The sequence below is a fragment of the Protomyctophum bolini genome (genome assembly GCF_963924005.1).
Source record: "Protomyctophum bolini genome assembly, chromosome: 4".
NCBI classification, from domain to species: domain Eukaryota; kingdom Metazoa; phylum Chordata; class Actinopteri; order Myctophiformes; family Myctophidae; genus Protomyctophum; species Protomyctophum bolini.
In genome coordinates, this window is record NC_137865.1 from 37490255 (window position 1) to 37561277 (window position 71023).

Consider the following 71023-nt stretch of genomic DNA (forward strand, 5'->3'; position numbering starts at 1 on the left):
TGAAACCATCGTACGATGAACTATACAAAATAAAAGCTTTGCCAGTAGTGCACATTAGCTCCCAGGAAATTAAACTGAGTGCCTTTTGTGGGAGTTTTTGTGGACAAATGTTACAGAACCTTCCCAGGATTCATCAGGTTTTTGGGGTCGAGGGAGGCTTTGAGACCCTGCATGACTGCCATAGTCGAGGGTCCCATCTCCTCGCGTAGGAGCGCTCTCTTCCCCAAGCCAACTCCATGCTCGCCAGTACATGTACCGTCCATGGCCAGGGCTCGCCTACAAGAAGAAACATTTATTACTTCCATTTAAAGACCCTGCTGTGGAGTTTGTATGTTCTCCCTGTGTCCCCTAGGGTAGGTAGTGGTACCCTCACAAAAGAATTCAATTTGAAAATCTTGCCTTAGGATGTTAATGGTATGGCAACATATAAATCCCTATAAAACATTGCTCAATAGCGACAGCCGGTCAGCAAATGGATTCAGAAATGTATGTATAGACAATAGTTTAGGGCAGGCCAATAAAAAAGACTGTACTCAGGTGAACACATTTTTATGGGTCCTTTTATTTTTTGTTTCCTACATTTTATTTACTGAATTATTATATCGTTTAAAAACATTTTCAAAATACAAAAAGCTAAACGTTTCAGGAATTAAAAACAAATTTCTATTTGATTTCAGTGTGATTTCATGAAGAAATCAAAGAAATATCAAAGAAAGTTCATAAATTAGAAAACAAATGTTTAAAAAGTAGTAGAAAAGTAGTTTGGGTCCCGGGCAAACGTCTAAACCCTCTTTTGGGTCTTGACCAGAAAAGTTATGGAATCACTGATGTAGTCTGTGCGCTGTATGCAGACAAAATACATTTACCGCAAGCACCACCTCCATTGCATTTGCGAAAGGGCCCCCCCCCGACAGAGTTTTGGCACACAGATGCTTTCCAACAGTGTGTTGGACTTGGAGCCCTAAAGTTGTTCAGTGGAACATAGCTACGGAGTGGGATAATTCTTTGAGAACGCCCATAGGCTACGGATATTTCTGTCCGTGGCCGAATCCGCCATTCCTCCATTTCTTCATGGGGTGAAAACAACACAGCTTACCATTGTAATGGTACACATTGTAGTAATAGTAAGAATAGGAAGATAAGAAAAAGAGGTGATACTACCTGGCCAGTCTCTCAGCGAAGAGGTGGACCCTGTGGACCTCGTCTTCATCACTGGGGTCCAGTACCATTATACAGTGGAAGTTACCATCACCTACATGCCCTGCTATGGGCCCTGCATGGTGGGAAGACAGACAGATGGACAGAAGTTACCATCCCCTACATGCCCTGCTATGGGCCCTGCATGGTGGGAAGACAGACAGATGGACAGAAGTTACCATCCCCTACATGCCCTGCTATGGGCCCTGCATGGTGGGAAGACAGACAGATGGACAGAAGTTACCATCCCCTACATGCCCTGCTATGGGCAGACAGACACACGGACAGCAATCTTTACCGTATTTTCTCTCATAACAAGCTGGTCAGGCTGGTTTTGGGGGGCTGTCTGCAAGGGACCATGTTGGTCAAATGCACTTTCAGCAGTTGTGTTGGCTCCCTTTAGCAGCCAGGTCAGTTCAACTTCAACTGAACATAGTGCATAACGTATATATCAACAGTGCCCCTGAGTACCTTTGTAAACCTTTTCAAAAGCACAGTGAAGTCCATTCCCATCTTACCAGAGCCAGCATAGCAGACCTGACCATGCCCAAGTTCACCACTGAAATGGGAAAACGTTTGTTTAGATTTGGAGGAGCAGTAAGCTGGAACGCGCTACCCCTGAATATATAAAGAGAATCAGCAGCCATCTCCTTTTTAGGGTCAAAGCATGGCTTTTAGAAAATGTTGCAGAATAGTATCATGTTTAACTATATTAGCATGTATTTATGATGTAGGCAGTGTAGCTCTTGATTGTATTATTTATTGATTTAATATTTGCCTGTATGTATTTTGTTGCAATGTTGTTTGTCCCAGACCAAGGATCACAATGAAAATAAGTCGGAAAACTCTATTGTTTATCCTTGACGCTTCTTAGATGAACATGATGTAACTTGTTTTTCTTGCTTGACGTCTAATAAAATCCGATCAGATCACTCAAAAAGAACCAGTGAATGTATTGTAATGACAACCGACTGAATTTAACCATTCCATATTATCACTGTCATGCTTTTACAATGTACTAGTTAAACTACATGTAATAAGGATTTCACTGTTGGTGCTTGGGCTGAATCAAAGACTAAGGAGATTTACATCACACTAGGGTAAGACTAAAAGGCTGTTACTCATTATTAGTCTCCATGTCCCCCTGTGTGAATTCAATTATTTACTAATTAAAGACACAGCTTGAAATAGAGTGTGATCCTTGCTAAAAGCCTTGCTAAGTTAGCAGAGAGACCCGTCTATTCACTGTGTAGACTATAGGGACCTCTTCACACCCCATCGCACCATACACACAGGTTGATTTGTACTGTATATTAATGTATTGCTTTAGCGACTCTCTGACTCCATTTACCTGTGAGTCTGTTCCGAACCAGGTCTGCCTTAGTCTCCACAATGATCTGAGGCAGACAAGAGAGAGGAACGCACACATCTGTGGAGTAGGCCTGCAGGGCGGGCACGCACGCACGCACGCACACACACACACACACACACACACACACACACACACACACACACACACACACGTAAGGTCACTGACTTAGATTAGCATCATTATTATCATTTATATTTCTCAATATTCAAAGAATTTCATTTAAGTAAGATACTAATTTGGTCCACAATGGCTGTGGTATCAGTAATACCAATTATCTAACATCCCTTACCTGACAGCCAGGTCTGAGTGACAACGCAGCGTACCAGGCATCGTGGCGTGCCTTCCAGAGTCGGTTACGTGTTTCTGTGTCTCGTGCCCACTGGAACTCTGAGCCACCATTAAACCGAGTGATCTCCTCTACACACACACACACACACACACACACACACACACACACACACACACACACACACACACACACACACACACACACACACATGCAAAATGTAATCTTATTTGAATTACAAACAAACACAGACACAAATGAGAGAAACACAGACAGACCTACACACCTGTTGTGTTGACCTGCTCCTCGAGACCTTTCTCTGTGCCGTGAAATTCCAGGAAGAGAGTTGGAGCAATCGGGTAGGACAGAGAGTTGAATGAGTTGCATGCACCTATCATCACGTCATCCAGGAACTCTGGAAAACACAAATGAAAAATAAATATTTTATTAAAAACAAATTGGGGGGTGGGGGGGGCTTGGATCTGATGTGCTTGCGCGTACATTTTTTTACTCCTTTTTCTGCTCAAAATGAGCCAAAATCCAGTTTTTGGAAGATTATTATTCTCTGCTCTTACATTGCGCGGTCGAGAATTACGGTTCCTCCTCTGCCTACGTTGTGTGTGGACACAGTGGGCATGGGGGATGCACTTCCTGGTTGCCTGCAAGGACTGTATAAAGAGGACAGGAAGCGAAGACCGTAAGGGCGCCGCCATGTTGATCACATGGTGCTCCATGGAAGGAAAGAAACATGCGCAGTTGAGACCAAGAAGTTGGACATGCATATGGCACAAATGGCCCAGCAGATGGCGTGAGGTGATTAAAGACCTTGCTGAAAGTAGGGACGCTTGTTATTTCTCACTCTTCTGCCAGCCTATATGCTGAAGCCAGCTTGGCTCAGTGCTCACCATGAACGGACTGATCAACAGGCAAAAGTTGAAAACCACTGTATTACATACAAATTATATAGATATATTATAGTTGCACTGATCATGACACGGCTGTCTCAGTCAGTCCGTTCATGGTGAGCACTGAGCCAAGCTGGCTTCAGCATATACAGTAGGCTGGCAGAAGAGTGAGATACAAGCGTCCCTACTTTCAGCAAGGTCTTTAATCACCTCACGCCATCTGCTGGGCCATTTGTGCCATATGCATGTCCAACTTCCTGGTCTCAACTGCGCATGTTTCTTTCCTTCCATGGAGCACCATGTGATCAACATGGCGGCGCCCTTACGGTCTTCGCTTCCTGTCCTCTTTATACAGTCCTTGGTTGCCTGTCCTAGGTTGCCTAGGATCTCTTCTTCTACTTTGGCATTTTGCGCATTTGACTGGCACTGGCCTCACAATCCCCGCCTGTGTGGCGGGAGGGATTGTGTTAATTAATTAATTCTTCCACCACAGTCAGTTTTCTTTCTTTTTTTTTCTGTGAAGACCTTTTGACATGAACCGAAAGTATAACAAACTGACGATCGATTAATGTCAAGAACCACCAAATCGACACTCATTAGCCCGTGGACCCCCATTGGTATGCCAAGGACCCCCAAAAGAGAAGATTTGTACGATTCTAACACAAACAAGTGTTACGGTGAAGTTATGGACAGGTGGGGCTCAAAAGCCTGGAAAGGAAACCTGCCTAGGAGAAGAAAACTCAAGAATTAAACCTCCACTGCCTTGTGGCAATACCCTACATACGGGATAGGTTTCAGGAGTCAATCCAAAGGACAAGTCAGGAACTGGAGTCCCTATAGGCGGTCCGCGGCTATTTTGAGCAACGTTCCGGCAACTCCTGCGACAACGTTGGTGCCAAGTTGTATTGGCTTCTGCTCTTCTGTTGGATCCCACCAGTAGAGTGGAGAGGGGGACCTGCAAAGTGGGTAATTGCTAAATGCTGTATGATCCTATCACACATTGAATACTGTTTCACAAACTGGTCTTGCACAGGTGTGACTACTCTCAAACCCATAGAACAGCTCTACAAGAGTGTGCTCAAAGTGTTTGACAGGAAGCCCCACTCATATCATCATCACTCCTCTGGAGTGATGATGATATTTAATTTATTTTATCATCAAATAATTTTCAAACAGGTTGAGGTCATATACAAGACCCTACATGGTCTGTGCCCGCCCCCCCTAAGTGAATTCATTAAACGAAAGCCCGATAGGGGAATCAGTACCAGAGCCACCACTCGAGGAGACTGCGAAGTGCCGCACCGGCAAACAACATTCGGCCAAAATGTCCTCTCAGTACAGGGTTGTGTAGCATGGAATGGCCTTCCTCTGCGTATAAGGGATTGTGCTACATTTCCCTCTTTTAAATACAATCTGAAAAAATGGTTGCTTGAAAACCAAAGCTGCAACCATTCATGATTATTTATTTCTATTTTATGCTGTGTTCCCTATGTAATGTTATGTAAATGTATTCCATTGTTTGACTGTCTGTTTTTACTTTTTGTGTTTCCTGTGAGGACTGCGGATGAAAATTAGCAATTGTGCTATATCCGGTGTATTTACGTCCATGTGACGTCCATCAATATGCATTGTCCTGTCCAAATAAACAAATAAAGTAAAGTAAATGCGAGGCACCGACGGTGGGAGAGATTGTTAAGTCTCGACTGAACAGCTACCGCCCGCCTAAGCTGGGCAGCCCCCAGTCAGAAAGGTGCTGTTCCGCCACAGTCCACTTGCTTCACTGGGTGCGTGAAGCTTAAGGTTATACCTGACAGGTGGATGGAAATCCTGCACCAGGCTGAACAAAAATCAGCAGAAAGGAGAGCTAGGCGAAAGGCACATTAATCGGCGTCAGCAGGCGACGGCAGCGCATTCAAATGCCATCAGTGCCAAAGAGACTGCCTCTCACGTGTTGGGCTGCTGAAGCCCTGCACACACCGGGTGCGCACAGGCGTTGCCGCACGGCAACGCCTGTAAAATAGAACAGTGGTGTATCGGCGCGTCAGGCGAGGCGTCAGCGTGCGTCGGACGCCACCGGTGTGCGATAGGTTCATTGAAAATAACGGAGGCGGCTGTTTTGACATACGGCGTTCGCAGACGGTGTGTGCAGGGCTTCAGACACACAAAGCACTGTTCCCTCAGCACCACCTGATCCAATCCAAGTGCGCTTGTGCCATGGTCTCTCGAGACTGAAGGCCGCTACTACTATCTCTGGGACCCCCAATTTATATTGTAAAATCAATGTTAATTGAGTGTACAAATGGAACCAAATGGACCCGTTATAGTTACAAACCCATAAGGCTCCATTTGGTTCCTAACTATCATTTATCTGGGGACCCCCTGGAACTCTCTCAAGGACCCCTAATGGGTCCCTGGACCCCACTTTGGGAACCACTGGTTCATCTCACCGATGCGAGCGATGGGCACCCCGGCCTGCAAGACCTGCACGGTGCTGTCCACGGCGGCCTGGACCGAGGGGAAGGAACACACGGCGGACACCAGGGCCTCCGGGACGCCGTACAGGCGGAGCGTGGTCTTGGTGATGATGCCCAGCGTGCCCTCCGACCCCACAAACAGGTTGGTGAGGTTGTAGCCCGCCGACGTCTTCCTGAAGGACGGAGGAAGAGACAGAGAGTGGGATGAAGGAGGCCCAAATATACTGGATCGGGATCTGGGATCTGAGAGTGCCTGGATGTTTTAGGGCTGCAACTGTTGATTCATTTCGTAGTGATTCTTCCATCAATTACTTTTTTGATTCATAGGATGAAAACCCTGAAATGACGAGTGTACTCGTCGTTGGCGGTGAACCGCTGGATTTCAAATGACGAGTTAACTCTGCCAATAGCAGTCAATGTGTTTTAAGTGGTTAAGGTCAGTGGTTCCCAAACTATTTAATGTCAAGAACCACCAAATCAACACTCATTAGCCCGTGGACCCCCAAAAGAGAAGATTTGTACGATTCTAACACAAACAAGTGTTACGGTGAAGTTATGGACAGGTGGGGCTCAAAAGCCTGGAAAGGAAACCTGCCTAGGAGAAGAAAACTCAAGAATTAAACCTCCACTGCCTTGTGGCAATACCCTACATACGGGATAGGCTTCAGGAGTCAATCCCAAGGACAAGTCAGGAACTGGAGTCCCTATAGGCGGTCCGCGGCTATTTTGAGCAACGTTCCGGCAACTCCTGCGACAACGTTGGTGCCAAGTTGTATTGGCTTCTGCTCTTCTGTTGGATCCCACCAGTAGAGTGGAGAGGGGGGACCTGCAAAGTGGGTAATTGCTAAATGCTGTATGATCCTATCACACATTGAATACTGTTTCACAAACTGGTCTTGCACAGGTGTGACTACTCTCAAACCCATAGAACAGCTCTACACTGCTCAAAGTGTTTGACAGGAAGCCCCACTCATATCATCATCACTATTTAATTTTTTTTATCATCAAATAATTTTTACAGGTTGAGGTCATATACAAGACCCTACATGGTCTGTGCCCGCCCACCCTAAGTGAATTCATTAAATCAGTACCAGAGCCACCACTCGAGGAGACTATTTTGGCAAATTATTTTGCCAAATTATTTTGCCAATTCAATTTAGACTAAAATATTAGGAAGGCACTAGTGGACAAGAGACCCAGTATAAGTTATTTTACACTCGGTTGCAGCTTGTAGATCTAGCTATTTTCAGCAAGTGAAATCACTCAGTCATTACGGCATCAAGGCCCGCCAAAATACATTTTAGTCGACTAAATCACCTGTAGATTTAGTCGACTGAAATCTTATGACATTTAGTCGACTAAAACTAGACTAAACACTAAAACATTCCAGGTGACTAAAATATGACTGAAACTAAGATGAAAACTATTCAAGAGACTAGGGGCTGGTACCAGGTCTTATTACCTAACTTGAGTAAACTAAAGACCTGGAGGCGTGATCAATGCTCTTTGGCCACTCAGAATAGCCAAATGGCATTGATCACGCCTCCAGGTCTTTAGTTTACTCAAGTTACCGTAGTTAATAAGACCTGGTACTACAAAATACAGCCCTATGACTAAAACTAAAATGCTTGCTGTCAAAAACAACACTGGAGAGAACCAATGCTGTAAGCCATGTGCTCCTACTACACAGACATTGAAAGCTACCTGGTTCGTCTGCCTTTCCCAGCAGTATGTATGATGGTTCCATCTGCCAACACCACCTCCAGGTTTAGAGTGTTCTCTCTCATGGTACCGTAACGCACTGCATTGGTACCGGATGCACTGGTGGCTGCCATGCCGCACAGAGACGCATCTGCTCCCGGGTCTGAGCTCAGAAACAAAACATGAATCAGGACTATTTGTTATGTATTTGATGTATTACCATGTGTTGTTCTTGCTACTGTAAATCGCTTTGGATTAAGAGCATCTGCTAAATGGCTACATTGTAACAGAACAAGTGCTCAGGATTTGTACTAGGACAAATTGGGAATAAAATAACATATAGCCATTGTTCCTACTTATATTGATCCCAAATTATCCTCATTGCCCTCATTGCATAGAGCGGAGCCCATAAGTATATCGCTACTTAAGGCCCATAAGAGCGCCCCTCACTTCTGAGGGGCGCTCTTATCATCGTACATCATCCATTAATTGTCAATGGGAATCTAATCTTTGTGTAGGAAATAATTGTAGATTTGTTCATCTACATAATATGTAAATTCTCCGTTCATTGTCAATGGGAATTTAATGTTTGTGTAAGATGAAAATCTACATTAATAGCTGAATATAGGAGGGGCTAGTGCACCTAAAATGCACCTTTGATGTCTATGTGTGCACGTGATGGGACTGACCTACTGGAAACCACAGGCCCGTGTCTCGGAGGTAGGAGTTGAGAGCCTTGCGCGTCACACCGGGCTCAACCGTCACGTCAAAGTCTTCTGTGTGGAGGTACAGGACCTGGTCCATGCTCCTCAGACTGAAACAAACACCACCCTGCATGCATGGGGGAAGAGAAGCAACCGCTCCTTCAGGGAGGTGTACAATACCACTCAGGGGTGCATAACAAATGTATATAAAGTTCTCTCTCACATGCAAAGCGCCAACCCCTCCCTCTAGGCCTGTTCCAGTACCAAAGGGTATAATGGGGAGTGAATGTTGATGGCAGATCTTGGCCAGGTGGCTGACCTCCTCAACACAGCGAGGGAACACCACCACATCTGGAGGACGACACCTGGACGGGAGTGCAAGCAGACATTCAGAATATGTGTCAGTTGAGCTGCATACGTGTGTAAGGTAGGGTTTATTTCACTTCAAAGATTGTAAAGAAATTGTGTAAAAAAAAAAGAGCCAGTAGGCTTGGGTGAGGTGCTGGAGCTAGCCCCTTTCGGGAGCCTCGGTTACCTTTTCTGTATTTTGGACGGCGGTACCCTAGGGTCTCTTAAAAGTTAATCCACTCTCCAAAGGACACAGCTGTACCGTCGCTTGAGTGTTGAGGAGATGTTTCAAAGATAAATAGAGTAGGAGTAGGAGACCGCGGAAATGTGTGCGAAGTTAATCGGTGTTGCTGTTAAGTATTTTTAATTTTTAAGTTTGGCTTCTCTGAAATTCTCTCTTCCTCACTTTCCGTGTCCCGCCTCCCGCACAGCAACTGGCTAGCATGCACGTCCTAGTTACTGCCTTTGATTGGCCAACCGCGTACATGCTGGATGTTTTTAATGCGGTTGTGTCGTGGGTCACTCCTGTTATGGCCCAATCTTTTAAATTAATTTAAGAATAAAATAAAATAAGAAATAACATGTTTCCTCTTTAAAACTGTTTTTCTAAAATGTCTGAGCCCAGGGGAAATATTGAATAGACCCAGCTTAATAGGCAGACCTTAATGGAAAGTAGCCTATTTATTTAGTGAGTCAGAGACAAACCTGTGCTTAGACTCATCTTTGCCATGCTGTTCTCTTGCGGCTTCCCCCAAAGTCACACCATCCTCGCCACACACAGACCTGAATGCAGAGACCACCTTCTCCAGACCATTAACCTGTACACGGTGCACACGCACGCACACGCACACGCACACGCACACACACACACACACACACACACACACACACACACACACACACACACACACACACAGAATGTATTAATATTTTATTTATAAACCACCAAAACCAAACCAAAAGCTCATTAATTGTCACATCTTGAAAGGAAATATGAAGTGACAATTTGAGAATGTAGAATAAATGTAGTTATCTGTTATCTCTCCTATGGTACCACATCAATACGGCATGGAATTGTGGACAAAATCTGATCCAACGACAACAAAACATCCGAGGTTTTCTAACTGTATTATTATTTCATGGTTTTTCTTTTTCTTTTGCATAGATGTGTATATTTGTATGTCTTTAAATGTTTTGATACAAAAGTCTTAGTGTTTTTTTCTTTTTCTGGTTTTTAGCAGTTTTTGTATTGACTGGTACCTTCCTTGGACTGTACCCATTCTGCAATATGAATACAATGTTCAATCAATCAATGCTGAATAAATAATGGATCTTGACGTGACAAAGGTTGAAAACCAATGCCTTATATAATGATTATATAAGACAATGCCTCAGTCATGGCATGCAACAGTGTAGACACTTACTCCTGCAGAATGTTGGTTTTGGATATTTCGACAAAGCATGAGACGAGGCAGGTGAGGTAGCAAGCGACACGTCGATGTCAATGAAGCGGTCATTGTAGCAGGTTTGTGACTATTTGTTGTTAATACTGGCTTTGTATAACGGTTAATTTACAGAAGGTCATGCTGAACCATAGAGCTGAATTAACTTCCGAGTATGTAAACTGTCATCAAGGAAGGTGGAGTCTGTAGTGTTGATCAGCGTTGCCATGTTTGCCATTATTTTAAGCAACCGTTGGGCTTCTTTTTCTGTAAAGTTGCTTGTAAATATTGGACTGGTATAATGGAAACTAAAGCCTTCATGGTGACGGGCTACGTTTTTTGGGGCTTGCCCTGTTTCCTAAATGTTGTTCAAACCCACAAAAACCAGTGATTCACACTACATGTCCCCCAGACAGTCCCAGATGAAAGGACCCTACATCAGTAAAAATATGTTGTGTCAGCTATTCAATTTCAATGTACCAGCTATACCAGATTTGTCACTTTCCCCCCGAAAAAATAGCGTGGTCTTTTATTGGTCTTGTTTTCATCATAGACCTGGCTGCTTATATATTCCACGCAGTCTGGCAACACTGCTGTTGACACCGTGCGTTGACACCGGTTGACACGTGCTTGCTACAGTACAACCTCGTTTGGTTGAGGTTCCTCTCTCTGAGCACAAGATGGCGCTGCAAGTCAAAAAGTAAATACAGCCTATAGCGCCCTGGACTGCAGGAGTCACATGGAAAAAGTAGTAGGCCTAAACAAAACAAAACAGGGAAGTGAGAGTGACAGGCATGAAAACCTTTGATCGGGGTATTTACTTGGACTATTATTCAGTTAAAGTAAGTTATTAACAGCGTGCAATGAATGTCTTATATAAGCCTAACGAGTACGATGGTTTGGGTGTAGAATTGTTGTACGGTCTGCAGTGTCATGCACTAGCCCTAGAACGGCTCTTGTTGTTTCATGATCGCCACTTTGCTTCTTGGTGTTCTCTGTCACAGGCCCAAGTAACATGGTGTATCCCGTAGACCACCTGCCATATCTGGATTCCAGTGAACTGACCTCAGCTTCTGAGCAATATCTTTCTACTTTGCAAACACAATCAGTAGCGCAGCATGACTATACATGGATTGAAACATTTCACTCAAAGGTACAAGAACATAGGCCTATATAGTCCTATTGCTACAACTTCAGTTGATTGTATTTTATAGGTTATTCAATGAATAGCCTATAAAATAAAGTCAACTGTTCATATTGTGAGAGGCAATATCTATATCCATATCTACTAACGAAAGTCTAATAATGGCAATGTAAAATGAAATAAAAATATATATTAAAGGTTCCCAAACGTTTTAGCTCTGGGCCCAAATGACTGAAAATAACAGATTTACAAGCCCAAACATGGGTCCCAAAAATGGGTCCCAAGACTCCCAACCCACTGTTTGGGAAACAGGCTATACCCATCTGAGCTCTCTCCATGGTGCTTCATTCTCCACTGTCATCTAGACTCTAACAAAGCACCTTCAGATTCTATGGATGTAGTAGATGTTAGAGCTACTGAAAGCTTTTTGTTTTCAGATGGAGGTAACAGGACATAATGTCAGCAGGTTGCTGCTGTTTGAAGATAACCAGCTTGACTGTATACTCCCAGCACTAAAGGCCCCTGGTGACCATGCTCAAGGTTAGGACTACAAGCATGCAGCGGCACACATGCACATTCAAAGTACACACAAACTCACTATATGGGGCGGCAGTGGCTCAGGGGTAGAGCGGCTGGATGGCAACCGCGAGGCTCCCAGTTCGATCCCGGGCTCCCCCAGAGTTAGTGTCGAAGTATTCTTGAGCAAGACTCTGTCTGAACCCCTAATTGCTCCTGATGTGCAGGTTGGTGCCTTGCATGGTTTCTTCCGCCATCGGCCATCAGTGTATGAATGCATGTATGAATGGGTGTAATGCACAATCTATGTCAATCTATATAAATGCACAATTTACCATATATATTTTTTTTCTCCCTTCATTACAGTGGTGGCCCTGCGTCTAAATGGGAAGTGGTGGTCAGTAGATGATGTTTTGAGAACAACCAACAAATCCAGGAACGGCCTTGTCTTGGTAAATGTTGTGTATAGGGTATAGCATGTGCACTGGGCAGTGCACAAATGTATTTGTCATCTCTACACCACAGTCATCTCTACACCTTCTCGTGAGGTGGAAAGTGTAATTATGTATTCGAAAACGGGGGGCCAATACCAATAGTCCGACATATGTGGCCGGTTATGACTCACCGTGGCTTCTGCGTGCGGTTAGGGTTTGGGGTAGGTAGGGTGTTGCCTATTGCCTGTCGGACTGTTAGGACGTCGGACCAAAGATATGCACCCTTCGAAAACATAATTGTCTCCACCAGGCGACAATTGAGAGTATATGTTTTGCACTCCGTGTGTGTGTGTGTGTGTCCTCCAGATTCTGTCCAAACATCCCGCAAATCGTTACACAGTATCTCATGTGTTCAAAACGAATCTGTCCAATATTTCATATTCCATCATAATTTGCTAAGGCAAACATTGGCTTTCAAAGTTTGCAGGATTGGCCCGTTTTGAACAAAAAGCCTCAAATCATGTACACAGCATGCAATTTATGTGAAATCTTTCACAGACTTTCCTACTAGGCTGAGGAATATATCCCAGGTGGATTTTTGCAAAACACATTTTTGGAACAAAATGCCTCAAATCATCCAATTGCCATCCAAGAAATGGCACCCTTTTCACCTTTTCCACCTGACCTGGCCTGGTGGAGACCTGTGTCCCGAGGGGCACTTTATCTAGTTATACTTACTTAGCACTGTCTAGAACTCTGTCGAGAACTTGTGTCTTATTGTAAACCATTTCTGCGTATCCCAGGTGCAGTCTTTGGTGGAGAGGGTGATTCTGTTCCTGCTCAGCCAGGTGGTGGAGAAGCCTCCAGAGGAGGAGGCACTGTTCAACCCTCACCCCAGCAGAGAGCATGCTAAACTGATGTGGAGTAACGGAGAGGCTGTGGGGTTCTATACCATCAAACAGAAAGGTACGGGAAGGAAATGTGCTGGAGGAGGAGGAGAAAGGGACACACAGTGGGGTAAAACTAGGGTAAAACTCGGGCAGTAAAGGCACACCTTGGCTGCCTTTGCATATAGATAACAGACAATGAATCAAGAACGTTTGTTTGTCAAGGTACAAGCAGTGACATGTTGGCGTGGCATATGCTCCACAAGATTCATCCAATTTGCATCTGCAATCTGCTTGTATTAAACAATGTTAAACTCACAAACATTGCAGCTGTAAGGCCAATCTTGAATTATCCTCTTTCAAACAGCAAACATTTTGTTTCATAAAAATCCACCATATACATGTTATGGGCTACTTTCTGTCCAAAATTCTAGAATATTCCGGAATAGAATATTAGAATAGAATATAATATTCCGTCAATATTTTATGTCAATAACTGCTGTCCAGTGCTGTAGTCCAGGTTCTTTCTGACAGTATACCATAATTATTCCCTGCACGACATGCGCACATATAGGCTATACGCTCGTGGTCAATGAATGAAATGATTAGCAGACGGTATAATTCTTTTTCTTTTTTTTACTTTGGCACAGCAGACTACATAGTGTATAACGGTAGACTACACCACTGCTGCAGTCCATCTGTATTGAATAAAGCTGCGAGAGAATATTGGGACCCACAGTCGCATGTTAAGATTACAAGACACTTACTTGGCCAAGATATAGCTTAGCTACAATGTGGAAAATCAAAACCATAAAACCTCTGTTACAGTCAAACATAATGTGGAGTCTCTGTCTTTACTGTCTCATATCATAACAGCCATAACCTATTCAGACGTCTTTGCATACGAGCCAAGAGCACAGTATGTTCCCTGCCTTCTAAATCTCTATGCAGAAAAGAAAAAACATAAACATGAGTTTTCCGCATGTGTGCTACATGCGGAAAACACATTCAACAGGGTGTCGTCTCCCCCCCCCCCCCCTCTTGCCTGTTTTTTATGATTTATTTCAAATAGGCTATGGTACATGTTCTACTCCTGTTTTTTGTTTTGATTTTATGATTGATTTCAAATAGGCTATGGTACATATATCTAACAGAGAGACAGGAAAGGTGGGAGTGAGAGCAGGGAAGACATGCAGTGAAGTACCTCGAGTCTGACTCGATTCGAACCACCAGGGTCAGCTGCAGGGGGTGCCCCTGAAGCCTCCCCTGTGTCCTTAGTCTGTCAGCATTATTCCCCAACAAATAATGCTCACACCTTGCCCTGAGGCTATACAGAGCAGTTGGAGTCCGTAAACGTCTTACAGTTGATAGCAAAACAAGCAGTATGGAACGCTATAATGTAATTAAATATTGTATTCATAAGTAATTCCATATGTTCCATAATATTGTGTTTGGTGTACAGGTATATGAATAAAAATTATGTTGTAGCAACATCAATAATGATAATAAACATACATCATCCATCCATCTTCAACCGCTTATCCGTAGTCAGGTCGCAGGGGCAACAGCTCCACCAGACAGCTCCAAATTTCCCTCTCCAGAGCAACATTAGTGACTTCCTCCTGGGGGATCCTGAGACATTCCAAGGCCAGTGAGTCGATGTGTTTCCTCCAACTGCGCCTTGGTCTGCCACGGTCTTGGTTCTGCCACATCAACAAAACAAAATAGGAATAATCAAGAATGAGAACAGTTTGATCGTTGTCCTAGTGCTTAAGGTGCTTGACGGTGTATAACCGAGGGGTAGCTGAATTGGTAGAGAGGCTGCCTTGTGGTGTCTTTGATAATTCTGTGAGCTTTGCTGACACAACGTCCGTTGTTTTTGGATGTGGCAGGGAACTTCACATCCACTGATGCACTTGGCTGTCCACTCCACACGACCCTTTTCTTTGCTTTGTAGTTGAGGTCTGTGTAGAGTCCATACCAGATAGGACCATGTGGCCCTTTAGTCGCCTGAGAAAGTATAAGCGTTGTTATGCCTTACTGCCTTCTTCACCAAACTTGTTCAATGTTTTCATCCCAGGTGAGTTACTCGTGATGTCAACTCCAGCTGTAGCAATTTGAACTTCCTTACTCTCTCCACTGCGATACCACATTACTGCTATCCCCAATAGGTAGTTATGATTTTAGAATTAATTTAGATGCTGGTGACATTTCTTTCAATTCCCATGGTGCTAAACCTGATTCAAGCATTCTGTACATTTTGGGGCTATGCAATTACCTGGAGCAAAAGTCACAAGGGAGTTAGGGACAGCACAATTTGTTAGGAAACCAAAAAAGCATGAGATACCTAGGTATTAATATAATTCATATTATTATATTACTGGCATAATAAACACTTTTTGGTTTAACAGATTAAAATATGTGGTAAGTAGTAAACAAAAATCTATTTGCAGACAATTCCCATGTTGTCTGACTCTGCCCTGTTACAGGTAGCTTGTGTGACGGCTGCACCAGTCAAAGCTACCTGCTCCCTGTCCTGGACACTGTGCTGGTGAGGAGCAGCCGGAGGAGGAGTGGTCTGGGACTACAGATGCTGGAGGACTTCTGCTACTCCTTCCCTACAGAGGAGGTGCTGGGAGTCAGCTCTCCCTTGTCACCGAGCATGGTCGCAGGTCAGTCTCGTTATAAAGCAAAATGGTGTTCTCTGTGGTTTCAGGATGTAGAAAAAAACAAGTATTTGTCTTTTGTCTGCGTTACATTTGAGGGAATAATTAGATATATATTTTTTGGATGGCCTTTGTCCTGCGAGATTTACTTTGTGTGTTAAACCTCTCCCTCCTTTGTAAAAGAGCTCTGGCTCTATTGCTCGTCCTTCAAGAGGTTATGGGTTCATATCTCCTGGCTGTGTTTCCACCAGTGTGTAGGAAGTTTCTGCAAAAACACGAGGAGCAGAGAGAGCGCCTGTACGAAGTGGAAGCGCCCGGGGGCTGGGCTCAGCGACGGAACATCTGGCTGAGCATCCAGCTAGGCCGCTACCCATTCAGTAAGGCTAGCTTTAGCTACAGAGTATTTTCAGATTAAATCTACTAGACCTTATTGTCAGTAGTTGTTTGTGATTTTCCATGTACTGGTAAATTTGAGGTCATTTTTATTTGTGCCTGCACGGAAATTCCCTTTGCAGGGTCAGCGGCAAAGACATTCCACATAAAAACACACAACTCAAAACACTAAATGAGAACATAATGTAGCAATTTTAAAAAACAAACAGCGTGCTGGGGAGATGTCATAGTCTCCTTCATGGTCTAGGTCTATTCTATATTCATTGTTCACTAAAGAACAGATGTGGACTGTGTGACTAAAGACTTCGGCATGGTCCTTAATTAATGGCTTGATTTCACATTGCACAATGCTTGGTCCAACCATATGGGAGGTAGACCTTTGTTAATCCCACACGGGACATTCTGTTTGAGCCACACCCAGCAGATGACTGCTCATTTGGCCATGATGAACGCTTGGGGAGGAGCTGTTGGGGGTTAAGTGTCTTGCTGGACGCATTTATTAAGTGGACCATGGGAGGTTAACCTTTTGAGTTCTGATTACCCTCTCTAACCACTAAGCTACAGCCGTCATTGCCTGTTAGTCTTGAACCATAGCTGGTCGTACATTAAAATCAACTTTTTCCTCCCTGAGGCCAAGCTCATTTCCGCCGACTATAAAACATACCCTTTGCTTCTATTCCTACAGATTTTATGCAAAGATCACATAAATCATGTGCGATCAACATTTTCATATTCCATTCCACTTGGCTATGATTGGCACCCAGAGCAAAAAAAATCACAAAATCACGACCATAATAGTGTCCCCAAATTCGAATTGAGAGGCCTCCAAAACACATTAGGCTTTATCGGGGACACTTTAGGCTAGTTTGTGGACTACTTTATGACTGAAATATGTTTGAACTCTCTTGGTTTTGTATGTGGGGAATGGGGATTATCTGTTATGAAAAGGGAAATGCACGAAATCATTCTGGACCATAAAACGGGTTCCGCACGCACGCACCTTGATAAAGGTCTATATATTGCTTTTGGCATGGGTGAAAAATTGGTTCTTTTTGGAATATATATTAAAAATAAAGATCTATTGTGTTGATGGTCCATATAAGGTTTATGCTTTAACATTTAAAATAATCAATGGGTCAAGTTTGCAGACGACTTGAATACCTGCCCATTTTTCCTAAGCACACCTGACCACTGCTGAAAGTGGACATTTACACATGTTTGTCGATTTTGGAAAGTTACAAAAATGGCTAGACATTGATTGACCCGTCTGTCCAGGTGTGGATGAGAAAAATAATCCCATGTTACCAGGGGACTGATGTTGAACAGAAGCCCCAACTAGCAGGCTGTACTGTGACGGTGACCTGACATGCCATGATGACATCTAGAATCTAACACCAAAAACATTCCTAATTGCATTCAATTACAAGAGTCCCAGAGGGTGAATGAATGCCAAACCGAAGCAAATTATCTCAGCCATGCGTTTCATGCTACGGTGTACATGGACACTAAACATGCAAAGTCTGAACATCTGTAATAATTACATTACTCGCACAGTGATTAAAATACAGGCTTATGTAGGAAACTAAGTAGACACAGTAATGCAATGTCGTAATTACAATTGTTGTTTTTCTCTCTCAAAGAAATCTCAAGATGCTAGACAGGAAGCCGTCTCATCTGAGGACACTGGTGACTTTTACAGCACGCAAAGACTTCTGCCAATAGCAATAGACTCGCACATTAAGCTTTGGGACCCAAGCCAGGTCGGAAGTGCCCCGAGTGCAAAGCCTCCTACAACAGGATGTATCTCAGCTACCCATGTTGAATCCCAGAACATACAGTAGAACTCCAAGATTACGAGGCCCTCCAAAAAAACACCAGCTGTCCGAACCTCCTGTGGACGTCTAGAATCTGAGTCATCGGGCTCTGCAGAACCCATGACGACTGCAGGCTATTCAAACCTCACTACACCTGGATCCGAAGAATCGCTACGATCTCTCAAACCGAGACGAGAGAGGGAGGAGTTGCTCAGATGTGTCAAACGACTTAGAATGACATTGAAGACAAGTAGAACATAGTCATAGAGGCTTGTGCTGTCAAGAACCACTTGAGCTGATTGAAAGTGGGAGAGTGTGTCTGAGAGGTGAAAGTAAAGGAGTCACAGTGTATAGGGCATACATACTCCAGTTTTAGGTTTAGGTTTTTTAGGTGATAGCTTATCATCTAAAACGGTGAGGCCATCATACTCGCGGTGATGTCCTCAAGCATTATTGACCGCTCTAGTTCAGATATGAAACCCCCGTGCCTGCAAAACCAAGGGGACCGTCCACCCAACTTCTAGAATCTAGAAGACCAATCAGTGAACGAGGTGATAGCCCCTGAGTGAAAGGACTTGTCGGACAGTAAAAATAGAGAGATGTGTCAGGGTCCACACGAGTAACGTAATGTTGTAGTTTTTATTTTATTTGTATTATTACATTGTTATCTCACAATTTGTTCACCCAGTGTCAATAATCCTGGGCGCTACACTTCCTCTGCCAACCTGGGGAGGGCAGTGGACTGACCTCATGCTTCCTTCTATGCATGAGGAGTCCAAGCTGCTTCTTTTCACCTGACGGGGGAGTTTTCCCGGACGGATGGAAGCGTGTGGATTGTAGAAGGAACACGTTATTCCAACCAGTTCCTTTCCCCTCCATCAGGGACCCCGGCTGGCCAGGGGAGGTCGTTTTCTAACGTTTAGAAAACTACACCGCAGTGATGAGATCTCCTCAAACTGGAGTTTAATAGACCTTATGTCTGACTGGTGAAAGTAAAGGGGTCCACAGAGGGGTTGTCATGTCCAACAACATTTTATGTTAATAATTTGCACAATACACGGTTGTGCAATGTGTGTGTGTGTGTGTGTGTGTGTGTGTGTATGTGTGTGTGTGTGTGTGTGTGTGTGTGCTAAAATGTCTTTCTTGCCTTGATCTCCTGACTCCCCCTCTCTTCTTCCTTTGTTTTCTTGGGAAAGTAACACGATGGGAACTATGCACAAAAATGAATTTCACACATTTTTTACTTGTAAAACTGTGTGTGACAATAAAGATTATTCTGAATATGAATATGATGCCAATATCAGTATAACCTAAAGCAGTGATACTCAACCTCAGGCCCGCGGGCCACATCAGGCCCGCGGGACCATTATGACTGGCCCACCAATGAAAATCTAAAAAAAAGAAGAAAAAAAATCTGGAAAATGAAATAAAAATAAATAAATCTGAATGAAGTTATCTTTAATTACATTATTATAAGTAATACTATTAGAGTTGTACTATTACTCGAACGAAAATAAAAGCTTGGGGGGGGGGGGGGGAGATGCAATGCAAATGAAAGACATACTGTATATCCCTATTCCCTGACATAATTTTATAGCTAAACGGACAGAATTCTATTTTATTTGAATGATGAAACCCAGCTGCCATTAATAGTTGGAAATGGAAATTGCGGAAATTGTAATTGCGGAAATTGCGGAAATGGTGGAAATGAAAATTGCGGAAATGCGGAAATGGAAATTGCGGAAATGGTAATTGCGGAAATGGAAATTGAGGAAATTGCGGAAATGGAAATTGCGGAAATTGCGGAAATGGTAATTGCGGAAATTGCTCTTCACTTATAGCTATCTATTTTCAGGTAGATTGTTTTATTTTACTCAGTCAGCCATATCACTACTCATTTTTTTTCATGAAAAAGGTCATAGCTGGGTATAATCTATTTTCAGGCAAATTGTGTTTATTTTATTTTACTCAGCCATAACAATTTATTTTCTGTTAACCAACTTGCTGGCTGGCAGGCAGGCAGACAGCTACTCATAGACAGGCAGACAGACAGACAGCTACTCATGGAGAATTGGACAGGCAGGCAGTCAGACAGCTACTCATAGACAGGCAGACAGACAGCTACTCATGGAGAATTGGACAGGCAGGCAGACAGCTACTCATGGACAATTGGACAGGCAGGAAGGCAGACAGCTACTCATAGACAGACAGCTACTCATGGACAATTGGACAGGCAGGAAGGCAGACAGCTACTCATAGACAGACAGACAGCTACTCATAGACAATTGGGCAGGCAGGCAGACAGCTACTCATAGACAGACAGACAGCTACTCATGGACAATTGGACAGGCAGGAAGGCAGACAGCTACTCATAGACAGGCAGACAGACAGCTACTCATGGACAATTAGGCAGGCAGACAGCTACTCATAGACAGGCAGACAGACAGCTACTCATGGACAATTAGGCAGGCAGACAGCTACTCAGACAGGCAGACAGACAGCTACTCATGGACAATTGGACAGGCAGGCAGGCAGACAGTAAGACAGCTACTCATTGACAGACAGACAAATAACTACTCAGGGACAGACAGACAGGCAGGCAGGCAGGCAAAGAGCTACTCATGTTATGTTATTATGTTATTATAACAGCTACTCATGTTATGTGCAATAATTTGTGCAGTTATGGAAACAGCTCTTTGTGTTTATGCAAGAAAATGTAACACATTTATTTATTTACATATTGTGTGCATGCACATTGTACTTTGATACATTTTGCGAAAATAAAGCAATTGAAAGAGATAAGTTATCAAGTATCATTAATGTCGTAATTTTATCTACTGGCCCCTTGCCATTTTTGTAATGTGGCCCACAGGTAAATCTATTTGAGTATCCCTGACCTAAAGGGCAAAGGTTGCAGATAAACGTATTTTAGTTAAATGAACAAACCAATAACCTTAATGCACTGGTTCTTAATCCCCCAGGGATTCTATGGGGTTCCCGGGGGTCCCCAGAACATTTTAAACACTTAAGGCCTATTCATACATAGTCCAGTTTAGGTGATTAGGTGACAGACCACCACAGTGTTTGGTAAAACTACAACATATACGCCAAAGTGAGTCAGCGCTCACCGAACACACCTGTTTTTACTAACCACCAACCTTTAATTATCACCTAAAACTAGAGTATGAAAAGGCCTTTAATCCCTATTTTGTTTTTTGGTTCAACAAGAGGTCTATTTTTGAACAATAACATGATCTGCTAGGTCTCATAGTAAGTGCTCACTGTATTCGCAACAATAAATTTCATATGGGGCCGGGGGTCAAATACAAATTTGGGGCGACTTGACGTGAAAGGAATTTAGGACCACTACATACATTTGAATTGACCCTCGAATTAATATATTACTACTATTTAGCCATGGACCACCATCTGAAAATATTCAGCCATGCACACACACATATGTATAGATATACATTTTTTTACAAACACGTTTCACACCCGTGAGGTTGTTGGTCTGCTATTTACAAATATCTGAGGGATAAACTTTGATCGGGTCCCCATGGAACCACTGCGTGGATACGAAGCAGCCGTCACGATAGACAAATGAAGCGCACTCTCTGAACGTGTAGTTTTCTCGTTTTCAGGAACCAGGAAGTCGTTCGTGGACTTTTGCTTTGGCTTGATTAAAAAAAAGACACCCAAAAAACTGAGCAAAATGAGCCGAATTTATAATAACACGTCGTTACAAAACAAGCCAGTACACACTGAGAAAATAAACGGTGTTTGGTCTCCCTCCGCATATGAAAGGTAGAGTGGAAGACAGTGTATAGTTTCCAGTGTTTGTCCTACTGTTTACTTGTAAATCAGTTGGCAAATCTTACTACTGCTGTTGTTGACATCATTCATGACATGCGATGCTCTTGATGAATTGACCACGTAATAGGACTGGAAAATATCCAATATAGGGCTTTTTGTGTTGTGCTTTTTTTAAGCATCGTTGTATAATCGTACTACATTTGCAAACTGATAATAAACTAAGTATTTGTTTTCCGCCAGTGGACCAGGCGTTCTTCTAGAAGGAAAACTGATGGATGTTTCCAGACATACTATTAACGATGTCAGCAAACAGAAGGTAACGTTAGCCTACTGCAGTGAATTAGCTCATTCGTGTTTTTTGTTTTGTTATCAAACGCATCAAATCCAAACGTTTCATTCAAGTTGTAAAATAGTTTTTGCCTAAAGTCAAAGATTATTTTTTTCGATTTCTAGTCGTTCACAATAAATAGAGCGGTGCGGTGCCCGTTGGGGCAAGTCTCTGGTCAGTCACTTCTTTTCGTGTAACACACCCAAGCAGTACGTCTACAATAGAATTAGCAGCAGTTTGTTATAAACAATATAGTGTTCGGTATGTCTCAATAACCTAATTGAAAACATGTACAAAGCATCACTAGTTCATATAGGTACATTTAGCATGTTTAGAACCAATTCATGGTCATATCATCTCATTTATACTGGCACTGCTCTAACATGTCAATCAATGAGGTGCCGCCCACTAACTAATAAGAAATGCAAGTGGAACCCACTAAAACCTGTTACATTGCATAGTAGTCCTATTGTATATTTGTCCTTGTTCTGATGAATTGAGTAGGCTACAGTAGGAAACCAGAATAGTGCTTTTATAATGCTTTAATCCTATTAGCATACCTATTATTGAACTGTACTGTACTTTCCTGTGCTTGTCTTAGCAAATTGTTAATAAAGTATTCAACCAATCAATACTGTGATGTTACCAGCAAACCTAGCCTTGGTACCCAGGCTTTTATTACATGTTATTGTTTTGCTGTTGCTGCCAGCAGGTGCGCTTCTATGTGCTGTACATCAAACCTAGGCGGATTCATCAGCGGAAATTCGATGCCAGTGGAAAGGAGATTGAACCAAATTTCAGTGACACCAAGAAGGTTAACACTGGCTACCTCATGTCCTCCTTCAGTGAGTTACTGTGACCTTCAGGGCGGGCTGACACCCTATTTTAGCTAAGTTTAAGTGTTCACACAGTTTGACGTGTTTAACCGGCATTGTAGGCGTATTTGTCATGGCAGATCTGACATGTACTACTGTCTCAAAGCTCATGTAGACCTGCCTCATGTAATCTAATTGTAACTAACCATAACTGTACCTGTAACTGTAATTGCAATACTTTGCCCTAACATAAACCTTGCATTATGCTTGTGAGGAACTAAATGTGTGTATTATTTGTCTTATTCTGCGTCATACAGAGGTGGAGGCTAAAGGGGATTCGGACCACCTTACAGAGGAGCAGCTGTCAGCGATGGTGAACAAGACAGAGCTAGTGGAGATAACGGACAAACACCGGCCGAGCGGTGCCATGGCATTCTGGTACCCTGAGGCAGAGATGGACAAGACAGAGTTGGAGACCGGACAAGATGTCCGTCTGAAAACCAGAGGAAATGGCCCTTTCATCTGTGAGATTTTGGTTGCTGTCGGCTGTCCTTTTTTTTACCACATGTTCAGAATATAAAAGAATGTATAATCATGCTCACAAATTGCTGTGTTCTCTGCTTCCAGTCTCCTTGGCGAAAGTGGATGGGGGAACAGTGACCAAGTGTAATTTTGCTGGAGATGAGAAGGCTGGAGCATCGTGGACAGACAAGATTATGGCCAACAAAGGAGAGGCAGGCAACATGCAGAAACCTGAAGGGCAAGGCGAGGGGGCGGAGGAGGATGAATGGGTAACGACCACTCTAACTCAAAGATAAGATGTGTCTGCATCAGATTTTATAGAGGGTATGCACATGCATAAAGTGAGTGGCAAATCGAGTGGTAAAGTGAGTTAACGTTGTTTAATGCAATCAGATAGGATTTTTCTGTTGGGATGTATTGTACAGTATGGACTGTCCAGAAAGTAGTTTTTTGCGGGTGCAGTACTTTAGTTTCGACTAGTCATTGGTCCGAAAAACGACAACCCACCTCAAACCCTAACCTAACCATAACCGCAAGCACGGGAGCAGGCGCTAGTCCGAGATGCGTCCGCATGTCGGACTAATACTCCGTTGGATTTACATGCAGTCCCTGTTTTTTGACACTCAGACATTCCCGCATAACTTCTGGGTATGATGATGTCACGCGCATATCCTAAAGATATTTCTCTACAGTAATGATAAACTATTTGTATACAATGTCATTGATGTTTGCTTGTGATATGGGATTGATTATATCCTTACTTGGGTGGGGGTACATAAGAAGACTTGATTAGTACAGTATGTTTAGTAGTTTTGTTACTGTGTCTTCCAGGATGATTGATTACGTATTACGTGGCTGCAGCTGTCCACCAAACATCCGGAAGGTTTGGCCCTGTCCGTCTTCGGTGATGGACCCACATACCTTCACTCCAGGACTGGCCAGAGTCTTTGTCTATGGGATTTGTTCCCTACTCTTCTATATGGGACTGAAGCCTTGTGTGCTTTCATCTATCTCTCTTGGATTTGATCCCCATGCTTGATAACCTGGTCTTCATCAAATTATGCGCCACTGGGGGGCAGTCCGTACGCACTCCTTCTAGAACATCAATCTAATTTAGAATCTAGATTGAGGACTAGAGGACATTTTTTCGGGGATTCCCGCGGAATGGAATACAAATTTCTATTAATCTCAGGATTGGGAATGAAAGGTTAACGGGAGCGGGCAAGAGCGGGTATGACATCAATTAGCCTCATTACCACAGATGAACTGTTCCTGCTGCCATATCGTTGGAATTAAAGCCGCATGAAACACGGTAATCACAAAGCGGGATGGGAGTGCGAGTAATTTTGAGTGTGAGTGGGATGGGATCAGACGGGAGTCTTTCTACCAGGAGTGGGACGGGGTGTTTTTTTCTTTTTAACTTGGGAGACTGTTTTGGCCCCTGAGTATGCGTGCACACACCCACCCTGAGCGTGCACACGCCCACCCTGACCGTGCACACGCCCACCCAGGAATGTTTGTAAACAAGCATCCCATCTGTCTGTCTCCTAGTTCTTGTGTACAGGGAGACGATAAATAACTAACTTGTAACAATAGATATTCCAGGCTAGTCTGTGAGAAAAGATGCCACGGCACGGCTGTGTTCGTCAGAGACAAAAGACAAGACTGGCCTTCATCACTATTAGAGAAGCTTTGTTTGCTTAAAATTGAGCTGACAAAATAGTTTTTATATCTTTGCCATTGTTGCAGCTTGTGAGCATGTGTAAATAATAATTTGCTTTTTCAACACTCTTAAATAACACATTTAACAAATGTTTTATTAAAAACATTGAATCTTTATCATATACAACAATATACTATATATTAATATATGATTGTTTTCTATAACAAAATGGGGGGCGGGTGTTTTATTGTCCTTTGGTAATTGACTATGACTTTAAGCAGCATAATAGTTAACTGTCAAATAATCTCGAAGCCGGGTAGTTTTTTTTGCTATTCGGAAATTGCCAATAAAGCAGAAATCCAAGTTACTGTGGCTAGTTTCATTAAATATATATATTGCTTGATTTATAGTTAAAAAAATAATATACTTTGTACTAATGTGCTATTATACAATGGAGCTGGATGAATAATGCTATTGTCTTTGCTATGATTCTGTATTGGGTGTACAAACAAAGTGTACTGCTGAGTTGGTAGTTTTGATGTAGAAAACAGTCCACTTAAGTTTCACAAGTTATCTCTGGAATGCCAGATTCGTTCATGATATCATCTAAAAAAAACGAGTATTTTTCTATTGCATTCACATTGTCCATCACATGATCTGAAGATGGTGCATGTTCTTGTTAGATTCTATTTGTGTCTGTATGATATTTGTGTCTGCCCATATTATTATTGTCTACTTGTATAATGCAAAAAGTCACTTCCAGAAAGGTGCTCTTTCTTCCTTCCTTCTACGAGGCGGATTCCTTTCGGAACCATTCCAGGACTGTCTGCTTGTTCTCATTGACCCACGCTATGTTGGCTTCTACAAGCTCTATGGTGACTTCCATGTACTTGATGTCTGTGATGTTGGCTTCCTTCTGGAACTGCTTCACCTGTGGAGACACGTACACAACACCGTTTAATGTAGGGACCCAAACACTGGGTCCCATGTGTGGGTCCCTACATTTTGTTTTTAATATAATCTTATTTAAAAGGATATAATAAAAAAAAATCATGAATTTAAAACAAATTTCAACAGCCGATGTATTTTCACTAGTTTGGGGCCCGGGACTCCCGAGCAAACGTCTAATTTCTCTTTTAGGTCAGCAGTTTTCTGAAAAACCTATCATGTCAAGGACCCCCAAAATTATATGTATTTGGCCTGGACCCCATCTCAAAATAAATCTTCTTTCGACAAGCTTGTACTAGGGCATTCACTTCTAGTCATTTTTACTAGTCGACTAGTAAACTAGTAAGCTTGTACCGTAGCACAAAGTGACGCTTTATGAGCTTGTATATCTGATCTTTTTGAATAGCCAAAGAAATGTAAAATAACAGATGCTTTCCTCGTTTTAAACGAATTAATAGATGGGGGACATCCAGTACAAAAGTAATGGAAGGCTGAGCTAATGTTCGTTCATGTTTCCTTGCCTCTTTCTCTCTCGCATGACCCAAGGAACGTGTGAGATAGAAAGGATAGCTTAATTTGATGTCGGTGAAAGTTCATGATATCAGTCAAATACCTCATAAAGTTCAAATTCTGTTGAAAATCTTCCTGAAACTTCGGCAACCAGGCAGCTAAGGCACACGGTCCTATGAGAGTGGGACAAAAGCAAGGACAATTTAATCATTTGAGTATTTCACTCACAAATCCAGATAATTCGATTCGTATGAATTAATTCTAAGTGAGCTAAAATAACAAAACAACGGTGCTGCATAATGTTTTCATTACACAATGTATTCTACTCATGACCATGTCATTAATTAATAATGACTTCATATTACTGGAAAAGAGTATTTGTACAGATTTCAAACAAGAATTATGATCATAGTGTATTTTGTACTGTATGTGTATGAGTGCATGACGTCCTTTATGTCATAAGTCATAGAACAGCATAAATTATGACATGTAAAAGGTAATTATGATGGGATCAAATATTCCTAGGGAATACATTGCAAAATAAAAGGGCTGTCACAGAGATAGCTCTCTATTGGCAGCCAGGATGGGGCTTGTCAATTTACTGTAACCACACCTAAAATGAAAACCGATTTGGCAAAATAGCAATAAAATGTTGCTGCGTAGAACAGTATAATAATTCAAAGCTCAGAACGGGACACTGTTTTTCCACTCCCTGGTGATAATGCAATGGGGGTGATGTTCTTTTCCTTTCCAATATGTGATAAGCACAGATTGGATGAGTGGACCTTTGGACCTGATGAGGCTAGTGTCTAGGTTTTCCACCAGCCACTTGATTATATTGTTGTTTTATGGCTGCCAGTAGCTAATTCAAGTAATCTGATTAGGTTTCTGCTGTTTCATGACTCGACTGAATTACCTTGGAGGCTTTTCCTGTAAATCCTGTCAATTTTTCATACAGTAAGTGCATTTCCTTCACACATTCCCTTGATATAGTTGTATCACATCCCCCAGCAAAGGCTACAGTAATGCAGGGCATACAAGGTTTTCTAGCTGCAATATTGAATATTGTGTTGGCTGTCTCATGGTCTACCCCCCCTGGGGATCCCCACACGTAGTTGCACCACTCACTTCACACGGGTGTGATTTTACTGATAGACCAAACAGACTAGACCAGCAGCATGCAATAGGTCCTAATCAGTATAGATAGTGGGGTAGCTGAAAACTAGCACACTCTATTTGTCTAAATTTGTCTCTATTTGTTATTTGTCTAAATGTTCATACGTAGGTTAATGGTCCCGTCTTGTTAAGTGAAGTAGTGAACAGTGGTTGGTATACAGAAGTTACTGAACTAGTCTCCCAGACAATTATTCCACAATCTTCCAACGCTATATAGACAGCTATTATCTTGCGCCACCACAATTACCACTATTTACCATTTTGAAATAGTTTAAATAGCTGATCTAAAACCTCACGTGTCGATGTAGATAGTTTAACTATTTAAAAATGTTTTAAAATAGTAAAAAAAAAAAGAGCCAAATAAGTTTAGGGATAAGGGTGGCACAGGATAGGGCCCAGACTGAGTCTATAACAATCTATGCCAAGCGGTCAAACGTCAAAGGTTGTCATCTTTCATTATTTCCATTCAAGAAAATATATAGAAAAAAACATAATTTATTTCCATTTCTGCTAAGCAGCAACCTAGATATGCTTTGCCTAATTTGATCTAATAGTAGGGCAAATTTATAGGACTGCAAAGACAAAACGGAAGTGGGAGAAATAGGTAGATATTGGCTTTGCAGCACTGAACCTCTTCGGCACTTCTTATGCACGGCGGAAGCATTTGAAAGTTGTGCGAGCCAACAGTCTGTCTTCAGAGACTACTACTGGACCAACCTGATGATATATGAGCCTCTGTCTGAGGAGTTCCCCCACACAAACATTGCAACACAAAGACCAATATAAACAGCCTAACTAACTATGACTGAAAACCTCAACAAACACCATTCACAAGATAAAGAAAGCACTACTGCAACAATAATAGTCTAAATAAATGTTACCTCTTTGAACCAGAAGTGGCAGGAGAGATTACCTAAGAATGCACTGCCATGAATCAACTGCACAGTTAGGACTATTGGTTTGTGGGTCTCAAGGCGTTCTTGAGGGAGGGCTGTCACGACTATGGAATTTCCCTTGGCGATTTACGATTTCATACTGTTTTTGGCGTCATAATCAAAATCCCATTTATATTTGGCTACTGAAAAAAGAAACAGATCTACAAGATCACAGCGTGACGCGTTGTGAGCTTGTAGATCTGCTATTTTCAGAGCGCAACACCTTAGCGCAACCACACATAGTTTTAGTCATCATGGCTTATTTTAATTTATTTTCAGTCAGTGATTTATTCTTCCTTTCTTTCGTCATAGTTTTAGTTGATGAAATCAACACTGCAACCTACTCGGGCATCTCAGAGTAGCGAGCTCTGACAAAGTTCCAGGCCAGGGCTAGTCCTGCCTCATTCTTCGCTACACTCGCGACGATCTCGTGTATACGTATCTTCCGTATCTTCTCGTCGTCCAAAGAGTACTCCAGGAATCTGTAAGATAAGGAAGGCAAGGCTGTGGATTTAATATTCTCTAGTTGAGTCAGGGTGTCTATCATGTTATCATGGAGGAGTCTGCATGGCTGGTTGTTTACATAGGTGAACGCTAAACAGTACCGTCCACTAATATTGATATAATTCCAGTGTCGATCACATGACCTACAAAAGGGATCCATGAACACCAATTTGATTAGATGTAATGTTTTAGTCATGCCTGTCCCCGGTCAGAGTCACAGCTAGGACTGATGTGATTGTGACTAAAGGTTAGTGCAGTGGCGTCATTTCAGCAAAAGAGGCAAATTACCGCATATAAGCTTTTCCTCTTTTTGGCCTATTGTCCTCCATTTCTGTGGTTATATGCTATTTGCCTATTTTTTGGGGGCATATTTTCCTCCGAATCCGCTGGCCTATAACACAATCAGCAACCTGGAACTGTGGCAGCAAACAAGCCAACACCCTGTGGAAGAAGAAATTCTCCAAAGACGCTGGCGATGGATGGCCACACCATTCACAAGCCTGCATCTAGTATCACAAGATACGCCCTGTTCTGGAACCCACAAGGGAGAAGGAAAAGGGGCAGACCCCCCCCCCCCTCCACACACACACACACACACACACACACACACACACACACACACACACACACACACACACACACACACACACAAATCCAGTTGCTTACATCTGTGCAGCCTCAAAGTTACGGGGTGGCTTAATGAACACGTACGGTTTTGTAACGATCAGGATTATGCTGATCTTTCTCACCTGTTGAGTAGCCAGACCTTCCTGGTACAGCCCAGAGCGGACAGGAGCTCTTCTTGCTCGAAGACTTCAGTGATGTTCTGGAAGCGCGTCCAGAGAAACTCCCATTCGGCCTCCCCGCCCGCAGCCACGGCATGGCAGTAGATGGTAGAACGCAGGTCGGGGTCGATTCTGAGACACACACACACACACGCACGCACACACACACACACACACACACACACACACACACACTCGCACACACACACACAAACACACACTCGCACACGCACACGCACACGCACACGCACACACACACGCACACACACACACACACACACACACACACACACACACACACACACACACACACACACACACACACACACACACACACACACACACACACACACAAACACACACACACAAAGTACTCAAAGTTTTTTTACTTTAAGTAAAAAGTATCAATAATGCAATATAGAAATACTCTGTTACGAGCCAAAGTCCGGAATTCAAAATATACTTCAGTAAAAGTACAAAAGCATTGGTTTCAAAACGTACTTAAAGTACCAAAAGTAGAATGTCCTCTACAAGCTCACAATGCATCGCAACACAGTGTGAGCTTGTAGATCTGCTATTTTCAAATGTCCAAAATGAAGTGTAGTTAATGTATGATTTGTATTAATAATCCAAATCTACACTCTCCCCTTGTCCCCCATATATGGGGACTAGGTTGGCGGAGGGTGTGTAGAGCCCAGGATCACATTAGATAATTGACACAGGGGTGAAAAATGGGTTACAAAATCGTGGGATAAAAATTATTAAAAAAATAAAATAATCCAAATCTACAAAGTATAACTAGTAACTAAAGTTTTCAAATAAATGTAGTGGAGTAAAAGTACAATATTTGGATCTGAGATGGGGTGGAATAGAAGTAAAAGTATTAGAAATTACTACCACACTAAAAGTACACTTAATTAAGTACTTGAGTAAATGTACTTAGTTACTTTCTACCACTGCACATACACATACATGCATTGCACGTCATGGACATGAACTCACATCCATATAGGCCTACGTAAACATGCACATGCAGGCACACATGCATGCCCAGCACATAGACACGAGTGTGCATGTACACTACGCACATTCACTTATGTTGTGGCACACGGTACACACACCAACACCTTCAACGGTTTGCCAACTTCTCAACGTCCCTTTGTCAAAGAAGAACAAAACAAAATATACAACAGGTTGTTTCGAGGAAGCAATCTGATTGGTTGAAACAGCCTTCTAGCCGTGCTTCAAACCAACATCATGGAACACCAAATTAAAACGAATAATTCAGCTGTGTTGTTCTCCCAGAGTGCAGAAGACTCAGTGGCTAGGCTAGCTCGTTTCTTTCTTGGGACATTTGTGGTCGTAGTGGCTTCATCTGTCATTAAGAAATTATGAATTTATTTTTAGCGACTATCTTAGTTTTAAGGGTAACTGTTGCATAATCGCAATATAGTGTGTTACTGTCATTAATGGCACTTCTGTGCTGCTTACAGAACTCACCTTCGGCTCGTTCTTGCAGCAACGCAGGCGCCCGGCATGCCATTGGCCCATTAATGACAGTAACGCACACCCTCTCGTGTAATATTGCTTAAATGCAACAGACCTAATATTACGAAAACACTAGATTATTCGTTCCCCCATCACAAGAAATCAGAGAAACATAGAAGCTTAAGTGGAATTCCATCATGGTACCGTCATGGTACCCAAAAAAAACTATTCATGCAATGGGATCAGTGCTTAATGCTTATCAAGGTTTATATGAGAAGGGAGGGGTAAGAAACCTAGGATTAGATATGCAACTCCCCAAAGATAAAGGATATATGGCTTTGCCAAGTCTTATGCTGCTAAAACAACAACATATTTTCAGATGGGGATCGGCGGCCAATTACATATATTTTTGGGGGTCCTTGACATGAAATATTTAGAAAACCACTGATATAGAAACATTGGAAAACTGTCAGGATTTTGAAGACATTTGTAGAATCCTCCTCAGGTCTAAATGGGTTAAGTTTGAGAAAGCCCTGGATCCATGCAGTCACTACATTTAGAAGTGAAATAAGGAATCTAGTGGTTAAAACCAAAATTCTTGGTTTGGTGTCATTGCCCGCATTGGCATTATTGATCCTGGTTTCAAACCGGGAATCTAGGACCAAGGATTTAAAACAATGGACCCAAACGGACATGTGTATGTGTAAGTACAATGGTTGAGAATGGGGAGATCCAGGGCTTTGAAAACCTGAGGGAGATATGATCTGGGGAAGCATGATTTCTTTTGATACTTACAGGAGAGGGACTATTGTGAGAAAGAGATTAAAAAATGAATGAGTTTATTAGGATTAGGAGTAATGCAAAAATGCTGAGTAATCTCTGCTCTTTATCCAGGTTTGATGGCATGTACAACTTTAGTTTAGATTAAAGAGAAGTGGGAAGGTACAAATGAGGAATGGTATAATATACAGCATTAAAACAGCCACTAGCTCTAGTACATGGAGAGAATTCAGTTGGAAAAATATTGGTAGATTTTGTATAATTCCAAAGATTGGGGGGGGGGGGGGTATCTGCGCAACAATCATGTTGGAGGTTGGTGCTGGGCATATGGACCATGAACATGAATTCTGGAACAATATTGGGAGAATGTATGGTTGGTGATAAATAAGATACCAGATTATGAGATGTACCAAAAAACTAAACAAAAATGTGTGGTTAATATTGGTAACCGGAGCGCTCAGCACCAATACCATTACCTACTACATATTTTAGGGTTATGGGAGAATTAAAGAATACATGTGCTTTGGAACATGGAAGGAAAGTATTTTAAGTGTAAAGTATGATAAAGACCAGCTAACTGAATCCACATAAGTTGTATAGGCAGCCTAATTGATTGTCTGTCTGTCTGTCTGACTGACTTGAAGTTAGGCAAATCAAATATTTGGTTGTTGTTTACTTCGTGTGGGTTATTTGAGTCAGTGAAGGGAGTTCATGCTGTGATGAACATCTCCAGGTGATTTTTTAAGTGGGGTTCGTACCTATTGATGGAAGTGGTCATCCAGTCCTTAAATTGGTTTATGGCCATTTCCACGCATTCAGGCAGTTCATTGCTGCACGCCACCCCGATAGCAGTGAGCTGCAGTTTCCTGGGAAGGGAAGAGATGATATCTTTCTATAATCACGGTTGAAAACTGATCCATAATGACCCAATTATAAGACATGGCAAGATTTAGATGAGCGTGTAGATCGGCTATTTCCGCAATTCTGTTGTATGCCATAGTGTATATATAAGGTTTAAGTTGAACCCATTCAGGACGGAAACCCCTTTTGGTGTTTTAAGCATAATGGCATACTTTAGCTATAGCAGATCTACAAGCTCATAGCACGGCACCGAGTGCCGCGCTACGAGCTTGTAGATCTGCTATTTTTGAAAATCATGAAAATGTGGCGCAAATCTTTGAATATACATTCTTTCAGAGCAAACGTTTTTAACTCAGATCTTTGCTTCTGGGGCGACCCCCATATTTTCAGATAAGGGTCGGTGGCCAATTACATATATATTTTTGGGTGTCCTTGACATGAAAGAACCACTGACATAGAAACATGGGTTTTTCTGAAAACTGTCATGATTTAGAAGACATTTTGCAGAATGGAGCTCAGGTCTAAATGGGTTAACGAAGACAGAGGGCCGGGCTTACTGTTCTGCGAGGTTAAGATGAGGGACAGTCACAGTGCAGTTAGGTATTGGTAAGCAGTCTGTGTTATTCCTCTGGACGTGGTTAAGATGAGGGACAGTGCAGTTGAGTATTGGTAAGCAGTCTGTGTTGTTCCTCTGGACGTGGTAGTACAGGCCTTTCACCTGCTTCCGGAGATAGGCCTGTAGAAAGAAACTGCTGCACATCAATATCCAAGCATATACTGTAGTGGAACAAGACAGGAACAAACCATTGTACCAGTGGTTCCCAAACACTGGGTCAATTTTTTATGGGTCCCTTTTTTGTGGTTTACTACATTTTGTTTTCAATTTATAATAATAATAATCAAATAACATTCCCAAAAAAAGCAAAAAAAACAAGTAGCCGATCTACAAGCTCACAAACCGGCACGAAGCAACGCATTGGGACCTTGTAGATCTGCTATTTTCACTAGTTTGGGTCCCGGGGAGCCGTCTAATTTCTATTTTGGGTCACAGGCTGAAAGGTTTGGGAAGGAGCATTTTGGTGGAATATTACCCGTCTTATTATTATCGTAATAATTTTTCTATTTTCATTTCATTTTTACGATGTCAAAATAAAAAAATATATTATTCTGATACCCATCCGGTACATTACATTACATACTGTGTGTGTGTGTGTGTGTGTGTGTGTGCCTGCTAGCCTGGAAACCAGACGAATCTGACAAATTCCGCTCACCCCAGAGTTGTGGGTGACCAATCAGAGCACGCTATTCAAAGTGAGACTTTTCTTTTGCTGTGGCGTTGGAATTTGTTTATAACCGCCTCTTGGAAATAAATCTTCCACACCGAAGTTCCAGACTAATATCTACGCAGTGATATTAGTCTGGCTATTTTGAGTTTGAACTGTTGCCCTCAGGTCGTCGGCTGAGGGTGCTCCACTACAAAGACTAATCGGTTCAAACTAGCCTTTGTCCCGGCTGCTGTTCAGCTGCTGAACAGCAGATAGCACTTTATTTTTGCCTTGCACAGATTGCACACTAATGCACTTTTGCTGACGCTGCTTCTTTTGAATGTAATGAATTCTGTCTCGGATTTAGTCATTTGTAATGAGCATGTTGAATGTCGTTTGATGCATGTATTTTTACTATTACCTGGCTGCAAACCAATTTCCCGCAAGGGACAATAAAGTTAACGTGAACTTTGAAACCTTGAATGCCAGGCTGTGTGCGTGCATGTTTGTGTTTCATCGCACGTGCCTGCATAGGTCCATAGACCTCAGAGCGGTCAAACATCCTTTTGAAATATCCAAGGTTGATCACTGCAGTATTCCATGGAAGGTACTCTCTCTCGTTACGAAGGAACCGGGTAGCATTCAACGCCAGTGTTACATTCACCACTTTTGTCCTGAAGAAAGCAAGGATCAAATGTATTGTTATTTCCACGTGATAGGGGTGCAACAGTTAATTGAGCTAATCGACACTCGCAAGATGTTATTTCCGTTAATCAACGAGTGACCTGAAAATGTTACTTAATTAACGCTGAATGATGAAATCAGGCTTTCGTCATAACATTAAACCTTTAATTAATCTAATTCCAACCTACTAGGTACATGAACACTTGCAGAAACAGTGCAGTGCATTCTAAAATAAAGGTGTCATAATAAATGCATCAGTCTCAACCTGTGGGTCGGGACCGGGCCCTAGGGGCGTCCCCCCACATTATTTGTTGGAGGTCCCCAGATGACAATTTAAGGACTTTTAATATACGTAATACATAGCCTGGGCTATATGATCCGGTCGGGAGCGGATGATATCGTTACGTCATGTTGTAGTATTGTTTTGTAGTCGACAGGCAGGAACAATCAAACAGAACTTCCTTTTCCCTCAAACCGATTTTTCTCAATAAAAGCTGCAGGCTACGAGAGCCTAAAAAGGTTTAAGAACGACTGTGAACAAAAAGGATAGTTGTCAAAGGTCAATACTTTGCCAGGTTGAATGTGTCACCAAGAAGTTGTCCTCTGTTGATGAGTGGGATGACCTGCAAACAAAACAAAGCCTGAATCCATGTAGCCACGTTCATTTTAACAAGCAGAAGCACCTATGAAAACTAAACTTTTTTTCTTCATAACTTGGCCTTAAAGATTATATACACCCGTGTGAATTGAGGGCCGCTCATCATCGTACATCATCATCAAGAATGGTGCTCCCTTATTTGCCAAGGGTTCCCACAGACATACATATGCCAATTTGCTCACACATTACTGTTAGTTACAGTTACAGTTACTGTTAGTTACAGTTGTTCATTGTCAATGGCATTGTAAATGTTTGTTCAGACAACACAAACATTAGTTCTCCGTTCATTGTCATGGAATTTTTAATGTTTGTTCAGACAACACAAACATTAAAGCTGTATATAGGAGGGGCTAGCGTTTTTTGGGCTTGATTTCCTAATGGTTGCAACAAAAACTGTACCAACCGAACATATAACATTTGTCAATGTCATGGCTGTTATGAACTGAACTGGGCGTCGATGAGACGTACCACCATTTGCTATCATTTATTATTATAACTCTTTCTGGATGCATGGCTCTGCTATGAGCCTATTTCTCGTAGATTAATCACTTTTTACAAGACATATTTCCCCCAATCCTTCCAACAAAATGACAGGTTGATGTACGTAGTATAACCTAAATGATGGGCTAGAGTGCATGTGCATGTACTCTATCACCTTTATAAACTATAACCTAACCTTTAACACCAGTCTACGGAATCTCAAAATGGGTCTTTAAAAACTTTCAGTTCCTGTCCATCAGGATTGTTCATCATCTACACAGGGAAGAGTCTACTGATCACAAATGGCAATGCTGATTTACTGTATAGACTTACAGTTAGGTTACGTTCCAGCTGAGCAAGGAGCCGGTCCCAGTTTTCTGGATTGTAGTTGACTTTGTAATATCCAGCACAGTTGATATTGGCCAAAATCCACTCTCCATCCTTGGAGATGAATTCATCCTTCTTCACTGCTCAGAAGACATATAGGAGGAGTCATAACAATAGGGGGACTGCAAACTGTGGAGTCATACTGTAATCCATCAATCCTGACAAATGTTGCTTCATTTCTCTTGCGTTCTGCTCCTTCACTATTTACTAGAGTCAGTGCGTAGTCTTGGAAGTCTAACTAAAACGACATCATCCCTTTTGGTATCTGTTCTGGTGTTGGAGCAGAACACTGACAGGTATACATCTTACCTATGTCACTGGTGTCCTGCAGCATGACCAGAGAAGGTTCAGATGTACCGGTATGTGACCGGACTCGAATCGGGACGTGCCACACGACACTGAACAGAACAGAACAGAGAACACAGAACACAGAACACAGAGAACAGAACAGAACAGAACAGAACAGAACAGAACAGAACAGAACAGAACAGAACAGAACAGAACAGAACAGAACAGAACAGAACAGAACAGAGAAAACAAATCAATGAAATGAAATAAAATAAAATAAACTAAGGGGAGTTGACATGCAACACAGAAACGACACAGCCCAACCGGTCAACGATTAACCACTTTCACACTTGTCTTTCTTTAGCCCCTTAAACCCTCTATTCTAAGTGAAACCAATCTGGGAACCCATTGGCAAAACAAAGGAAAAACAGCACCCTCTTTTGAGTCAAGAGTCTGTCTCGAGAGACTACAGTGAAACAGACCTGAGTTGGCTGTGTACTTGGGGCCCTATCTTGCGTCAGGGGCACTTTATCCGTAATTTGGGGATTTAGCATTGTATAAGAGGCGTGCCCCCATACTTGTGCCACAGCCTAAATCCTTAAAACACCTCCGCTACTTGTTACATTGTTTGGTAAAATTACAATCACAGATATTTTTGGAAAACTAAGACAGATTGAGACCTCTGAGCTGTGAATGTTCTGCAATATTGTGCGTCGAGGCAGCTCCAACTCAGGAGCTCATTCTTTTGTCGAAAATAGCAGATGTGCAAGCTTCCAATGCATGTTGATGCGTTGTCGTACATGGGACTAACTTACTCAGAGTCCTCTACAGAGGACTTCTGGTAGACCTCCCCGGTTGTGGTGTTGATGGTGATGACAGGATAGCCAATTTGATTGGTCCAGGAATCCATCACTTCAGCGACCTTGGTGTGACCGCCATCGTCGTTTACTGCCTGCAAACATGTCACCAGTGCAATGGCCATTCAAATCCTATTAGTTACAAGTCACTGAATCTCTGTCAAAACACTGAGTGTGTGACGCAGTGTGTGAATTCACTCAGGAACGACCCCTGCATTATATCGTTAGTCCAGGTGTGTTAGATGTTTGCGTCTCATTTCAACCAATGAGACGCAACATCAGTATAATGGGTTTGGGAACAGACGCCATGAGACAAAACACATACAATTAATTTTTTGTTTTGTCATTTCGAAGGGTGTCTTATCAGTAACAACAACGCAGCAGTTGTCAAATGAGGGAACTCGGAAAGACATCTTGTGACAAACCACAAATCATTTGTCGAGACAAATAAAAAAGAACAGGGAAGCGAAATCTCAGCCATAGTCATGTTTAGCATACATGAAACTGAAGCAACAACTCTCGCGGTCAGACGTTCTCTGACATTAAATGTGATATTTGTCACGGACTCACTGCACACAGTGTGATGAATGAAATACTTAAAATATTATATTGCTGACGGCACTTGTTCTAGCTTACTGTCCATTACACATCTGAGATTTCACTTCCTTCGTTCCTTTTCTTACTTCTCTTCTAAGTTCTTGTGAAGTGCTTTGCCGTTTTGTCAGAGGCAGTAATCTTTCTTCACCATCACATGCATTGTAGTGGCTCAGGGGTAGAGTGGCCGGTAGATCGCCCGGATGGGAAGTTGGGCCGAGTTTGATCCCGGGCTCCCACAGAGTTAGTGTCGAAGTAGCCTCGAGACGTTTTTATTTCCAGGGAGAAAAAGAAAGTCTGGGACCGAGTCCACTTCAATTCGGCATAGAGTAGCGCAAACGTCGATCACTCTCTGCTGATTTCTGATCGTCTGCACCTTTGTTAAACACACACACACACACTCCTCTCTCTCTGTCGCTCTAATTAATTAGTCTCATGTCGCGCAGCTGCTTCTAGAGTCTCCCGGCGGATCCTGCCGGGAGCTGCCTATGCCATAGAAAGCATAGGTGGACCCCAGGCTAGTGTCGAAGTGTCCTTGAGCAAGACTCTGAAAATGTAATATATAAATGTCATTTAACCATTTAATTGTATACCCTTTGTCTCATGATGTCTGTTTCAAAACTAATTTGTCTTGTCTCATTAATTAATGAAACATTGTTAATAAGTACTAGTATTCTAGTAGCCTACTGTGGTTTGTTTTGTGTTGTTCCATTTGGCTGTTTTAAACAGACCCGAGTTGTATTGGCTCTGTACTTTTTTAAGGAGGAAATGGGGGATGCAAGCAGGATACCGCGTTAACTAGGGATTCATAATGAAATAGATACAAATGGTGACTTGTGTCAATGATGAAACAATACCTTTTGTAAATAATGCCACAGGTCTGCACTCGTGGTGGACTGATCACGGAAGGCATTCAGATACATCTAAAGAGGGAGAGAGAGAGGGAGAGAGAGAGAGGGAGAGGGAGAGAGAGATAGAGAGAGAGAGAGAGAGAGAGAGAGAGAGAGAGAGAGAGAGAGAGAGAGAGCAGGGGGGATCAGAGCAAAATCATTGTTCACAGGATTTCTGCAAATTAGTGGTAGACTAAAGCAAAAAAAAAAGATTGTGTCCTAAGAGTATTAGAGCTAGTATTTGTAATACATTAGGACATTTTGTACATATATGCACATTAGTTGTGCACATTTTTGTGACATTTTTGTGAAAAGCAGTGTGTGCTTACATTCACTCCCTGGTCGAATACTCGTTGAGTGAGTAGGTCTGCGAGCATCCTCAGAACAAGTGCTCCCTGACAGAGAGAAGGCAAAATACGATGAGTCACTTCATAAGCATTGGTATTTGAGTGTGTGTGTGTGTGTGTGTGTGTGTGTGTGTGTGTGTGTGGCACGCGGTTACGACTGCGGAGGACGCACTTTGTCACCGGGCGGCGGTGCAAGACTGCTGACTTGCGAGGTGTTGTACTGACCCTGTTGTACTGTCTATGCAACCATATACAGAGACTAAGCCTATAGTCCTGACCACCGTCGTGTGAACGAATATGGCAGACGCTGCTGAGTGACATTCTTGCTGTATCATGATTCCAAGACATGTGTCATAATCATGTGTCATCGTTTGTGATTGTACTGCACCCGTAATGTTTGTGCATTTTCCTTTGTGTGGACATAAATAAATGTGTGTGTGCGTCCGTGCGCGCAGGTGTTTCTTTTTGAGCGGTGCCTCCTCTCCATTACGGAGCTATGTGTATCCCTATGTATGTACTCGTCCCAGTACGCGTCCGAGCACGGACAGCTGCAACACGATAACTCGTTTTGGACGCGGGGCGGCTCGCCGGAACCCGGCCCGGCCCAGTGTTGCAGGGCACTGCTCCATGCATGCAGAACAATTTGACCAATTCTTATTCAAATCATTGCTTCTGAGAGTCCCCGGAAATATACATAATAATTCCGGGGGTCCTTGACATGAAGACATTTGAGCACCGCTGACATAGCAACATCCGTTTCTCAGAAAACGGCAGAAGGCATTTGTGGAATGTCTAACCTTAGAGTATGAGATGATGCTGAACATGTCTAAGATCTGGTCAGGAGTCTGGACGCTGTCCGCGGGGGTGTTGAGAGGGTGAGATGCGTTCGTACTGTCCCAGTCCAGCACATCGTCCAGGTGACTCACCGCCCACACGTCTTTCTGCCCAAAATTCAATTAAATTTGTCTAAAAAAAACAAGTTATCTCAAGATAATATGATAATGGTATAACAATAATGTTAGATCATGTGTAGTGGTATAGAAGAATGTTAAGCTACAGTCTAGTGGTATAGTATAATATGGTAGCAATCCATGGTCATGCTCCATGAAGAGGCCTGGTCCGCAGTCACAGAGACACGTCCTGTCCTGGTGCAGTGGTGGCAAAAGTACTCAAAGGTTTTACTTAAGTAAAAGTGTCAATGCGGGACTGGGCCCTGGCTCAGCGGTCAAGACACCCTGGCTGTTAGTCCAGTCTGGCAGTGTACCGTGGGTTCGACTCCCGATCCCGACGTCCATTACTGCGTTCCCCCCCCCCCCCCCCATCTCTCTCCCCATTTACTGTTAGCCTACTATCTATCCCTCTATAAAAAACAAAAAAAAAAGTCAATGCGGCAATATAGGACTACTCTGTTACAAGTAAAAGTCTGGAATTCAAAATAGATTTAGCAATTTCTTTTTATAAAAAAGTATAAAATGAATAAGAATGCCAGTAATTTCTGCCCTGTGCACTTTATTTTGTTTCGCCTAAAAGGCAAAACATAAATGTAATTTCTATTCAGAAAGGTTCCAAATTTCCACGCCCAAAACACATTTCAATCGTTCAGTGCAATTATTTGTGTGGCAATTAATCGTCAACTTAAATGTGTGATGGTGACAGCCCTACTGCAGGAAAGAGACGCTTTGAGAGCCATGGCTTCAATCATGAACTTCAGTGGTGGACCTCTTTGGAGACCACTTGTTAGAACTTGGAATGAGTAAATACAACCATCTGTCCATGTTCTGTCAAGTTTAACCTTTAAATACAACCATCTGTCCATGTTCTGTCAAGTTTAACCTTTGTTTTATTCTCTCTAATACCAAAGAACACTTAAGTGTGCGACTGCGTCATTAATTGATTCCAGTATCTGCAAAATCCCTCTGAATGTAAAAATCATTAGATAGCATTTCATGTAGACATAGCACTCTGTAGTGAACTCTCATACTGCAGCTTTACTGTACAGATTTTCTACCATTAGACCGATGCTACGTTCTTCCTTATGATTCTTGATTACCGTATTGTGCCGAATATAAGAAGACTCTGATTATAAGACGACCCCCATTTTTTAAGACTAATTTGTGGAAAAAGAACATTGAATCTTGAGTCTAGTCCCCGATTATAATACGACCCAGTTTGTTTTAGGATATTTCCTATTATTATTATTATTATTGGTGAAAAAAACATCTTATATTCAGCACAATAGGGTACTTTTTTGATGTATTATTACCACCATGTGTTGTTCTTGTTCTTGCTTACTGTAAATCACTCTGGATTAAGAAGAGCGTCTGCTAAATGCCTAAATTGTAAATTGTAAAGCATGTTCTTTATTGTGTTATGGTCTTGCAAAGAACTGACCTTTGCTAGTCTGAAAACACAAGAGGTTAATATGACAATGACATGTACATGTTCCACTCCTCACCCAAAATGCTCCACCTATATTCAGGAATCAGATTTATGTTTTAGTGAGACAAATCTTACTATGTTCCAGCTGGGCTCCACATTGTCCACCGCGAAAAATGTCATGTAGCTGGCAAAGCCTTCATTCAGCCAAATTTCGTTCCACCAGTTACAAGTCACCAGGTTTCCAAACCACTGTAACAAGAGAAGACCAACAAAGGAGGGAAAGGTTGGAGGTGTTCATTAAAGTGTTGTGAAAATGAGTGAAACCTTCACTTTAGAGGCTCTACAGTAGATCTAGCCATCAGTGATTTAAAATCACACCCATGTGAAGTGACAGGCGCTCTAATAATCGTACATTATCGTACATGTTCATCAACAATGGTGGTCCCTTATTGGCCAAGGGTTCCCCACCGAGTCACCGACATACAGTACATATGACGATTTGCTCAGACACATATGACGTAAATTCTCCGTTCATTGTCAATGGCATTTTTAATGTTTGTTCAGACAACACAAACATTAAAGCTGTATATAGAAGGGGCTAGCACCCCTCAAAATGGAGTCAAGCTTCCACATCAGACTCCCACACAAACGGGCATCTTTCTTCCATAAACAAGTGCTTGTGCTTTGTAGCTCACTTCTAATTGTGCCAGCTTTGTACCCATTGGTTGTGGTTCCCAAACGTTTTCAGGCCAAGGACCCCCAAATTGATACTAATTAGCCCACGGACCACCCATTTGAAGAGATTATGGCATAAGAGAAGATTTTTTAAATCAAAAAGTGGGACATCGAAGAGGAAGGATGGGTGGGGTGGGTGGTAAAGTCCATATATGGAGATCTAAGGGTTTGAGGTCAGATGTAGGTGTGGAGGTGTGATCCATATATTTAGGCGTGATGTCATGAGGCGTGCAGACCGACCGAACGCATGACGGGTGATGATGCTTTTCATTATGTAGTTCATCCCCTTACTGACTCCTAGTCACTTTTGTATTGCTACCCTTGCTGTATTTTACAGCAGTGGTTCCCAAACTTTTCCATGTCAAGAACCCCCAAATTTAATTGAATTTCAAGGCCCCCCAGTTTGACCTGCATATTAGTCTACAGACTCCCCATTTAATGGCCTTTCTATTTCTGGGACCCCAATTTATATTGTAAAATCAATGTTAATTTAACTCTGAGAGTGTACTACATTTGTAACTCAGAGTTACAGACCCATAAGGGCCCCTTTGGTTCCAATTTAGCTGGGGACCCCCTGGAACTCCCTCAAGGACCTCACTTTGGGAAACACTGTCTTTTACAGTACTCCTCTTACTCTGCATCTATACCTTAACTGCCGTGTTGTGCTCTGGCGACTGAATTTCCCCTGCAGGATCAACAAAGGTCTGATCTATCAGTCAACCCATTTGTCACTTTACTCCAAGTGATAGTGGACTGGCTGTCCCCAAAGAGGAACTAAATAGCCTACTTTACAAAAGCAAAATGTCCTCAAGTTGTTCTTCTTTGCAAGAGTGTAAACAGTAGTAGGCTACAAACATCAGTGTCCATTGTGTCTCTGACCTGGTGTGCCAGTTCATGTCCAAAGTAAGAGGCGATGGTTTCCTTTTGGAGCGATGAAGATTTCTTTTGATCAAACAGCAGGGCCAGCTCTCCGTAGATGATCAGTCCCCAGTTCTCCATGGCTCCGGGCATGTCTGCCACCGCCACGTGATCTGGAGGTGGAGCCAGTGGTGGAAAAAAGTAGAGTTCACATTTTCAATAGCTATAGAAATACTCTGTTTGGGCCTGGGCCGTAGCTCAGCGGTCCGGTAATCCAGTCTGGCAGTGGGCCGTGGGTTCGACTCCCAATCCTGACGGCCTTTACTACATGTCACTCCCCCATCTCTCTCCTCATTTCCTGTCAGTCTACTGTCTGGGACTGTCCGGGACTATTCGCTCCACACCACTCCCCTGGCTCCCAGTATTATCAAACATAGCACCCCCACACATCCGGCGAGCAGCAGTCTCTCAAAGGATGCTTCAAAAGGTCAAAGACTCTCCCCATCTAACAATCCATGCAGACATTTTCAACCCACCCACTGCTCGACTCCCATCAAGACGACCAATTTGGAGGAACCCCCCATCAGCTGACTTCACCATCAAATCAGCTTGGAAAAGGGAATGGGAGTCCAATGAGGTCCCAAACAAACACATGGTGTCAGACCCCAACCAACAGGTCCCTGGTACCACCCTCCCAAGGAGACAGTGGTCTATGCTCAATAGATTCAGGACTGGACATGGCCCCTGCTTGGCCAGCCTCCACAAATGCCCAAGCCCACTGTGTGCGTGTGGTGAGGAGCAAACTATGAAGCACATCATAGAAGTTTGTCCTCTCCAAAGACTGGAAGGAGGATTAATTACCCTCCACACAGCAGACCAGGAGGCAACCGTTTGGCTTAAGGACTTTGCATTCGCTAAATAAATAAAAAAATACTGTCTGTCCCTCCATAAAAAAAAATATATATATATAAAATAAAGGTGAAAGCCACAAAAAAAACATTAAAAAAAATATATATACTCTGTTTGTTACAAGAAAAAGTCCGGAATTCAAAATGTGAATTCAAAACTACTCATTATCCTAGAATGTACCATTTCAAGTTTTCAAATGTATAACGATCTATTGAAAATAGCAGATTTACAAGCTCACAACGCGTCGCATCACGATGCATTTGGAGCTTGTAGATTTTCAAATGGAAATGGCCGAAATTAAGTGATTAATGCATGTTTTATAACAGAAAACAAGGAAAACAAATTATTCTTCTCATGGCAAGTGGTTACTGGGTCTGTGGTCAGCATGAGCTACACAAAACCGTGTACATTTTGCACCTTATATTATCAGGATTTTGCAACCCTTTTGTCCATCCATTAAATAATCCAGAGACCTACCCAGCTTTGTCTGAGGGAAGTCGATCCCAAAACGGCCTTCGAAATACTTAAGCATCTCCCCAGCGATGGAGGCAGCGTAGTCAGCATGTCCTGCTTCTATGGCGGCAGGGCGGGCATATATCTGTGCAAACCAAACATTCAGTCAGAAAGAAAACACTATACACTCAGTTGACATACAGTAACATATTACTAATGCCCTTTTCACACACACATTCCTGGACTGACAAGGCAGGATATTGAACATGGGTTTGAGACACACTGAACCCATTGAAACTAGAGATGCACGATATTGAAATTATGACCGATATCTGATCTCCGATAATTTGCAAGGTCATATCATCCGAAAAAAACAGAAACAACAACATTTTTGTTTGGCTGGTTGAAAATAGATGGTAAGCCTATCTCCCCACTAACAGCTGACGCTCTAAAAGAGACTGGCTGCTCTGCGTGTACTCAGGATTATTTTGAGACCGATTTGATACAGATAAGTCATTTTATGGCAGGTAAATCCTGAAACCTAGCCATGGGTCTTCTGCTGACATTTTCACACCATTAACTAATCCGGGTCTTTAACCCCAGGCTGCTGTTTCGGTGTGAAAACGATACTGGGGTTTGAACTGAGGTGGGGGGGCTGGGGTGGACCCTGATCCCCAATAAAGAGTTAAGGCCTCCCATAAGAAGATTTACATGGAGGGTCCTATGCCATTTCATCAACTTCATGAGAGAGTTTATTTCGAGACACGGATGAATGCACTGATGGAAATGTAAATGGTCAATTTTCTTTACAATTTTCTTACTTGTATTTATCCAAACTTCTTGTGCCTCACTCACTATACTGTGTGGCATGTTACCTTCTACAAGCTACACTTTGTGGTAACCTGGTTAAATTACACAGGAGTTACTGTAAATAAATTATTTACCTCATATTTTATCACCACCACATTTAAATATCGTGGGAACAGCAAGAAATATGTGAACTGTTTCAGGACAAAGATACATTTACAAACTATGTGGTTTGTGGTGTATATACAATGGTTGTGGATGAAGCCTTCCACATGTGTGTGCACACATGTGGAAGGTTTATTTTCTAATATTTGTGCACAATGTTTAGAAGAGGTTTTTATATACAACATGAATCCCTGCAGCTGTGATTTCATTAGTAAACATCTGCAAAAACAACAGGCTACATACATTAATATTCACTCGCTCGTGTGTGGGTGTGGACGGGACAGCTTTAAACTCGGACACCACAAAGGCAAGGAGGTATGTCGACATCTTCTGCGTTGGATGGAGAGAGGTGACCTCCCACTCATCATCTATAATCCTGTTATCTGAGGGCAGTATATAACATAAACGATGTCAGACTCATTTCTCACACTCACAACACAAACACAGGTGCAGTGTACACATGAGATGCATAGAATTTTGGATTGAAAGTGTTTTCTGAACCGTTTATTCACCTGCCTCCGCCGAGTTCCCCAGGGCTACAGTGCCTCTCCTATGTATGATAGTCACAATAAACTTGGCCTTCAATGCTGGCTCATCGAAACACGGGAACACATTCCTGGCGTGTGTCGCCTGAAATTGGCTGGCAGCAAGGTACCTATAACATATTGGGACATTTAGTTGTCAAATATTGGTAATATTTGGGCAGGTTAATGACATTTGTTAACATGGGGAGTAACTTGCATGCGCAGCAGAAACGTAGTTTATCACGTTTAACTTGATTCTTGAAGGAACATATCAGCTTATACAGTATAGCTCATGCATCAGTATAACATATATCAGGGGTGCCCAAAAGGTAGATCACGATAAACCAATAGATCACAAAGGCTGTGCAGGTATGACATGGCCCTAAAAAAAGTGGTGTAGAGCACATCAAAGCCTTCTACAAAAACCTAGGTGTTTGTAAAGATGATTTTAAACTAACAATGGTAACAACTGAGGAGATACTTAAAAGACTGAGTGCCCTTCAACCCCACAAGGCCACTGGCAATATTCCCTCCAAATTTATCAGAGACTATTATTATGGTGTAATCATTACACCATAAAATAAGTCTATGTTTGGAGTTACAGTACATTGCATATTCGTGGATTTTGTTGTGTTTTCAGTTTCAGTCATCATACGTCACCAGGTCAGTTTACTGAGCAATAAATGGCCTAGTGACATATGATGACGTGTCAATGTTGTCATTTAGTGGGAAGTCGGTCGTAAAGAACTTCCACAGAAAAGGGAGTTAAGGTGTGTTCAGACTTTGTATGTAATCACGCTGCTCTAACCATACAAGTCTGAATGCATGTTAGAATCTCACGGGAAACTGTACCGGATTGCCTGGTTGACTCACCACTCACCATTATTAGTAAATGTGTCCATAATCAATCACATGTGTCTGCTCGCTCAAACAGTAAGTTGCAATGAACAGCAACATGAGTTTAATAAGGAAGGTAATTTTTTTCCCCCCACACCACGGCCATATCCCCCCTCCAAATAACAGTGGTCCCCAGGTTGATTCTCAGTTAGGGTGTTGGTCCCTGGTTATTATTCAGTTGAAAACCCCTGGTGTAATGCAATGTTCAACCTTTTCAGGCCGTGACCCCCAAAGTTAATCATATTTGAACCCCACCCTGACAAGCACATGGAATTATAGGAGTTCAGCCTCGGTTCCACAGAGAAATATTGTGAAAATGGCCGATCTACAAGCTCACAATGCCTCGCATTGCGAGCTTGTGGTTCAGATTTATTTACTTATATTATTTGACAATTTGGCCAATATTTGACCAGTTTTGACCAGTGATTACTTCTAGTGCAGTAATGGTGTGTGTGTGCGTGTGCGTTGCGTGTGCGTGTGCGTGTGTGTGTGTGTGTAAAACTAATTGTAATTTGTGGATTCAAATAAAGAAATCGAAATGTGTGTGTTTTCCAGAACGGCCTGTTATAGCGCCATCATGAGGCAGACATTTGCTAAACACATTTCTTTATATTAGGCTACTGGTACACATTTGATCCATACATAACGCAAATCGGTAAACACCATCTCTATAGTCATGTGAGCAACACGGACCTGTCCACTTCTCCATATTGATTGCCTTCCAAAGTTTGCAAGATTGCAATAACCTGACTTGGCCTGGTGGAGACCTGTGCCCCGAAGGGCACTTTTCTAGTTTATTTCAGTTATTTAGGTATCAAAAAGATCTTAACTTGTCACTTGTGACTTTACTGTCAACGCATACATGAGGCCTACTGCAGTGCAGAGTCAGAGCTGAGGGTTGGGCTGAGAGATAAGTTAGTTAAACAAATACCTCCAAATAGATAATTGCAAGGAATGCCATTGTTGATGCCATACATTCTGATAGCAATCTGCATTTTGTTTAGACTGTATACCAATTTTATCCAATCAGGAAAAACTACTCATACAGGATACAAAATAAACAATAAATGAGCACTCAGAATTGGAACTGGAACACTTTAAATTACAGGTTATACATGCGGGTACACTCTCCTGATTGGCTCAAATTGACAACCCCACCTGAAAATGTATTTTCTACTTATTAGACAGGGAGACCCTGTTACTGAACAAACAATCTATATGTTAGAATATAATGCTGTCCTTTGAACCCTGCTTTGACTGTTACACATAGGCTTGTCACAAATAAACAGATGACTTCATTCAGAAGATTAAGTTATATAAATCAAGCTTTCCTGATCCAGGAAAAGGAAAACGGCATAGAATTAGATTATGTTTCTCATGACAGCTAATTTGATATGAAATAATGGGCTCCACAAAATAAAATCACACCCGTGTGAACTGAGTGGTGCAACTCCGTGTGTGGGTCCCCATGGGGTCCCTGGGATTCCAGACCCACAGGAACGCACCCATGCTGCCAGCCCAGTTCTGGCAAGCCACCCCGCTTTCGAAACGGTCAAGAAATGACAGAGTGGGGGAATTAGGATTTAGCAGACACCTCTCCCTCTCTCTCTCATTAGCAGGCAACAGTCCAACACTATATCTCTCTCTCTCTCTGTTTCTAGCACAACAGTGCCACTTTTGCCCCTACTTGTACTCTAAACATAGGGACAGGTACGTGGACATAGGGACATTGCTGTTCCTCACTCAAAAACAACTGTTCAAGCACTTTGATGTGGAGGTCAATGTACATGTTACTTAATGTTATGCTCTATTCGTTTTCACAATGATGTGGTTTTAATAATTATTTATGCACTCAAGCCAGACCTCAACATTTTTCTGAACATGAAAAAAGAGTTTTCTTGGATGGGCATTGATACATGTTTCTGTGTAATAGTGACCTAGTTATTGCTTTAACTAGGTCATTATTACACAATTTATCAGAGGACCCCCATAACATATACACATATACATAATTATTATGGAAGGGTCAATTTGAAATTTGGTCAAGTTGGTGAGTTACAGGTCTGTAACTCTTACAGGTCTGTAACTGTCTTTGGAACCTCCTCAAGAAACCCAGAATTTTGGAGGCAACTATTACAATTTCAGGCTTACATGTTTTGATTATGTTTTGGTTTCACATTCACACACAGCTGTATACAGCATATAGTTATTGTTTGTTATTGTGTATACAAGATACTAAGATAGTATGCTGATCTCTTTTCAAATAAATAATGAATCAAGAATCAAAAAATGATAAAATCATACCTTTTGATTTTCATTTCATCGCTTACCTATCGGCATCATCTCCATAAGCTGGGACCCCTTCCTTGTATTTGCTAATATAGAGGCCAATCGACTCCTCCTCTTTCATTTCTCCCTGGAAAGCTGTGAATAAACTGTAATTCCCTTCTTGCTCCAGCACATCGCCTAACTGGATCTCGAAGAAATCAGTCGCGTCATGGTGGTACTGTTCCAAAACGTCGATGCGCTTGTTGCCGTCTCTGTTCATCACCCTCACCTCTGTCACCGACAGGTTTTTGGAGTGGAGGAAAATGGTCTTGGTCCTCTGGACGCAGCGGAAATTGACCGTAGAGTTACCGGTGAAGGTCAACGTCTGGTTGGGGCTGGTGACGTTGACCACGTCCTCGATGCGGGTGTAGAAATGAAGCTGGAGGAAGAGGGTGTAGTTCTCGGGCACCAGGTCTCTCGGCAGCCTCATCTTGGGCGGAGGTCCCGTGGGGAACGGAGTGGTGGGCGCAAAGGTGGGACGGGGCGTTGGGTTCATCCCCGAGATCTCGGCCCGGTACACGATGATCATGGTGACGATCCCGGTGATGGCCGAGAGGGTCAAGATGACCGCACAGATGCCCAGAGCCTTCGAGATGTAGAATCCTTTCGACATCCTGAAACACTACTCTGCTTGGCCAAGAGTTTCGGGCAGTCTTGGTCCTTGGACTGGAAGACACAGAGTGGTGACTCTGCAATGAAGATCTCCCTTCACTCCTGTGCGTTTGACCCGTAGCACTCAAATGGCCAATGTCCAAGACACCTCCCTCTCATAAACGGGGCTTGGCCTGAGGTTAAGAATTAACTTGGGTTTCGAGGAGCAAAGATTATACGAGGTACAGTGTGAAGGAGAGCGATGCTCATTGTCCCTGTTGTAAATAATGCGTCAGATTGCACTCTTAGACATCTGGAAGTGGTTAGTGTGGTCTTGCTGCTAATGCAGATGTTAGGTAAACCTCTGGGAAAGAACACAATCTCCCCACACGGCGCTCTTCAGTCTATCCATGTCTAGGTGCATGTGTGCACAGTGCACACACACATCTCACCCTCCCCTTCAGAAAAGTGTCACCATTCAAACAAGTGCTGACATTTATATCTGTGCACACACATGTTCAGAAACACACCACTTCATGCCTTGTTAAAAACCAAGAATACACAGACATCAGCATCCTTGCACCTCTGGAGTCTGGATCCCGATCTGGTGTTATAGAATAGGTATCCCAGAACTGAAGAACACTGCATGGTGCCAAGTGCATGGTCCACAGTACTGGTGGTCATCGCTGGAATCCTGTCTGGCTCTGTCAGTCCTGCCTGTGTCCAACGACATAGGTTCTGTGTCCAACGCCACAGGTCTTGGTTCTGGGCTCCAGGAGAACTCTCACCAAATGAGAAGCATGTGTTAGAAGGTGTAATAAGGGAGACATCGGGAGGAGCAGGGAGAGGAGAGGAGAGGAGAGGCGTGGCATGGAAAGGAGGTGGGAGTGGAGAGAGCAGGCTACAACATTTTGAGATCCTGGAATCAATTTGAAAGTTCTGCCTGACCGACCCCCCCCCCCCCACACACACACACACACACACACACATTGTATTAACTAGTATTAATCTAGTCTCAGTGACTGATGGGCAGAACAGTAACATTCTAATACAAGAGGGATGTAGTACGAGTGTGGTGATATTTAGAGCAGATGTTGCTACTGCAGGGAGATCTCTACTTCAGTGTTTTCCAAACCTTTTCATACCTTGTTTATTCAGCGTTTGAGCCACAGACCACCATTTGATGAGATTAGTCTCTCCAGATACGTGACAAAACTAGAGAATATTTTGTTATCATTGGATACGATTTCGTCCGCAACAATTCTTCTACATTCTCTAATTGTGTAGACTTCTTATGAATTAAGTAATGCAGATGTATAACAATAATTTAATGGACCCAAATGAACCCAAATGTTTTATGCTCAAGAATTAAAGATCTATTAGAGTCCATTAGGTTCCAACTCTTCCATCATTTAGCTGGGTGACCACCTGGAACCCACTCAAGGACCACTGGTCGTCCCCGGACCACTGGTTGAAAACCACTGCTCTACTTGATTAAGAACAATAACATGACACAATGGCAGCAATCATCGTGTGAGTCCAGAGAGCCAGGTGGAAAGGCTGGCAACTGCAGAGTACTGCGGTTCTGTTTTAAATTACATTATTAGAAACAATAGACAGGCTTGTTATCGACTCTCTGGTGTAGACGACAGAGTGGATCATTAAGCCTGAAGTGTGTGATAAAGCTTTTCCATGCGGAGACATCCAACTCAAAGTGGACAAAAAGACCTCTTTTCTTTTGGGGCATTTAAATAAACTGTGTGGTGTGTGTGTGTGTGTGTGTGTGTGTGTGGTCACATTTTTTACTCAAGTATAAGTATCAATACTACAATGTAGAAAAAGTCAGGAATTCAAAATGTACTTGAGTACCAAAAGTATAAGTTTAACATTTTTGAAAATAGCAGATCAACAAGCTCACAATGGTATTGTGTCACATTGTGAGCTTGTAGATGTCTATTTTCAAATGGCCGGTATAGGGGTGAAGTTACTGTAAGTTACATACTTCTTGTAATAATAACAATAATTGACAAAGTAACTAATAACTAAAGTTTTCCAAAGATAATTGTGTGGAGTAGTGTAAATGCAGTTAAAAGTTGAATGTGTGTCTCTGAGATGTAGTGGAGTAGAAGTAAAATTACTGGAAATTGGAAACTACTCCAGTAAAGTAAAACAAATAATACCTCAAAATTGTACAAAATGTACTTATTTACTTTACACCACTGTTAACTTTCAACAATACAAATGCCAAACATTACAGAAGACAAATAGAAAAACCAAACTATGTAAGAATACTGCATGCAGAGAAACATAATAAACCCTCAGTGAAGAGGACGGGAGGGGGGTAAATATTAAGATTGTGCAACAGAGTTGAAAATCATTCATTGTGATGTAAGTGACGACAGCACACATCTTACATAACCTTACAATAAATCATATCCGGACCATAACACCATGGAGCTAAACACGCACACCACAAACAAATGTTAAATCGTTTAAAGCCCAAACCACACCAAAGGGTCGCAATAGCCCAGGTCCCAGCCTTACTCATCTGCAAAGAGAAAAGGGGTCGAGACGGGACAAGTACGGTTGGTCCCAGTCGTGTGACAGGTCCTGTTGCACGTCGACCCACGGGATTCAACTGGTTCAATTCAATGGCCCAAAACCACACCAATGAATCTACTCGCAAACATTTGGTTGTAAGGAATTGCATGCATGGCAACGCATTATTGGTGTGATTTGGGCTTAAATGTCTTCATCAACTTCTTATGAATTACTATAATTGAAGAAAAGCTGTACAGAACTTACCTCATTGTAGCCCCTCCTTTGGGGAGTGGATGAGTTGTTTAAGTTCTTATCATGGTGAGGGGAATTGGGAATTGGCAGTCTTGTTTCTCTGTATAAACATTATGTACGTTTACAGATGGTTATAGTTAGATTAGAAGTGTGAGTGAGCACACACAGACAGACAGACAGACACACACACACAGTTAAAATAAGATATGCCTACATTTGTGAAGTTAAAAATTAAGGATTAGTATAGTGTGTAGTTCTTTGTTAAAAATCACACCGTGTGAAGCGAGTGGTGCAACTCTGTGTGGGGGTCCCCGGGAGCCGCCCCACGTCCGAAACGGTAGAGAAATTAGTTACCATGTGGGGGTCTCCGGAACATCCAGACCCCCAGGAACTTGCCCAGGGGTCCGGGCCGATTCCGGTGAGCCGCCCCACGTCCGAAATGGTTGAGAAATGACGTTACCGTGTGGGGGTCCCTCTACTGTACTGTACTGGCACACCCAAAATCATTATATACAGTTAATATGTGTGTGTGTTTGGTTGCGCACAGGTGGTGAAAAAAAACCATGCTATTTTCGTGCTCAGACCCAGGCATCCAGCCACCCACACAGCTAAGGGAGTGGTTGCACCACTCAAAAATTTATTTGAAATAATCCTGAACATAGACACACAGATACTGTAGATTTTGAAGATCAGAAATAATATCTCAAACATCTGCAGATCTTTATTACGACACAGCAAACCTAATGAAAAACAAGTCAATGGGAATGCACTGGTCATAGGTCCTAGGAGATATTCTTACTCTCTAGTGCAAATGTAGGAATGTCAAAATTGTAAGACCATCAGTGAGAAATGTGTCTGTCCAAAATAAATCTTTTAAGGATATAGGGACCTCTACTGGTTACAAGAAACCCTGCAACGTCATCCATTCTTCATGTGAAAACACCAGACTGGGGGTTATGGCAAAACAAATGCAAATAGAACTTTGTCCTGCTGCTTTGTGTGTGTGATATACAATATTGATAACATAAACACAAAAGGCATGTTACTCACAAATGGAACACGGTAGAGAGCCAGGAGGGATACAGTAAAAAAATAATAATTATAAACTAAGTGATTGAATTCCTTCATTCAAAGACTGCCATGTCACATGATAAAATCTCGTACAATAACCAAATGAGTTACGATTGATTTGGGAGACAAACATGTTGAAACCTGAAACACGAGGACCAGTCAAGTCATATGTATTAAAATATGGATTAGAATAATAAAATAGGGGGATCAAGTCAAGTGTAGGTGTTGCAAACTGTGTTAACTGTGCCGCATTTCTAACCAGGCAGCTACGATTAGTATTACACCAGCTTAATATTGGCTCTTGGGAATGTACTGAGCCGAAGAAAAAAAACCTAGCAACAGGTTCAGTAATAATATAGAATCACTGGATCAGTGTCGCCTTCCAGGTCATTATCTCCATCAAAGAGTTAACCTTTTGCCACTTGTGTCTGTCCGTTAGCAGGACATCTCAAGCAGTTTGTAAACACATTGTAAACCTTGTTGGAAAGGCTGGTTCTGGACGCAACGGATGAACTGATATTAACTTGTCACGCTGATTGGCCAAAAGGGGGCATGGCATGTCCCAAAAATGCAAAGCTTTCTGAAAAGAAAAGACTATCATAACAGAACAAAATACTTTAGTTTGGAGGGGTTTGGCATGGCCCCATAAAGAGCTGATTATGGTCACTGACACTGAGTGGGAGCACCATTAGGTAGACTACTGCATCGTGAAGTTACTCTATTTTGGTCAGAGAGACATGGTGCAACACCCAGGGGTCATCACCATGTAGGCTTGTGGTGGACATTTCTGTAAAAATTCCATTGTTAAGGGAGTCCTTGCAAATAAAATGTTTGAGAACCACTAGTGGACGCATAATGTGTCAGTGTCGTAGTAAACAGTGTCATACATGTTTTGAAGAAAACATGGAGACTTGACATTCAGTAATGGGGTCTTATGATCAATATAGAGGGTATGCGTGTAACATCATCATCATACCGGAGGTAAAGCGGAAACGCCTACCGAGTGACAAAAACACTTTCTGGACTTGACAGCCCATACATCCAAACAGAAAAGTCCAATCCGATTGCTTAAAACTACGTTAAACGTTAAACGCACTTTGCCACTCGATTTGCCATTCACTTTATGCATGCGCATACCCTATTACCCTCTATAAGAACATGTGTAAAACAGAAAATCTAAAATTGCCACGGACAACGACAAGTCTTTGTCACGGACATATTGATGACCCCTGCACCTTACAGGCAAAATCTCTGAGCACATTTTCCATTTTGAGATTATGTGAAGGAGACTGTTCCGACTGACTACGCCGTAGTCACTACGGACTCTAGATCAGCCTACAATAAAATAAAAAACTTGGGGGTTGTTAATTTATCCATTTGTAACTCAGTGTACTCATTAATCTAGGAGGCTTTCTGCTATTATGAGTGTATATTTTTATAATTAATTTTATCAATCGTTAGGTTACATGGAACAAATGTCTACACAGTAAATTCCTGAGTGTTAGTTAAACTCTGAGTGTACAAATGGATAAATTAACAACTGATGGTATATGTTACAGCTGTGATATTTCTGTCTTACTGTCTTACTTTCTCTGTAGCGTTGTCCATTCACTGGAGACAGTACATGACGGTACCCATACTGTACATTTGACTGTACCTGAAGCCAGACAAACTTGAATGTGCCATTAATTAACCACTTTCAACCCGGTGAGCCTATTTTTGGACATTGCCGTATCGTGGAAGATGATCAAATAACAACAGATCTACAAGCTCACGACATGTTGCACAGGGGGCTTAAGTGGTTAAAACTACATGGTTACTGCCTGTAACGATTGTAGGGTCTGGACCACGATTCTTTCTTCGTACTATTGAGACTGGCATTATTATATCACAAACATTGTGAAGCTCCATTGTTTTTGCCGGTATTATTGTCTCAATCAATAGCCGTCTTGTCTTCTTGGAAATTAACATGATTGAATTAGATTCAAGTTGATCACTCCCTTGCTGAAATGTGCAGCAAGGGTAGTGTACAGCAAAACTATGCTTCGTTTAGAAGCAATACAGGCGTTGCTTTATAGTTTCCATATTGCAATGAATCTGCAATCATCCAGTTCAAATTTAGACACAATCTGGTGCCCAATATATATATATATATATATATATATATATTGACAGTTTACTAGACTGTCTACTGTCCAAAGCCCAGTCATGTATTCAGTGCCACAGGTTGAACTGCACATCACCAAGGGTCAGTGGCGTTATTCCGACGGCTCATGATTATTGCGACGGAGTGTTGGTCCGACTCGCCCCATTGCTAACCCTGTCTCTAACCCTAACCGCACACGAAGAAAAGAAACGTTGTCGGACTAATGCGCCGTCGGAATTAACGAGCGGATCCCCCATCACCAAAGCCAGCTATCTAGATGCTGGACACAGTAACAGGACTGCAGCAGGATGGCAGAGAGATCGCGGTAGCTCTCCTCTCTCCAGTTGGGGAGCAGCCTCTCGTTGTTGAGCGCCTGGAGTCTGGGCGTCCCGTCCCGCAGCACGTGGAGCAGACAGGGCCAGCGGCTCTGAATCCTCAGCCTGGTCCTCCTGTCCAGCGTGATGCCGCGCACAATCTTCTTGGCCCGGAGCTCGCGCAGCGCAGGCAGCCTCAGGCAGGAGAACACCAGGCCGCGGCTGGGCGACACGTCCAGGAACTCCAGCGACAGTGACTCCAGCGTGTAGGAGATGCCCAGGTTCCTGAGCGGCACCAGGATGTGCAACGTCAGAGACTTCAGATTGGGCAGTGACTTGGTCATGGTCTGCAGCGTGGAGGGGGTGACTCCCTTGAAGACCCAGAAGTACTTGAGCTCCAGGACTCGGAGGTGCTGGAACTGGGTTAGCAGCGACACGGAGGCGTCAGACCAGTCGAAATGGAGACGCATCTTGGAGATGCGAGGGCAGCTGTGAGTGAGTTTGGCCAGCAGCTCCTGGAAACTGGCGACCTGGCGGTTAATGAAAGAAACTTATCAAAACGACTACCAAATTTCACATTTACAAACAAATATAATAATACTCCTCAAAAAAAGGTTTGAAAATGTAACTTTGGTCAGTTATTTATCCCCCTCAATAATATCAATTGGTATTGTATTACTATTTTTATCGTTGATTAGTCACATTTACAAGACAATTGTGGAATAAGCAACACAGCTGTGGGTAGTGCCTCCCCACAAATTTGCCAAAATACCCCAATATGCTCGTTTTTAATAATCGCTCTCGTTTTGAGCGACCTGCCAGGTGCAGGTGTATGACTGACTGGCACCTGGGCATGGCTCCTGCAACTTTGTAGAGTTCGTGTATGTTCCAGGCACTGCTCACAAAAGATGCCACGTTTGTCCCTTCAGGATAAGGCCTGTGCAATAGAGCAAGTGGAAGCTGGTGTTGTTCTAGTACGCAGTGCAATTTTCCGTCAGCCCTGGTACTATTTCCTAACTTAGGATCAAGTTCTGTGAGACTGGTGAAGTCACAGACAGACCACAAAGTAACCGTCCAAGGAAGACAACACCCCAAGAAGACGGTTTCCTCACCCTGCCAACTGTGTGTCCCAGGCATACCGGTACACACAACTTCCAAAGGAAGTTTTGATATGTTCAGTCCTGCACTCATTCAGGGCCCTTCGTCCAGAGAGAATGTCGTCTGTGTGCAGCTCGTGGAAGTTATTTTACTAAACACACGTTTTCTGCCAGAACTTTCAAATGGATATGAAACTAGGATAATATCTGACTCCAAGTCTTAGGGATGAATTATTGGGTGAGTAAGTACAGTAACAGTACACATGCCGCGCAGAGCAGATTCGTGTAGGTCAGTCTGCTAACGTGCGGATGGGACCGATCTATGGCTGTGTATTTGGAATTGGAATACATGAAATATAAGATCAGACATTCTAGGGCTAACAGTACATGTAAATCTACAGGCTGTACATTTTAGGGTAATGTTCTAAACATCATTTAAATACCTGCTTAGCCTGCTACTACATTCACTATTATGTATATATCTTTCATTATTTAACCTGTATTCTATCCTGTGTTTTTTTCCACCCTCATCTCTCCTGATCTGACTTAACCTCTATCTTCTCACAGAAACTACAAAATGATGGGAGAACGCAATTTTTTTAATCAAAATTAAAAATAAACATTCACCCACTTCTTTACACCTGTAAACCTGTGCTGTGCTGTGACAATAGAGGGTATGCACGTGACGATATCATCATCATACCCAGAAGTTATGCGGGACCGCCTACTGAGTGGCAAAAAACGTCTTTCTGGCCTTGACAGCCCATACATCCAAACAGAAAAATCTGATTGCATCATTGCATTAACCCATTCTGGGCGTGAACCCCTATTGGTATCTTACCCCCTCAGGCCGGGCACCCATATTTGGGTTCTGTACAGTATGTACAGTATTCAAAAAATTAATTTTTTTGATGCTGCTATATAAATATTTGAAGTTTTTCAGAAACCTTAGGTCAGGATTTAGAGGTGTTTTTAGAATCGGCCTTAGGCCTAAATGGGTTCGTTAAATGACCGTAAACTCGATTTGTCACTCACTTTATGCATGCGCATGCCCTCTATAAATGGCTATGCCATACTATGCAAGTATGCATGCAGGTCAGAAGTTGAACAGGTAAAAATTAAACATGCAGTGGAGTTAAGCCCAAACCACACAAACCACAAACGACACAGTTGCAATGAGTTGCATTGGTGTGGTCTAACGGCAATTCATTTAATTGCATTGGTGTAGTCTACCTTAAAAACCGTCTTGTTCCAACCCGACCCTTTAGTGTGGTTTGGGCTTTAGGGCTGTCAGCATGACATTTTACTTGACGATTAATTGTCTCTCAAATATTTGCGATTAACAATTGAATTATGTTTCTGTTGATTATTAATTAATTTGGAACATTATGAATCAAAACTAGGTTTCTGTTTGACTTTCAGGCTTCGTACACAAAAGTTGTGTACGATCGCTGGGCGCTCTGATTTAATGGTCCTAAATACCCCCGGGCGTTTGTGGTAGTGGCAATAGCAGATCTTGCACTCATCTATTTGCACTATTTTGGAATTTTCTTATTTTTTATATTTTTAACATGACGATTATAGTGATTATTCAAAAATGTATTGCGATTATCTCACATAATGTGACAGGCCTAAGTGGAGTTAAAAATAGCAGGCTACCTGGTCCATCTTGGTAATACTGTCTTGGTGGGAGCTGGAGCCAGAGTGGACCCTGAGGTCCAGGGGCTCCAGGAGGGTGAAGGTCCAGTTGAGGTCCAGGTGGCTGAGGTCTCTGCAGTGGACGTTATCCAGCAGGTGACTGAGCAGCTCCGCCCACTTGTTGCACCTGTCCCCCAGGTCGAAGCTGGCCTTGAGGGTGAGCAGACTGGCGTGGCGGGAGATGAGATGATGGGTGTAATGGTGCACCCAGGCCTTCCAGCGCTCGAACTCCCGGTTGGACACGAGCAGGCCCTCCTGGCCGAGGTGAAAGACCCCGCGGCGGGAGTAGTCCGCCAGCCGCCACAGCTTCCACGAGCGCACCAGGCAGCTCCAGCTGGCGCAGACCAGGGCGCAGCTGCACTTGTCGACCTCATTGAGAAAGGAGATGACGTGCAGCTGACACTCGACCGGCAGGAGGTTGAACGGGAAGACGTCGTCCGCGGCTTTCCTCCGACTGTTCACCGGAACCAAGGGCCTCTTCCGCGGCGACATGACGCTGGATGAGAAGATGATGTTGGTGGTCATTGGTGGAGGTTAGAAGAATCTCTCCACCGTGAACTCTTGTGGTCCAGCTTTGCCATCAATTCCTCCGGTCCATGGATCTTTGTGGAAAGACAAGACAGAATGTAAACAACATCGTTGAAAGATATCGGCATTCGGCACAAAGCATGTGCATTAAGCACAGTTTACAATAGGTATCAGGTACAGTCGCCCATAATCCATCTCGGCCTCGCTTTTTTCTGCCGACCTCACGCCGACCGCTCGGTGCAGAGGTTCTTGTATTCTTTATTTAGTTTTACTGAGAATATAACGTTAGAAATACATTTAGGGTTAGGCATCATTTTAGTGGGGTTAATTTTAGGAATAGGGTTAGGTTTAGGCATAGTTTGACTGAGTTTAAGGTTGGGAATAAGGTTAGATTTAACCGTTTAAGCATAATTTACTTTACATAGGTTACTTTAGGAATATCAGGCTGAACAGTTCCGCCGGCTGTACGCCTGGGGTGAGTTGGTAAAGAGGCGACTCGTTTGGTATTCTTACAATACATACAGTATAAATGTGACACTAAAATGTATCAAATGTGAGTTGATAAACTGATGTCCTAGCCTTGGACCAAGGCTGTTAATAGATTTATTTGATCGATTTGTCATATATAAACAAATTTCAGAATCGATCAAAAATAAATCTATGACAGTCTTTCTTGAATATTGATCCAAGGCTAGTAAGTTTCCTAACATGAGTTCGCTTGGAGACAGCCCTCTGTGTTGCTAGCGCAGTGCGGCTATAGTTACTGTAGCAACTACGCTGTAAAGTTTAATTATTATTTTTAAATCACAACATCGGAACGGATTTTTATTTATTTAATATATTTCATCTTCAACGAATTGACGTTGATTAAACCATCGTCACACCATTGTTGACAAAGAACCGTACCTTACGCTAGGGTCGTTTAAAGAGCTAACGTTAACCCAATGCTAGTAAAAGCAAAGAAAGGAAACATGTTTATTTCTATTTTTAAAACAACGTTTTTAATGCAGTTATGAACACAGCAGACTAAGCTTAATATGACGACGTGGCAAAATACTTACAGCAACTTTGCTAAAAGAAACTTGCAGTACATGTACTTGTAGTCAGTTAGCAGGCCTCAGTGGGATGTATGTAAAACAGCTGGGCACTGTTTGTTGTTGTTGTGGTGGTGGGCGGGTGATAATGACGTCATCACTCTGCGCTTTGGTCGATGGCTGCTCGTTTTTATGTCCAGCGTGGCACAGTCGGGCGGAGTTTACTCACTACACATACTGATATCATTATATCATTGGTTCCGAAAGTGTGGTCCGGGGACCCCCAGTGGTCCTTGAGGGAGTTCCAGGGGGTCCCCTGCAGCTAAATGATGGTTTGGAACCAAATGGACCCTTATCGGTCTGTAACTCTGAGAGTGTATGGACCATATAAATTGAGATAGAAATGTCATTAAATGGGGGTCCGCAGACTAATGCATGTCAAACTGGGGGTCCTTGAAATTAAACAGGTTGAGAATCACTGCTAGAACCGTAAAAATCATGGGGGGTCTCATGGGGTATATTTTCAACTGGGGGTCCGCCTTAAGTATGGGGCATAGAGTTCTATGACGCCGACACGGTGAAGTGTAAAGGAGGAGCGGTCGCACACGTCACGTACATGAACGCGCGAGACACCCATAGACGGAGACACCGCTGCTCATGACGTTTATGAATCAGACTCTATGAGACAGACGCGAGACGCATAGAAAAATCACACCCGTGTGAAGTGAGTGGCATGTGCTGTACTGTACTACTAGCTCTCCTCCCTCCCTGGCTTTCGTGTGTGTGCGTGTGTTAGGCTGCGCAACAGTGACACTTGGTGGTGAAAATATGCTATTTCCATGCTCAGACCCAGGGACAAAGCCAGCCAGCCAGGGACAGCCGTCTAGGCCTATACTCTATAGTCTATACCACTCAAAAAATGGTGTCATTTTTTCCATTTTAGCATGAACATTAGCAGTGGCGGAAAGTTCTTATAACGGCAGGGGGTTCATGCAGCCACGCCCCCCCCCCCCAGCGGTGGAAAAAAAACGATTTTTCGGTTGGTACCTTATTTACAGTTTGTTAATGAACACAGTGTTTCAGTTCACAACGAAGAACACATTAAATTGTTTCAGCAACATTTCAACATGATCAATGATAAACAGTGGGTTCAGTCGCGCCTTTGCCAAAATGCCAGGGGGTTCAGTCGCGCCTCTGAACCCACGGAGTTTCCGCCCCTGAACATTAGTGATGTGAGTGTGACGACCAATTATATGAAGGTAGGTTGAAAAGTGGTCCTTAAATTGGAGGTGGTCAAGTTGGCCAACACAGGCATGAACTCCATATATCATTATCACCAAGCATAGCCTATAGCACATCTTTGTTTGATCCAATACAGATATTGAAGTTATCGCCTCCTCCGAGCGGTAAAGAAAATCACACCTGTGTGAACTGAGCAGTGCAACTAGTTACTGTACTGTACTGTATTATATTATTATATTATCACACGAAAAGATGACATTACCTACCTAGGTTTCATCCTGGAGGCCAATCTTTCCGGTGATAAAAAGGCCATCAACGTAATCAAAAAAGTCAAAGAACAAGATTCCTTTACAGGATCTCCTCACTGGTCAACAAAAACACCTTGAAGACCTTAACAGGAGCCCTCGTACAAGGTTTCTTTGACTATGCATGCACCTCTTGGTACCACAGCACCTCAAAGGCCCTTAAAACAAGGCTCCAGATTACAGCTCAGCGCGGTGCCTCCATGCTCAAAAGAACAGTGCGTGGCTGCGTGCGACGTGCGTATAGTGAGAGAGAGGGTGGGAGAGAGAGAGAGAGGTCCAGTCCCCGACGGCACGACACATGCACGTGTGACGTTATAATTTTAACACCATAGATTTCACTGTGTAGGGTGTAGGCTATAGTTTATGAATTGAACACATTGATGAGGTCCCTGCTGCGTTTCCTTGCTGTGCGAAAAAAACGAAACCTAAGGTTTTTTGAGTGAAATCACTTACTCTACCTTTAACTCTTGTACAACAATCATCTAAATGAAAATACAGTTTTGCATGTGTAAGTGTAAGTTTTACCGAGGTAATAGTAGACAATAAGGTTTAATAATAAGAAATATTTGATTGGAAAGCTACAGTCAAGTGGAATGTTGGTGGGATGTGTTCACAGAACAAAACAAGATGTATAAACAACATAATAAAAACTACAAAAATAATAGATACCAAAATAGAAATAAAGGGCCTGGGCCGGTTTAGCGGTCTAGGCACCGTGGCTGGTAATCCCGCATGATAGTGTGTCGCAGGTTCGAGTCCCGTTCCCGATGAACTTTGATGTGTATCTAACCACCATCTCTCTCCCCGTTTCCTGTCTACCTACTGTGATCTATTAATAAACGCAAAAAAGCCCCAAAAAAAGAAATAAAGAAACTTGGGACTGCAGGTATGATATACCTCTTAAGAAAGGAAATGTATGAACAGCAAAGTGTCAAATGTGCTAGAGCAGAAGATACTTTATCAGAAAATATGCAGCAGTACTATTTCCCGCACATCAATAATCGCTTGTACATTATCCAGGTAACAACTAAATGTAAAAAATATGTATATAATATAAAATAATAAACCGGTAATCTATTTAGCAGCAGTGTGCACCAAATGTGCAAGAACAGAAGGCACACCTTTTATTTATCAGTAATCGTGCACGCACACATTATGCCGTAGCGGCCTATAGGCTACATAAAACGATCACTTGTCCACTACAGATAACAAGATGTAAAGTAAAATAAAATTTAAAAGAAGAAAAAAAAAGAACCCTGTATAAGTATTGTGTGTCTCTTCAGCCTTTCCATTGTAATCCCCGGCGGTGACAGAGCCTGGCAGACCTCTATCGCGAGCTCCCCTGAACCACTTGGAGAGAGCCTGCTCTACATCCTTCTCGTTGATGCCTTGAGTGTCGGCATTGTTCTTTAGTGCCCCTAAAAGAAATGACATGAAGCTTGGGTAAATCTATAGTAGTAGGGGAGCATAGTAAGTAAGTAAGTACATTTTATTTGTATAGCACTTCTCACAGAGAAAACTCACAAAGTGCTTTACATGCAGAAATTTAAAACAAAATACAATAGAATAGTAGTCAAACAAAAAACAGGAACATACGATTGATCAAAGAAAAATAATAACACAACCATTATGTTACATTGGTAAAAGCTTGTGCAAATAGCAAATGTTTTTTTTTTTTAATGTCAACCGAGGCTGCGGATCTCAACACCCGTGGGAGGGCATTCCACAGTGTGGGCGCTACAACCTGAAAGGCTCTATCACCTTTTGTTTTACGTTTGGTGCTAGGAATTTTTAGAAGACCCTGATCCGCAGACCTTAGGGCCCTCTCAGGCATGTAGCGTTGGACTAGGTCAGTAATGTATAATGGAGCCTGACCATAGGAGAGAGAATGGTAATATTGCACTAATTTGTCTAAACGCGCCGAATTTTGCACAGATGTGGCCCAGGACACGCTCTAATTATTATTATTAGGATGATATGGCTCCCGAGTGGGCGACCTTCGGGGGTTGCCGGGGTAGACCTTCCGGGTTGCAGTCTACATGTTACGTAGACTGTAATTCTAGTGCCGTCTACGTAACATGCTATAAGTCTGTTTAAAATGCTATCTAAGTCTACATAAAGTGCTATCTAAAGGCCTAGGGCAAGTGCTATGGGCCATGGTGACGTCTGAAAAGGTGGGTTTTCAGGCTACGGCATAATTACATTTAGAAAATGTTGCCTTATAGGCCTATAGGTTGTCAATGGTGGCCATATAGAGTGTCGCAGTCCCCAAGATGCATGGCGTCATCCCTTTTCATGACGACGCCAGGCCCAGGAAATAATTCCCAATGCATTTTTCCCATGGACATTTCAAAAAGTATTTATTTAAAGAAGGTTACGCCGCGGACAAAGCCAACTCGAATTGTGACAACTCATGACAACAAACACAATATTTTGGACCAAACAAATAATTGCAAAGAAGAAAAAAGAAAGAAAGGAAAAAAGTGGTGTAACCTTCCGTTTTTTTCTTCTTTATAATTATTTGTTCGGCCCAAAACATTGTGCTTGTTGTCATGATTTGTCACGACAAGAGTTGACTTTGTACGAGGCTTAAAAGGTCTTTAAATAAATACTTTTCTAAATGAGGAAAATTAACGGAGAGTATGCCCTGGGCTACATGTGTATATCAAATGTTTTGCCAGTTAAAGATGTAATGCAGTCATCCACCCACCCCTAAAACATGATAATCAGAGTATTATGATTATACTTGGAGGAAGATTTATTTTTCCAGAAAAGTTTCTATGTGGCCACACCCACCAGTTCAGACATTAAGCACCACCCACCGTAGAGGATTTTAGTGTGTCACTAAAGTGGTGTATTTCAATTGGTCCTTTTGACTCAAAGGCTTTCAGCTTTCAAACCGCAACATTTATAATAACATTATACTATACTTTATCTTAAGTCAGATAAAGGAAAAGTTGCATTGATCAATGTAAAACTCATATTTACCGTATACAACATCAAAAAGACGCAGGTCTCGGAACTTCCTCTTGCCTTGACGTCCAAAAAGGTTGTACTGGTGTGCCAATTCCTGTGAGAGGAGAAACGCCATCATTCGTCTGGTAGCATCATCCAGTGAACTACCTCCTTTGTCTCCAACCATGGCAACCTGGGTGTGTGTATGGTAAAAGTTACAGGAAGGAAAAGCCACAGTAAGTGAAACAGCCAAGATATCAATGCCGTGTTGTCATTCTATCGTTAACCCACATTTGCACCTATGGTATTCTATATAACTCTGTTCTACGGCATTTGAATCAATTGGTTTACCCTGCTATGCTTTCCCAAGACCACCCTCCTCCAAATGCCACTTCAGCCCTGTGTCACTTTCACCCAGTAATACCACAGCACCATGGACGTCCAGTCTTGTCGCTGCCCTGCACTAGCTCCATTTCCCCCACATATAATACAATACAAGCTCATTTTCCAATCAATGTGAATAACAGATTCAAACTTACAACTGCAGACATGAACACCGAGTCACGCAGCTTCTCGTTCATGGAATGGACATCGTCGCTCGTGTTCAGTGGGAAGACCGCATCTACGGGTCGCTCCAGCAACGGCCCATCCTGTTTCTGAGCCCCTCGCTGCTGCTTCAGCAACCGGTTTAACATTACACCTTGTAGTCGCAGGGTTTCGCCATTCTTCTCCAGGAGACCTAGAAATATGTTGAGCCTTGTTTCACACATGCATTGAGGGCCACTGGGACTGCTCGCATTCGGGTGGCTCACTCTGTCCCTCTGTGTATCTTTGGGTGCGTCCAGGCCACACTGCACTAAAACATGCAACAGTTCGGACAAGGCCCTCTGAGAAATATTGTGACCTGCCGACCAATCGGTCAATTTTGATTTAGTCTCACTACAGGGATCCAATACTTCAACAGCAAACTCCGATTCAGCCTGGTCATCGTTTTCTTCATTGGAGTCATAGTAAGCAATCTCAAAATCTGATTCTTGGTCACTTTCACTGTGAACGGCCTGTGACTCCGACTCTTCATTGGGATTCCTAACAATCTCACCGTCAAAAGAACTCCTGTCCTGATTTGAAGATACACTGTTTTGGTCAAAATCTGTGTCTTGCCAAAAACATGTGTGCTCTGCAACACTGGCAAAGCTACCATAGGATTCCATGTCTCCCACAATCTGTAACACATTATCACACATAAATGCATAATTTATACTTTGTTGTTTAAGAAATTGTACCCCAAACAAGCAATGCTACCTCAGGTAATATTTGGGTTGATGGTACATTCATTGGGTAAATTTAAATAACTATATTCCAACAGGAAACATTCCAACATCTTTATTGTCCCCTATGGCACATTTTACACACACACACACACACACACACACACACACACACACACACACACACACACACACACTAATAGACAAATAGAAAGAGCTTTAAGATACAAAAAAAGGCTAGAGAGAATGGTGTTATTGCGCTAATTTATCTAAAAGCCCAATGCATGCTCTAAATATTATGATGCACCCAAGCTAAATAACACCAAATGCAATGCCACATTAAGTTACTTACCTTACCGTAAATGTGCTTTTGAATATCCAAGGATTAAGAGACTATACAGATGTGTTTGCCAGCAGACACAATGTTCTGTTGAGAGTGAGACAGCAATGGGGTTTCTCTCTTAAATTAAGCTCTGGTCTGCCATTGGTCTGGGGGGGGGGGGGGGGGGGGGGGCGGGGGCATGGTTTACCATTTGCCTTTGCCCCCCCCCCCATGGTTTACCATAAGGCCCAACTGTATGGCTTTTATCTGAATGGTGATGATGACAAAGAAACACCTTGTAGGCCATTCAACAACAGAGTGGTGGGACACTCAACTGAATTTGGATAACTGTCCTATACCAGTCTCCCGCCCATTCACAAGCAATTCATTCTGGGATGAATTGCACGCTTGAATTGAAATTAATTGAACGCTTTGTCCATATTTTTTTACAGTCTATGGTCGGCGGCTAAAAACAGTTACATATATGCACAAACAAAGCAAACCAAAGTCGATTAATACACGTCTGATTGTTTCTGTGTCTTTAAAGTCTGGCAAAGGTCTTTCTTTGTTCAAAGCAACTTTTCAATAAGGATAGACAATTTTACACGAGGTGTACATGCATACTGGCACAGCTGGCCAAATGTACACGGTTCTGAGGAACTACTATTAAATCACTAAACAGCTGGTTTGCACAACCAAAATAAATAAAACAAATAACCGAAATAATAGGCCTGCATTAGTAAAAAAAGAATGCACAGCCATGAACAACTCTCTCCGGCACCACCAGTACGTCCCTGCATTAGTAAAAAAAGAATGCACAGCCATGAACAACTCTCTCCGGCACCACCAGTACGTCCCTGCATTAGTAAAAAAAGAATGCACAGCCATGAACAACTCTCTCCGGCAACACCAGTACGTCCCTGCATTAGTAAAAAAAGAATGCACAGCCATGAACAACTCTCTCCGGCACAACCAGTACGTCCCTGCATTAGTAAAAAAAGAATGCACAGCCATGAACAACTCTCTCCGGCACCACCAGTACGTCCCTGCATTAGTCAAAAAATAATGCACAGCCATGAACAACTCTCTCCGGCACCACCAGTACGTCCCTGCATTAGTAAAAAAAGAATGCACAGCCATGAACAACTCTCTCCGGCACCACCAGTACGTCCCTGCATTAGTAAAAAAATAATGCACAGCCATGAACAACTCTCTCCGGCACCACCAGTACGTCCCTGCATTAGTAAAAAAAGAATGCACAGCCATGAACAACTCTCTCCGGCACCACCAGTACGTCCCTGCATTAGTAAAAAAAGAATGCACAGCCATGAACAACTCTCTCCGGCACCACCAGTACGTCCCTGCATTAGTAAAAAAATAATGCACAGCCATGAACAACTCTCTCCGGCACCACCAGTACGTCCCTGCATTAGTAAAAAAATTATGCACAGCCATGAACAACTCTCTCCGGCACCACCAGTACGTCCCTGCATTAGTAAAAAAATAATGCACAGCCATGAACAACTCTCTCCGGCACCACCAGTACGTCCCTGCATTAGTAAAAAAATAATGCACAGCCATGAACAACTCTCTCCGGCACCACCAGTACGTCCCTGCATTAGTAAAAAAAGAATGCACAGCCATGAACAACTCTCTCCGGCACCACCAGTACGTCCCTGCATTAGTAAAAAAAGAATGCACAGCCATGAACAACTCTCTCCGGCACCACCAGTACGTCCCTGCATTAGTAAAAAAAGAATGCACAGCCATGAACAACTCTCTCCGGCACCACCAGTACGTCCCTGCATTAGTAAAAAAAATAATGCACAGCCATGAACAACTCTCTCCGGCACCACCAGTACGTCCCTGCATTAGTAAAAAAATTATGCACAGCCATGAACAACTCTCTCCGGCACCACCAGTACGTCCCTGCATTAGTAAAAAAAGAATGCACAGCCATGAACAACTCTCTCCGGCATTCTCTGTGTACGTGTCTGTCTCTATGTGTACGTGTACACATACACAGAGAGACAGACATGTGTCACAGAGAGACAAACAGTGTTTCGGGGATATTCGTTGGCCTCCCGCATCTGAAAAAAGTGTTTCGGGGATATTCGTTGGCCTCCCGCATCTGAAAACAGTGATTCGGGGATATTCGTTGGACTCCCGCATCTGAAAACAGTGTTTCAAGGACACCCGTTTGCCTCACGCATCTGAAAACACTGTTTCGGGGATATTCGTTTGCCTCCCGCATCTGAAAACACTGTTTCGGGGATATTCGTTTGCCTCCCGCATCTGAAAAAACTGTTTCGGGGATATTCGTTTGCCTCCCGCATCTGAAAACAGTGTTTCAAGGACACCCGTTTGCCTCACGCATCTGAAAACAGTGTTTCAAGGACACCCGTTTGCCTCCCGCATCTGAAAACAGTGTTTCAAGGACAACCGTTTGCCTCACGCATCTGAAAACACTGTTTCGGGGATATTCGTTTGCCTCCCGCATCTGAAAACACTGTTTCGGGGATATTCGTTTGCCTCCCGCATCTGAAAACACTGTTTCGGGGATATTCGTTTGCCTCCCGCATCTGAAAACAGTGTTTCAAGGACACCCGTTTGCCTCACGCATCTGAAAACAGTGTTTCAAGGACACCCGTTTAGCTCACGCATCTGAAAACAGTGTTTCAAGGACACCCGTTTGCCTCACGCATCTGAAAACACTGTTTCGGGGATATTCGTTTGCCTCCCGCATATGAAAACACTGTTTCGGGGATATTCGTTTGCCTCCCATCTGAAAACACTGTTTCGGGGATATTTGTTTGCCACCCGCATCTGAAAACAGTGTTTCAAGGACACTCGTTTGCCTCACGCATCTGAAAACAGTGTTTCAAGGACACCCATTTGCCTCACGCATCTGAAAATAGTGTTTCAAGGACACCCGTTTGCCTCACGCATCTGAAAACAGCATTTCAAGGACACCCGTTTGCCTCACGCATCTGAAAACAGTGTTTCAAGGACACCCGTTTGCCTCCCGCATCTGAAAACACTGTTTCGGGGATATTCGTTTGCCTCCCGCATCTGAAAACACTGTTTCGGGGATATTAGTTTGCCTCCCGCATCTGAAAACACTGTTTCGGGGATATTCGTTTGCCTCCCGCATCTGAAAACACTGTTTCGGGGACATTCGTTTGCCTTCCGCATCTGAAAACACTGTTTCGGGGACATTCGTTTGCCTTCCGCATCTGAAAACACTGTTTCGGGGATATTCGTTTGCCTCCCGCATCTGAAAACACTGTTTCGGGGATATTAGTTTGCCTCCCGCATCTGAAAACACTGTTTCGGGGATATTCGTTTGCCTCCCGCATCTGAAAACACTGTTTCGGGGATATTCGTTTGCCTCCCACATCTGAAAACACTGTTTCGGGGATATTCGTTTGCCTCCCGCATCTGAAAACACTGTTTCGGGGGGTATTCGTTTGCCTCCCGCATCTGAAAACAGTGTTTCGGGGATATTCGTTTGCCTCCCGCATCTGAAAACACTGTTTCGGGGATATTCGTTTGCCTCCCGCATCTGAAAACACTGTTTCGGGGATATTCGTTTGCCTCCCGCATGTGAAAACACTGTTTCGGGGATATTCGTTTGCCTCCCGCATCTGAAAACAGTGTTTCAAGGACACCCGTTTGCCTCACGCATCTGAAAACAGTGTTTCAAGGACACCCGTTTGCCTCACGCATCTGAAAACAGT

The 71023-nt window shown here is 42.8% G+C and overlaps 5 protein-coding genes across 12 annotated transcripts in view; 2 read left to right on the forward strand and 3 right to left on the reverse strand.

The window, feature by feature from the left end:
* ldhd (lactate dehydrogenase D) overlaps positions 1 to 10607 on the reverse strand; it is an 11602-nt gene extending 995 nt beyond the window's left edge. Inside the window, exons 1-11 of the mRNA XM_080762629.1 lie at positions 10412 to 10607; positions 9693 to 9805; positions 8863 to 9004; positions 8625 to 8766; positions 7939 to 8098; positions 6208 to 6407; positions 3142 to 3270; positions 2859 to 2986; positions 2549 to 2639; positions 1162 to 1273; positions 1 to 276 (exon numbers count right to left, since the gene is read on the reverse strand). The exon at positions 1 to 276 is cut by the window's left edge and continues 995 nt beyond it. Coding sequence (XP_080618755.1) covers positions 111 to 276; positions 1162 to 1273; positions 2549 to 2639; positions 2859 to 2986; positions 3142 to 3270; positions 6208 to 6407; positions 7939 to 8098; positions 8625 to 8766; positions 8863 to 9004; positions 9693 to 9805; positions 10412 to 10504 — 1476 coding nt within the window. The 5' untranslated portion in view covers positions 10505 to 10607 and the 3' untranslated portion in view covers positions 1 to 110. The remainder of the gene's footprint in view (positions 277 to 1161; positions 1274 to 2548; positions 2640 to 2858; positions 2987 to 3141; positions 3271 to 6207; positions 6408 to 7938; positions 8099 to 8624; positions 8767 to 8862; positions 9005 to 9692; positions 9806 to 10411) is intronic.
* Positions 10608 to 11163: 556 nt separating this feature from the next.
* Positions 11164 to 19598, forward strand: fam169b (family with sequence similarity 169 member B). 6 transcript variants are annotated; one of them, XM_080761109.1, is made up of 8 exons: positions 11164 to 11177; positions 11434 to 11582; positions 12011 to 12113; positions 12456 to 12541; positions 13327 to 13489; positions 15900 to 16082; positions 16328 to 16453; positions 18110 to 19598. In XM_080761109.1, exons 2-8 carry the CDS (start codon positions 11445 to 11447, stop codon positions 18124 to 18126), a joined length of 816 nt encoding a protein of 271 aa, XP_080617235.1. In that variant the 5' UTR covers positions 11164 to 11177; positions 11434 to 11444; the 3' UTR covers positions 18127 to 19598. The 6 variants fall into 6 exon arrangements, with proteins under 6 accessions (XP_080617235.1, XP_080617234.1, XP_080617237.1 ...); XM_080761108.1 differs by lacking the exon at positions 11164 to 11177 and adding an exon at positions 11189 to 11271; XM_080761111.1 differs by lacking the exon at positions 11164 to 11177 and adding an exon at positions 11194 to 11271 and having other exon boundaries at positions 11461 to 11582.
* A 2354-nt stretch (positions 19599 to 21952) lies between these two features.
* Positions 21953 to 25701, forward strand: arpin (actin related protein 2/3 complex inhibitor). 2 transcript variants are annotated; one of them, XM_080761395.1, is made up of 6 exons: positions 21953 to 22090; positions 22340 to 22415; positions 23137 to 23272; positions 23560 to 23766; positions 23870 to 24033; positions 24596 to 25701. In XM_080761395.1, exons 1-6 carry the CDS (start codon positions 21999 to 22001, stop codon positions 24602 to 24604), a joined length of 684 nt encoding a protein of 227 aa, XP_080617521.1. In that variant the 5' UTR covers positions 21953 to 21998; the 3' UTR covers positions 24605 to 25701. The 2 variants fall into 2 exon arrangements, with proteins under 2 accessions (XP_080617521.1, XP_080617522.1); XM_080761396.1 differs by having other exon boundaries at positions 23140 to 23272.
* A 142-nt stretch (positions 25702 to 25843) lies between these two features.
* On the reverse strand, positions 25844 to 51285 carry LOC308314019 (aminopeptidase N-like). Of its 2 annotated transcripts, none has more exons than XM_080761394.1 (20): positions 49922 to 51285; positions 46683 to 46825; positions 46414 to 46553; positions 45223 to 45343; positions 43858 to 44009; positions 42379 to 42492; positions 40662 to 40805; positions 39847 to 39912; positions 39485 to 39550; positions 37992 to 38128; positions 37207 to 37286; positions 36835 to 36971; positions 35931 to 35986; positions 35206 to 35353; positions 33972 to 34150; positions 33312 to 33419; positions 30250 to 30417; positions 29341 to 29478; positions 26989 to 27058; positions 25844 to 26358 (listed from the first exon to the last, which is right to left on the reverse strand). In XM_080761394.1, exons 1-20 carry the CDS (start codon positions 50530 to 50532, stop codon positions 26215 to 26217), a joined length of 2922 nt encoding a protein of 973 aa, XP_080617520.1. In that variant the 5' UTR covers positions 50533 to 51285; the 3' UTR covers positions 25844 to 26214. The 2 variants fall into 2 exon arrangements, with proteins under 2 accessions (XP_080617520.1, XP_080617519.1); XM_080761393.1 differs by having other exon boundaries at positions 36835 to 36968; positions 37198 to 37286.
* Positions 51286 to 54021: 2736 nt separating this feature from the next.
* LOC308313718 (uncharacterized protein) lies at positions 54022 to 61321 on the reverse strand. Its single transcript, XM_080761005.1, has 3 exons — positions 61219 to 61321; positions 59591 to 60231; positions 54022 to 57364 (listed from the first exon to the last, which is right to left on the reverse strand). The coding sequence occupies exons 2-3, from the start codon at positions 60152 to 60154 to the stop codon at positions 56777 to 56779; spliced, it is 1152 nt and encodes a 383-aa protein (XP_080617131.1). The 5' UTR covers positions 60155 to 60231; positions 61219 to 61321; the 3' UTR covers positions 54022 to 56776.
* Positions 61322 to 71023: the final 9702 nt, after the last annotated feature.

What these genes read in the sequence shown, in the direction of transcription:
- LOC308313718 (XM_080761005.1), bottom strand. Translation starts at nt 60,154, where the DNA reads ATGACCACCAACATCATCTTCTCATCCAGCGTCATGTCGCCGCGGAAG. An exon ending in GTATTACCAAGATGGACCAG is followed by an intron (nt 57,365 to 59,590) that starts GTAGCCTGCTAT and finishes ATTAACCGCCAG; the next exon opens with GTCGCCAGTTTCCAGGAGCT.
- arpin (XM_080761395.1), top strand. Translation starts at nt 21,999, where the DNA reads ATGAGCCGAATTTATAATAACACGTCGTTACAAAACAAGCCAGTACAC. An exon ending in CTACCTCATGTCCTCCTTCA is followed by an intron (nt 23,273 to 23,559) that starts GTGAGTTACTGT and finishes TGCGTCATACAG; the next exon opens with AGGTGGAGGCTAAAGGGGAT. An exon ending in AGGAAATGGCCCTTTCATCT is followed by an intron (nt 23,767 to 23,869) that starts GTGAGATTTTGG and finishes CTCTGCTTCCAG; the next exon opens with TCTCCTTGGCGAAAGTGGAT.
- LOC308314019 (XM_080761393.1), bottom strand. Translation starts at nt 50,532, where the DNA reads ATGTCGAAAGGATTCTACATCTCGAAGGCTCTGGGCATCTGTGCGGTC. An exon ending in AGCTGGAACGTAACCTAACT is followed by an intron (nt 35,987 to 36,834) that starts GTAAGTCTATAC and finishes TTTTGTTTGCAG; the next exon opens with GTCATCCCACTCATCAACAG. An exon ending in AGGTCTATGGACCTATGCAG is followed by an intron (nt 34,151 to 35,205) that starts GCACGTGCGATG and finishes TTCTTTCTACAG; the next exon opens with GCCTATCTCCGGAAGCAGGT.
- fam169b (XM_080761109.1), top strand. Translation starts at nt 11,445, where the DNA reads ATGGTGTATCCCGTAGACCACCTGCCATATCTGGATTCCAGTGAACTG. An exon ending in CCCTGGTGACCATGCTCAAG is followed by an intron (nt 12,114 to 12,455) that starts GTTAGGACTACA and finishes CCTTCATTACAG; the next exon opens with TGGTGGCCCTGCGTCTAAAT. An exon ending in GTCACCGAGCATGGTCGCAG is followed by an intron (nt 16,083 to 16,327) that starts GTCAGTCTCGTT and finishes TGTTTCCACCAG; the next exon opens with TGTGTAGGAAGTTTCTGCAA.